This window comes from Papaver somniferum, chromosome 1 (genome assembly GCF_003573695.1).
Source record: "Papaver somniferum cultivar HN1 chromosome 1, ASM357369v1, whole genome shotgun sequence".
NCBI classification, from domain to species: domain Eukaryota; kingdom Viridiplantae; phylum Streptophyta; class Magnoliopsida; order Ranunculales; family Papaveraceae; genus Papaver; species Papaver somniferum.
The window spans coordinates 14572221-14644309 of record NC_039358.1 but is presented as its reverse complement, the minus strand read 5'-3'; the positions used below and the strand labels follow the sequence as shown (position 1 = coordinate 14644309).

General features: G+C 34.8%; 4 protein-coding genes and 1 long non-coding RNA gene across 6 annotated transcripts; 2 read left to right on the top strand and 3 right to left on the bottom strand.

Annotated features, from left to right (window-relative positions):
• The first annotated feature begins 19819 nt into the window (after positions 1-19819).
• Positions 19820-26136, top strand: LOC113279655. Its single transcript, XR_003325674.1, has 3 exons — positions 19820-21258; positions 21912-21996; positions 25884-26136. It is a non-coding gene; the product is annotated as an uncharacterized LOC113279655 (long non-coding RNA).
• Positions 26137-32107: 5971 nt separating this feature from the next.
• LOC113279647 lies at positions 32108-35748 on the top strand. Of its 2 annotated transcripts, none has more exons than XM_026528322.1 (5): positions 32108-32348; positions 32471-32527; positions 34270-34992; positions 35104-35187; positions 35389-35748. In XM_026528322.1, exons 3-5 carry the CDS (start codon positions 34323-34325, stop codon positions 35481-35483), a joined length of 849 nt encoding a protein of 282 aa, XP_026384107.1. In that variant the 5' UTR covers positions 32108-32348; positions 32471-32527; positions 34270-34322; the 3' UTR covers positions 35484-35748. The 2 variants fall into 2 exon arrangements, with proteins under 2 accessions (XP_026384107.1, XP_026384110.1); XM_026528325.1 differs by having other exon boundaries at positions 34193-34992.
• A 129-nt stretch (positions 35749-35877) lies between these two features.
• On the bottom strand, positions 35878-38597 carry LOC113279641 (protein DETOXIFICATION 41-like). Its single transcript, XM_026528317.1, has 8 exons — positions 38128-38597; positions 37483-38027; positions 37294-37380; positions 37137-37193; positions 36780-37018; positions 36568-36686; positions 36379-36465; positions 35878-36201 (listed from the first exon to the last, which is right to left on the bottom strand). Exons 1-8 carry the CDS (start codon positions 38452-38454, stop codon positions 36127-36129), a joined length of 1536 nt encoding a protein of 511 aa, XP_026384102.1. The 5' UTR covers positions 38455-38597; the 3' UTR covers positions 35878-36126.
• Positions 38598-39212: 615 nt separating this feature from the next.
• On the bottom strand, positions 39213-46017 carry LOC113279632 (biotin carboxylase 2, chloroplastic-like). Its single transcript, XM_026528311.1, has 17 exons — positions 45700-46017; positions 45510-45610; positions 44596-44894; positions 43597-43738; positions 43267-43365; positions 43032-43088; positions 42646-42717; positions 41930-42019; positions 41762-41821; positions 41226-41411; positions 41028-41120; positions 40844-40925; positions 40275-40381; positions 39979-40054; positions 39807-39853; positions 39652-39714; positions 39213-39559 (listed from the first exon to the last, which is right to left on the bottom strand). The coding sequence occupies exons 1-17, from the start codon at positions 45782-45784 to the stop codon at positions 39500-39502; spliced, it is 1719 nt and encodes a 572-aa protein (XP_026384096.1). The 5' UTR covers positions 45785-46017; the 3' UTR covers positions 39213-39499.
• A 15913-nt stretch (positions 46018-61930) lies between these two features.
• On the bottom strand, positions 61931-66956 carry LOC113326206 (dehydrogenase/reductase SDR family member FEY-like). The gene is made up of 8 exons (XM_026573977.1): positions 66713-66956; positions 66103-66220; positions 65542-65659; positions 62990-63126; positions 62715-62816; positions 62440-62541; positions 62302-62356; positions 61931-62213 (listed from the first exon to the last, which is right to left on the bottom strand). Exons 1-8 carry the CDS (start codon positions 66928-66930, stop codon positions 62005-62007), a joined length of 1059 nt encoding a protein of 352 aa, XP_026429762.1. The 5' UTR covers positions 66931-66956; the 3' UTR covers positions 61931-62004.
• Positions 66957-72089: the final 5133 nt, after the last annotated feature.

Here is a 72089-nt window from a genome sequence, read left to right as displayed (position 1 = left end):
GATGCGACAATGAAGCTGGAATTGTAGGATGAATGGAAAAACACATAAGCTAAGTGATGGCAGATGGTACTAAGCAGAAATCGTTGGCAAGAATATATGCCAAACAAGTTTGCTGATTTTTTAGAGTGACTTAGTACAAATCCAAGTAGTTCAGCAGATCCTGAACTGATGTTGCATTCAACGAGGGCATTGAATGGATTGGGTGGGGGAGGTCTATGACCGGTCCCAATAGTGAAGCGTCAATATGGTGCATTACTAAGTCAGTTGCCTAGAAGATGAAACCGCATAATCGACAATGAAGCATCATTATGGCTGAGACAAGAAATTTTACTTAGCACATGCAATATTATGCGATAATGTTGCATATCCTTGATTCAGAGTAAGCCCAGCTCAAGGAAGGAAGTATGGATGTAATGCAAGTCACGGAATAACTTAAGCATTGGTTCAAGCATTGGCCAAGGCTTGGATAATGCATATGAAACAGTGGCGTTTCCAAAATGCGACATTGTTCTCTATTGCTCGGCAAAAACAATGCAAGTGATGCACCTAAATTATGAAGTTGAACTAAGAAGCAAGGAAAAACTCGATTGGCATAAATCTATTTGGATGTTGGCATCAAAATGAACTAAGTGCATAATCGGGATAAATGTAGCGAAAGCATTGTTGTACATTGGCATAGGCCAAGTTAAGTGAAGCACAATCATTGATGTACATTGGCTCAGGCCAAGTTGAGTATTGGGCAATGTTAGCTGGATATTGGTTCAAGCTGTCAGTTATTTAGTGTGTGTGCGTCACAAGCACGCTAGTGCAAAGGATTTGGTTGAGAAGGTTATAAAGAGGCTTCATAACCGAGCTTGGCATATTCTAACCATTGAAAACAGGTGTGGCTTAATTCTACAAGCTAGCACAAAAGATAGCGGTTAAAAAGGCGTTCTAGCGGTTAGGGTAATTTCCTACGGACAAATGGTTATTAATAGGATGTGCAATCAGTTGCACACGGATTGGCCTGGTTCTTGGCATTATGAATAGGCCAGAGAACCTTTGCAAGTGCAGATCTTCAAGTGTTGAGGCACCACATTACAGTAGAGAGCGTGTTTTAGACTTAGTATGAGAATAAACTTGTAAGTCCATTGGTTGGAAAAAAAAATTGTAATATTCCCCTTAAGCTAATGAAAGTCAATTTGTGGGTTTAAACTTGTCTATGTGTTCTGTTGATTCGAAAGTACTTCCTAAATTATGTGAAGCATAAGCATGGCATTAACCCCTCTTTGTAGTATGGGATACAACAATTGAAGGAAAAGAGAAAATCTAAGTAAGTCTTCTGTTGCATAACTCAGGGCTGTGTTGTTGTTTGCATAGGTGCGAATTTATAAGGATGAAATACGAGTGGGTGACAAGAGACCATTGTACCATTGTATTGTCGGGTCATAGTTGCGCAAAAAAATTCTTGGCGCATTTGCAGGTGTGACACCTATCCATATACTTTTCTGAATTCCATTTCATTTCAATGTTTTCCTTTTTTACGTTTCTCTCAAGTAATTCTTCTTATATGGATTTGAAAAGAATGGATATTTTCTAAGATCTCCACTCTCATCATCATCATTGTTAGAGCATTGCTCTGTCGAACTCACAAGTGTTTCTATTTCAAGCTTGTTATCAAATTTAGTTGATCAAAATTATATCTTTATTTCTAGTCTACAATTAGTCAAGTTTCGTATTAGGATAGAAGTGTATAGTTGAGAATCGTACATTACTGCGTTCTAGCGTTTGAAGACAAAGATCAACCGAAGCTTTTGGAGAACTTCTTCAACAAAAGGTAAGTGAAGACTGAACCACCTATTTCTTAAGTTATATTCATCTTTCTATCTATGATACTATGTCGCACGACTAATTAGATTATTGCAAGCATAAAAATTTTGAGTCCAGTTTATCTTGGTAATATTGTTCTCGAACTATATATGACTAAGCTTAACTAACAAGCATTTGTTCATACTTGATGAATTTCGGTTAAGAACAATTTGTTGTTCAAGATCTGAATTTTGATTCAAGATTATCATTCAAAAATAGCCTGGAACAGTTGATGAGTGCCAAATAGTGCATAATTATATATCTTTTTATTGGCATTTAACTCATCTTTTGTGCTTAATTTTCCATTTTATCCCAAATTATGTACTTTCATTGTTTCCAAGCGTAATTATTCAATACTAATTAATTTTTTGTTTCCAGGTAGTAACTAAGGCTTGGATGCTTAGAAGAGGAGAAAAAGAGAAGAGATAAGGTAGCCAGAGACAACCAAATGAACAAGAGGATCCTGATAAATTGGCATGAAGAGTGTAGGAAGAGTATTATGCAAGAGCTGAACCAAATGGTGGGCTTGGAATAAGAACTATCAAAATACCCAAGGCCTAAGCCCACTTCCATCTGCAAACATTAAGCCTGATGCTCTTGCTTGCCTAACACCCATCAACATTCCACCTGGTTCACCAATGATCGGTGCAACTGCTCCACACCGAATCACCTCATCTTTTCTCTCCAATTTCACTCCTATCGACCAGAAACCTAACTTCATTCTAATCTTCTCCTTCCCTGTATATGTGTACTCAACCACCACCAATCTCACCCTCTCCATGTACTTCATCTGAAACCAACCCCTCTTTGTACACGACATGCTTTCACCATCAATACCAATTAAACCATCCCTCTCCCTCATACTATTTTATCTCAAACAGTAACCCTAGCTAAGGAAATTCATAGGTTGAGGAAAATTGTACCATTCAAAGACACAAGACAATCCATTGTTGCAGAAGAGAAGATGAAGAAGAAGATAAGATTATCAGGAAAAAAAAAAACAATGATGGTGAGTAGGTTTGGGGGTTGTTGAATTAAAACTCGTTTGGTGAATTTATGTATAAATAGAGAGGGGATTGTAGAGAGAAAGGCAAGCCCGGGGTATCCGGTGCAAGCTGTAGTAGCAGTTTAGGTTTTATTTTTCAATTATGTTCTAATTTCTTAGCTAGGGCTTAGATATGAAACTCTTAATATAATATTAGATGATTTTAGTTATGAATTTGTTCTTGTTGTGCTTAACTGCTTAAGGATAGATTTAATCTTTGTGCTACAACATATTACTTTCACCTTGTTTGTCATGCAACCTAGGTAGTTGGAACAACTCTATGTTGTTGTGCTGCAACTCATGCTTAAATGAATCGATTTGTCTTTTGATTAGTTGTGCTCTAATTAGACAATTAATGCTTAGGATGAATACTTTAGTTGTGATAAATTATCCATCTTCAGATCACCTTGAATATGCGGCAGACTCGAATCTTCACCTTTATTTGTTAAAAGGACAAGAGTAATATTCATAACTGAGTTATCTAATGCAGGTTAAGCAGTGAATTCGGTTGCCCTAGTGTCTTTTAATTGAATTTTAGTATTTTTTCCTTAGTATAATCATTCATATCCAGTCGTGTCACAAACCCTTTTCGTCAAATTAGTAAAAGTAGAACTTAGAAGTTTAGTTCACCAATCCAACTCCCCGTAGGATCAACCCGTATTTGCCATTTTCTACTTATAGACGCCGTGCGCTTGAGGTTTATAATCGTAGGTTTCTAAACCTACCAAGTTTCTGGCGCCGCTACCGGAGAGTTGGCAAACAGTGTAGTAGATTTTTAGGTTCTGTTCGCATTGTACATAGTCTATATTTTCTTATTACACAAAAAGATCCAAAAAAAAAAAAATGTTGGTACTGATTTTACTATTTGTGCATGTGTTCTTATTTTTCATTAGTTTTCATTTCATTCTAGCGATACTATTTAGTTAATCTAGTACCTTGTTTGTATATATTTCCAATAGTTGTCTTTTTTTTCTTTCTTGAGTCCAAACTTTGTTAATCTTGTATCATTTGGTTTTTGCATTTCAGATAGACTGTGTTTGTGCTGTTGCTTTTAAATTTTTGTTTAGCTTGCATTTGTCTTGTTTGTTTTCATATCATATAGTCAATCTTAGTTATATATAAATCCGTAGGATCTATAGCTTTTGTATTTTGTCCTGTATCTATTGGGATTGCATATGTTCTGTATATAGTCTGCATAATCGCTCAGTTAGTTGTGGTTTATAGTTTATGTACATAATATCTTAGATTTTCACATTTCCGTTATTTGCTTTTACTCTCTTTAGCTTAACTTAATGCTAGTCTAATGTATTCTGTAACCTTTAGTCATTTCATTTTCTGTACATAGCATCTAATTAGTTTTTGTTCCACTTGTAGCTTGTATACAGCTTAACACTAGTAGTAGTTAGATGCATTACTAACTTGATTACAAGTCCAGTAGTTAGCTTGTATATACCATGTCTTGTTGCTAGTGGTATTACATGAATAATTAGGCTGTCATTAAATCTTTCCCTTAGTTTAGATAGATTAGCTGTTGTTTTGTCTTATCATTCTTATCTGTTTGTTTTTCATTTATGTTTCATTGCAATCAGGTACCAAAATAAAGTGTGTTTACAGCTTTGTATTTTGTTCTCTTTTTAGTTAGATTTTTGGATTGTTCTTCCTTTGATTCCTTAGCATAGAAAATTTATATATGTTTAGGCTTAGTTTGTTTATTATATTATATGTATATGTCTCTTATTTTTACTGTTGAATTCTTCTCTTGTTGGTAGTTTTTATTTTTGCCGCAGCTTTCCTTACAACCGGGTTTTCTATTTTTCGGAGTTCTGTCTTCCTATTTATTTTTATTGGGTATATATATAGTTTTTGAATTGCGTTTAGATACTTTATAGGACTTGTTTCTTATAACTGCTGCTAAATTTTGAGTGTTTAGTGCAATAGGGTGTTCGGGATCAGAGCACTAGATTGGCCAAAGAAAAGGAAAACAAATCATATTTTGTTGTTCATACTCTCGGTTGCGGCAGGAGTGCTCCTAGGTATTGGGAAGCCAACTGCATTGGCCAAAGACAAACAAGAAAAGGATGGCAGGTCGGCTGTGCTTACTCTAGGCTGTTGCAGGAGGTAAATTACATACCGCTTTGAGTTGAATGCTTTATCAGATGACCTGAATGGTTTCAGAATTTGGTTTAGTAAAAAAAAAAAGCTTCATATTTTTGTTGACAAGTACGAACTGGACATTCATTAGTTAACTATATTTTGATTGGTATAATCAAACTTAGAAATCATATTGATTAGGCAGACCATTTTGGACTGGTTCATAGTAATTGCAGCAAGCCTAGCACCAGTAGGAAGATTCATTTCAACACAACATCAGTTGTAATTTTATTTGTTTATGTGCTATTATCTGTTTTAGCGAGCATGTTTCACTTTGAGTAGGATTGTTTGTTTATTTTTCATTCATTATATGCATCATTTTGTTTAGGGTCTGGTAAAAGCATTTATAATAGATTCATTTTCTTTCATAGTAAAAAAAAAATGTCTGGATTTTGGACTGGTGTCAGGGATGAAAACTCATCGCAGAAATCACTTAGAGAACTTGCCTACCAGCATGCTTCACATCATGAGAATCACATAAACCATGGTTTTGATAACTTTAGGGAATATTACGGACCTTTTCAAGGTCCTGGGCTACAATATACAGACCCTAATTGTTATCCATACATGTACGAGTCACCACCATTAGATGTTGAATAATTTTGTACCCCCTTGAGCCGTTGTATGCAACCTGTGGTGGAAAATCTCAAACTCATTGAACAAAATAATGCTAGATTTGAATTGCAAGCATTGTATAATCATCCATATATCAACACTTCTGAATTTCCTTTCTGTAGTGACCCTCATGCACAACCATGTACTGAATACCCATCTGAAATGAGGATACCCACTGTAGAAGATTTCCCTTTTATTGGACAACTTGATATGATCTTAAGGATGAATCTGATTCGTTTACAAAATGAAGGAAGGGGGAATTTCAAAATGAAATGTTTGTTGGTCATAATGAATTATATTCTGAAAATAGTGTGTTTAGTCCTACTCGTGTAACTAATATTGAATATGATCTTAATCTAGAGGTAATCGAATCGACTAGAGACACTATGATTTTTAATAGGGAATTGCATTATTGTTTTGATGATGATGATGATGTTATGTTAGAAGAGCATGTATATTCTGAAGAAAAAAAATTATGGAACCTTCGGGTTCAAATACATTAGGCTTCTCTGTTGCAACCTTTATGAATGATGCTTCTTCTAATATTCAATCCATATATACATGTGATATTGATCCTAATATGGGGGTTGTACAATTGTTCTGTGAAGAAGAGCATGACACACAACTTGTTTGTGACTTAGGGAATGCTGAATTTTCTGTCGACACCAATGATGTTATGCATGAAAATAACTTTGATGTGTCTGATTCCCTGCCTAGGTTGCAGCATGATGCTTCTTCCGTTTTTCTTATGCATGAGACTGGAATTTTTGATAATGATGATTCTGAGTTAGGACTTGCTAATTTGTTCAATGACTTTGAGCATGATACTGCAATTCTTGTTTCTGACTTAGGGAGAGTGTGTAATGATATTAATGGTCAAATGCATGAAAAGAAATTGGATGTATGTAGCTCCTTGTCCTTGTCACAAGTTGATGGACTTCCATCTAACCTAGATTTTGATTATAAAAAGATTGTAAAACCAATTTTTCTGAGAGTTCCCAATCTAGGATTAGAACTGTGTGCTTCCCAAGTCCTTTTGGACTATTTTGCAGCTAAATATGATACCTTTGATGAGCCACTGTTGGAATGTGCATATCTTCCCGCCCTAGCGAAATCCATTTCGAGTTAGACCTTGTGCATGACGCACCCCTAAAATTGCAAGATTACGTGTTCAAAAACACATCTGTTGACAACTTCAGGTTTGGGGGTAGCTCATTTAAATCAGCAGTCTTACTTTCACTCTCATGTTATACATGTGTAAGACTGTTGATATTTCTACATCTCATTTTTGTGTTGATCCTCAAATCTTTAGGTTTTATATATATGGAAAATAATCATTGTATATTCCAGTAGGTAATTATGTTTTCTAGCTTTTCCTGTATATATATGGTAATCCAACGTGACATCAATTGAGTTCCTGTTGGATTCTAGACATAAATAATGGAGTTCAAAATTTGCTTTTGCCGACATCTGGTAATATCTTTCCTTTTCTCCAACTCATCATGTTTCTCATGGTATGTTGTTATAATTCTGTTCATCTTCTGAAACATTGAGGAAAATGTTTAGTTTAGGCTTGGGGATGAAGAGTAGATACCATGTTATTGTCACTGTTCTATAATTGAATCTGAACTCTGCCATATATATATAAAAAAAAAATTGAATACATTATTGAGCTCATTTGCCTTGATCTGTGATGCCTACGCATATATGTTAGGGTTCTCGATCTAGATGATGAGGTACAAGTTTGATATCTTTCTGATTCTAGCATTACAACTTGTGAGTTCGATTTACATTTTTTTGAAACTTTTTGAACATGTGATCTGAACTTGCACTTGCACGGTCTATCAAGCATTATAGCGTCTGATTTGCATAATCCGGTTGACTGCCAATCATCTAGAATACCGATGCTACCTCTTGTTATAATGTTGATGTAATGTATCCTTTTGTTCTATGAAAAGTCATTGTAAAGTATGTTGTATTATCTTGTCTTCGTAACTCTTGCATCTAAAGAAAAAGAAAAGAGAAAAGAAAGAAAGAAAAAAGAAAAAAAATCAGAAAACTTGACAAAAAAAAAAAAGAATATCAAAAAAATGCAAAAAAAAAAAAAAAAATCAATTGTTCATTTCATTATTATCTTTTCATGTTTCAATAGAAAAGTAAATGTTTCTCTCTTGCCTCGGAATGAGAGAGTAGTCGATGTAAATAAGAGTCATGTCTTGTCATATGTTGTAAATAGTCTTGTAATAAGCAAAGGAGTGTGTAGATATATTTCCTTTGAATCGGTTCAACTATCTCTTAGTATTGGCCTACTTAGGTTGATAAATCAGTTGCTATGCATGTTCACGATAGAATTACACCTTACACTCTTATCACATGTTAACTATTCGAACTCTTGGATTTCAAAATATTTTTTGTGCTGGAATCAGTGTGTGAAAGCTAGATTGACAGATCCATTTTGCTGTGAGCTTAAACTGAAATGCAGGTGTTACACATCATACAAGGTGAGCTCTATTTTGACCTAGAACTTTGTGGGTATGTTCTAAGCAATCCCTCGCGAGACTTCAACTTGTCCACTAGGGACACTTAGTAGTTTAAAAGGCTTATTGCATTCGCTAAATGCAATCGAGAGACCAGCGATAGTGGTATAGGTAGGATTTCCTTAGTCTTTGTTTTACTTGAGGACAAGTAAAATTCAGGTTTGGAGGTATTTGATGAGTGCCAAATAGTGCATAATTCTATATTTTTTATTGGCATTTAACTCATCTTTTCTGCTTAATTTTCCATTTTATCCCAAATTATGTATTTTCATTGTTTTCAAGCGTAATTATTCAATACTAATTAATTTTTGTTTTCAGGTAGTAACTAAGGCTTGGATGCTTAGAAGAGGAGAAAAAGAGAAGAGATAAGGTAGCCAGAGACAACCAAATGAACAAGAGGATCCTGTTAAATTGGCATGAAGAGTGTAGGAAGAGTATTATGCAAGAGCTGAACCAAATGGTGGGCTTGGAAGAAGAGCTATCAAAATACCCAAGGCCTAAGCTCACTTCCATCTACAAACATTAAGCTTGATGCTCCTGCCTAACACCCAGCATCATTTCCACCTGGTTCACCAATGATAGGTGCAACTGCTCCACACCGAATCACCTCATCTTTTCTCTCCAAATTCACTCATATCGACCAGAAACCTAAATTCATTCTCATCTTCTCCTTCCCTGTATATGTGTACTCAACCACCACCAATCTCACCCTCTCCATGTACTTCATCTGAAACCAACCCCTCTTTGTACACGACATGATTTCACCATCAATACCAATTAAACCATCCCTATCCCTCATATTATTTTATCTCAAACAGTAACCCTAGCTAAGGAAATTCATAGATTGAGGAAAATTGTACCATTCAAGGAGACAAGACAATCCATTGTTGCAGAAGAGGAGATGAATAAGATTATCAGAAAAAAACAATGATGGTGAGTAGGTTTGGAGGTTGTTAAATTAAAACCCTTTTGGGTAATTTATGTATAAATAGAGAGGGGATTGTAAAGAGAAAGACAAACCCGGGGTAGCCGGTGCAAGCTGTAGTAGCAGTTTAGGTTTTATTTTTCAATTATGTTCTAATTTCTTATCTAGGGCTTAGAGATGAAACTCTTAATCTAATATTAGATGATTTTGGTTATGAATTTGTTCTTTTTGTTCTTAACTTCTTAAGGATGGATTTAATCTTTATGCTACAACATATTACTTTCACCTTGTTTGTCATGCAACCTAGGTAGTTAGAACAATTTTATGTTGTTGTGCTGCAACTCATGCTTAAATGAATCGATTTCTCTTTTGATTAGTTGTACTTTAATCAGACAATTAATGTTTAGGATGAATATTTTAGTTGTGATAAATTATCCATCTTCAGATCACCTTGAATATGCGGCAGAGTTAAGCAGTGAATTCGATTTCCCTAGTGTCTTTTAATTGAATTTTAGTATTTTATCCTTAGTATAATCATTCATATCCAGTCGTATCAACAAACCCTTTTCGTCTAAATTAGTAAAAGTAGAACTTAGAAGTTTAGTTCACCAATCCAACTCCCCATGGGATCGACCCGTATTTGCCATTGTCTACTTATAGACGTCGTGCGCTTGCGGTTTATAATCGTAGGTTTCTAAACCTACCAACGGTGATATGTGTCATTGATGTTATTTGGGAATGTTTCGAATTGATTTAGAGAGAAATATATAACTACTGTAAATTTGGTTGCATGACAGTATCACACCAGTTTCAGATACTAGGAAAACTTTTGTAGGTCCGGAGCCGCAGATATGTACTTAGTACATGTACCAGCGTAGCTATAGCTGGCAACGATTTTTTGTACGCATACTCGATATCATTACCATAAAAAGTTTGTTGCTCGTGAACCAAGAATGGTGCGTATACCAAGTATGCATACTGTAAATGAACTATTGGTTTTGAAACCGGAGTGATTTCCATACCTGGTACGCAAACCGAAAAAGCTCTGTGAGTTCTTGAACTTGTTTTTGTCTTAAGGGTACAAATACACGGTACATTTACCATGACAAAAACAGTCACGAACAAGGTAGAGTACATGTACCTGGTACACGTACTTGCCATGTCGAATATTTTCAGATGCACAAAAATTATTTCTGTGAGATGATTGGCATTTAAATAAATTTATAAAAACACTATAAAGAAATATTTGATCACATTATAACCTATGGTTGTGACTCAAGCTTAGAGTCTTATAAATGTTATATGAAAATGATTAAGCTTATGGTTGAATAGGCTAGTCTTGGCTAACCGTCCATGAAAAATGTCTTTATACACGGTTGGATTATGGTTCATACTAAACAGAGTGTATATCTTGGTATGTTAATCTAATTTCAAATATTCATGTAACAGTGGATATTGCTTGCTTGGTTCTAAATCTATCTTATATTAAACCTAAAGCAACATGTACTTTGAAAGTCTATATAAGGGAGAACCTCAAGCAAATGGGATCTTTGAATCCCTGACACTATTGTTGTGTGTGCTAGTTGTAACTAGAGTCGTCCTATCCTTCAAACCCTTCTAGGGTTTATCGACTAAAAATACTTCACCTAGGGATTCATGAAGTCAAGTATAACTATCTTTATCTTGATAGTTCGAGTATCCTGATCCTTTTTTGACTGTTGAGCCTTGCTCCATCAAACAAGATAGATAAAAACCGCAATGTTCTTTTCGTCTCAGACTTTGTGGTTCTACAGGTTTAATACTTGTGAGGTGAATAAGAATCTAGGATGCTCTTCGGGAATCGTAAGTTCAATATTTTAAGGTTTTCTAGACTTTGTGTATTGCGATGGATTTATAGTATCATCTTGATCCATGATCAAAAATGAAATCACATATAGGCTTATCTGTGGGAGACATATTGGTTCAAAGTCTTCAATTGAGTTGGAGAAAATTTTAGGATGTAAAGGACGTCAGTTAAGGGAATCAATTACGCAGAGTCCTGCTGGGATTCAAAAAGCGTAAGGAGCACGACTGTAACTAAATTTTTGTGAGGGTTTAATTCAGTCTCAACTACATTCCAGTCCAAAGTTATTTGTAGTAGGCTAGAGTATGTAGCGGCTTAAAACAGTTTGGTGTTCATAAATAATCTAAACCGATCAATATAAATAAGAGTTACAAATATCTATCTTGAGGAGTCACAAAATCTATGACGAAGAAAACTTTGCGATTTCTATATATCTCGTTCTTGATTGGAGATTGACGGAAACCTCAAAAATCAATAAGAACAAGATCAATATACATGAACTATCAGTTGTAAGATAGTCGGACATGCATTCACGAATCCCTAAGTGAATTTTTCAGTTCGTAAACCTAATTATGTTTCTCAGAGAAAAACTAGGTTAATAGAGGGCGACTCTAGCACTAGGATACAGAAGTTTGGGGATTAAAGTTCCTAGTTGTTTGAGATTCATGCAAATACTTCCTCAGTTTTGATAAAAAAATTGTTAGAGCATTGCTCAATCGAACTCACAAGTGTTGTTATCTCAAGCTTGTTGTCAAATTTAGTTGTCAAAACTATATCTTGATTTCTAAATATAGTTTGCTCGATGACTAGAAATCAAGATATAGTTTTGACAACTAAATTTGACAACAAGCTTGAGATAGAAACACTTGTGAGTTCGACCGAGCAATGCTCTAACAATCTCCCACTTTGTCAATTGTACTGACAAAACTATCAATACATATGAATAAAAAATAAAGATTCAAAAAGTCCTTGAATTCCTTGGTTTCTTCAACTCCTTGAATTCTTCGTTACTTAAAGTTGCAATGATTTTGAACATGTTCAACTCAGCATCGTTGTTGTTTAAAATTCGTATTCGTAGCAATAACAACTTCTAAAACAAATATTCTCAATCGTGTTACACAATAACATAGTATTATTATCTTCTCCAAAGTTCAATTGTATCACAACTTTAAAGTAATACTACGGTGATATGTTTCTCCCCCTTAATCAATACTTACATTTTTTGCATAATAGGTGAAACCTATAAATATTGATTAACCCCCCCTTACATAATGATCTATCAACCATATGTATGTAGTTCGAAACTGCTAATTAATTATTCCCCTTTTTGTCAATAAAAATTGGCAAAGGTACGAAAATCATGGGATCGTAATGAATTTAACCAAAACATACTTCAGGATTTAAAGAGAATTACATAACAACTTTATTCAAATGATATCACATAACGATAAAATACTTAGCGCTCATCTAGGATATTTAAGATACAAGCATCCTCTGTAAATTCCACAACCACACACCCCGCAAAAATATAACAATTAAGAACTAATTAAATAAAAACTCTCCCCCATTTGATGTCATTCCTAAGAGACGAACATGGGTGACCTTACTTTAGTGAAAAACAAGGATTTTGTCGGATATTAACAAATCAAATGGATTTGTATCCTGAACATCAACTTAAATGAATCTCAACGCTAGTTACGAACAAGGAGATAATTTTAATCGGTATGACTCAGCATAAGAAAATCTTACGGAGTGTGTAGTACAGTAATAACAAAAATTGTGATCACGAGTAGATCGATACTCCGAGAAAATTGTTCTATTTTTAGCTTATAAAAAGACATAATAGATTTAACTTTGGAGCATATATGAGATACCGGTTCAATTTATAAAAAAAAAAAGTAAAGGACACATATGTCTCATAAGACTTTTGCAATATATTAAACCAATAATGATTACATACTTTAAGTTCATCTTCCAAAAACTCTAGAATTTAAATAAATAAATATGAAAACATGCAAGATGAAAATCGTTGGAAATATCTTGTGTAATCACAATTTTTGCTATACCAGACCCTAGTTATCCTTCTCAAAAGCAAGAATAAATTGTCACAAGAAGTTTCCTAGTATTTAAAGTCTTTGAAAAATTCTTTATCATCTCCAAACTCCTTATCAATGATGGGCATAGGAATATTCGGTTCATGAACGAAAGAGTTAGTTCATGCAAACCTGGTAGGTTTTTGTTTGACAAGTGTTTATTGTAATTTAAGAGATTTTTGTAGAATCATCTTCAGTCATGCACTTCCTTCTTGGTTTTCTTAAGTTCTTCAAGAAGAGTTTCAAACCTTTTCTGATCGGAGAGATCATCTCTAGGTTTCATCATATTCATCATTTTCCTCTTAAGAGATGAGTTAAAAGGATTGAACATCTCTTGTTCCTTTCTAGTTGGATGAGTATCAACAACCATTGGAGCATAGATTATACGAGACAATGTTGTGCCTTGAGTCTCCAGAATTCGTAGGAAAAATGGATTTGTGAAACACAAATATATTTCTCAACAAGCAAGGCTTCTTGTGAAAGAGATATGAGTCTTGAAGTGGAAGATACTTACCATGAAGGGTTTCAGGACAACTAAGGTTCACGTACTAGAAAAGATACATAAAACCTAAGAAGGATGAATGTCACTTTTATTTTTCCTTAAGTTTCCACATATATCAAAATTTTCAATACCATTACTTGAGACATAGATTAAGATGAACAAATAAGAAATGGACATCCAAGTAATAGTATTCAAATTTGATCTAAAGACCTGATGTGCACAGTTCTTGTATCTTTTAAGGGCACATGAGACAAGATGCATATTTCAACATAATTTAATTGTGTTGAGGTGAGTATTAGAGTGCTCACCACCAGGTTCATGCACGGAATATGCAATATCCTTCTTTACGGGACGTTTAGCCGGAACTCTTTTCTTCTTTTGAGATTTTACTTTAACCTTTGAATCAATCAATATTTTAGAAGAAGAAGAATTAACTTTGCATACCTCTGGATTGGACTTTTGAACTAGTTTAAGCATATTTACCAAACAACTAGCCCTTCACTGCAGTTTGTTGACATACCTTAGTTTGTATCTGTACTTGAAACATTGTGTGAGTCTGTGCCCTTCAATGTTACTGTAAAGACCCTCGAGGTCGTCAACACTATTACACTAATCAAGAGATGTCTTAGACGATAATAACTCGATTAGTTTAACACGAACATTAATTCATAGGAATTAATCTAGCAACAATCTAGATACGAAAATAATACCGTTGAATAGATATCGAAAAGTTACGCAGAATAGACTACTCGAACGTGTCAATCGAACACTGGACGAAGAAAATATCGATGGATAAATATGAAGGGCAAAATAGTCTTTTATCCTTTGGACCGACCTTGGATTCCCTTATCAAATGTGGTTCGTTCCTTAGTGTTTTCCTTGGTCTTATCTCCCAAAATCGATCGAAGAAAATCATTTCCTTTTCTATCTTTCTCTTTCTTGTTTCTCATTTCTTCTTCTTCCTTCTGTTTCTTCTTTTCTCTTATTCTTCTCCTTCTGCGAGTGATTTGAGAGTTGTTTGTGAAAGTGATTTGAGAGAATCATTTGATGATTATGAGTAGATGATGAAGGGTGTGTTGTAGCTGTGAATTATGATGAAAAACAGTTAGGGTTTGAATCTGGGAAGATCAAAATTAGGATTAGAGATTCGATTATTGATTTGAAATTTAGAAGATAAGATACAGAGTTATGGCTTGATGAAGAATCACGGGTTGGTGTTCAATTAAAGTGTTGAAGTGGATTCGGCGATGAATAGAAGAATTAGGGTTTCTCAAGATGAACAGGAAGTTAGATTTAGTGATATTTAAGAAGGATTGAAGTTGGTTTTCATTGATTGAGGAACGGGGTGGAGTTAATTAGATGTCGGAGCTTTAATTTCAGTTTGATTGTGAATTTGAGAATTAGGGTTCTTGAGTCTCGATCTCAGAGAAGCTATGGAAGATGAAATTGAGAGTTTAAAGAGATGATTTGAGATGGATTTTGATCAAGTATGAAGTAGAATTGTTAGTATGAGTTTAAATTTGATTTCAAAACAAATTAAGGCTTCTGTTCTTCCCATAATTAGCAAATTAGGGTTTTGTTATTCATATTTGATATATGTTGAATTGGTTGGTATTTGAGTTGTTAATAGTTAAAGAATGATGAGGTTGCTATCAGTTGAAGTTGTCGATTTGATTTGAAGAAGATAAATTCAATGGTAAGCTTATAACAAGAATCAGAGTTCTGAAGTTTGGCTAAGTTATTGGTGTTGGAGTTAAATTAGTGGGGAATTGATTATGAACTGCATGTAGGTATAGTTGGTTGTTTGAAGTGGTTGAGCTATGGAAGTTGTATGGGATTGCTACTGCTGTTGGAGTTGTTGTAATTGCAGATGTATGTGAAATGGTTAGTTTTCATTGTAGTTTAGGTCATGTTGAGATACAAATGAAATGAAGTTACAAATATAATGTAGGTAATGACTTGGGTAGCTATGAGATGAATGTTGGGTTGAACAGAAGTGGCAATTATGAAGAGATTGTGTTTAGAAACTGAGTTGAATTATTGTGGCAGATGGAGTTGAGGTCTATTTGGGGGTTTTATAGCTGTTAGTGTTTAGAGGATATATAAACTCTTACAGGCGAGGTGTAATTGGGCTGCAGTGTTTAACTAATGGGCTAAGTTGATATTGCAGGTGGTATGGTTTACTGAATGATAATGGTTGCTTGAATTGATATGGGTGTTACTGTTTAGAGGATAAGGAAGAGGTCATGGTGGTGAGCGAGATGAACTGATGTTGATGTTGTGGGAGAGTTAGCTCTGGCAGTGGTGTTGAAGAGAATTGATTATGTTGAATTGAACCTCTCTAGTAAAAGATTAAAGATGCAACTGCAGGTAGGCTTAATCTTTGATTGTAATTGGAATTTGTAGTTAAATTATGAAGTTCCGTTAAATTGAATGTATACTAGTTCTGTAATGGGAATTTTAGATGTTGTTAGATTAAATTGAAATGGTAGTGGGGTAGAAGTTGTAATTGAGTTTAGGTGTGTTACACAATGAATGTGTTGTAATTGAGTTAACCAGTCTTAAATCGGTTTGACTCAGTGGACCTTGACCGGGTTATCTTCTTTGACCGAATTGACCATTTGACCAGGACATTGACCTTTGACTAGATGTTGATTGTTAGTTGACCTTTGACCAGACGTTGACCGTTATTCGACTCTGTTGGACCAGACTTCTTGTTAACTGGCCGGTTTGATGGGTCAGGCCGGAGTAAGCCCACGGGTCATGGGCTTGGGCTTAGGATCAGTCTTTCTTAATTAGATGTTTTGGACCTTTTATGGTTCGAATTAGAATTAGACTTTGACTTCTTCTACAAAGTTGTAGATGTTCATAAGACTTGGCTAATGGAAAATAGGTATAACCTAATTGAATTAGTAAATGTTAGATAAGCTAAAGGTAGATAATAGATAGGCTTAGACCATTAGATAGAATTGTATGTTTTTTATGTGATGGTTAGATTCTTAGAGTTTTTGTGTGATTAACAGTTAGTATGTATTAACAACGATCGATTCAAAGGATCAACCAGTGGATCGTGGATCTCGAGGTAGGCGTAGCTTGTCATCAAAAGAGGTGGGAATACTTTTAACTCTTTTATGATTATTGTTGTTTTCTTTTACCAATGTTTATGTTTAACAAATTCATGCATTGTCTGGTTGTGTTTTCCCTGCATTGTTTAACTTTGATTTACGAAAGTTCTGTTATTTCTTTTAATCTTTCCATTGCTTGGAAAGGAATTGTAATGCTTTGTTCATCTTTATGAATTGATTGGGAAATGAGAATTTCCATCTGTGGTATATAGGATACTACTCCTTCATTTATATCTACATGAATTCGAGCTTTTATGCAATCACTAGGTGCGGGATGAGTCACCATATAGCTATCTCGGTGCGGGACGAGTCACCAATATTATATATTGTTTGGAAGGAGTTAGTTCCATATACATGATTGCTTACCTATGTGATTTGGTTGTGTTTAGTGTTAGAGATAACATGAATTTTTTTCAAATCATTTCAATGATTGCTTAAAAGTTAAATGTTATTCCTACGGGGCACCCCTTTTAGGAATGACGTCCTCACCCATTCCCACTTTCAGTTTCAGAGACAGATCAGAGTTGTGCAGCGGAAGCTTCGAGGAGTTGAGTTTATATTGTATGTTTTATTTGTAAACCAAATGATTATTGTATATGTATCACTTGAGAGAAGTTCTTGTATATGTATATATTGCAGAGCGGGGCTAGTTTTGGGTTAAGTTTTGTAGCAGATTTCTTATTTGAATGCTTAAGTATTTGATTTAGATTCGTAGTGCCTCTTTATTTTGTTAATCTCTTGGATTAGTCAGTTGCTAGCTTTGGGGGCGCTACAGTGTTGGTATCAGAGCTTATTATTAGATCTTATATGGGAAAAGATAAAATTAGCCAGTGCCAGTTAGTGAACTAGATTAGTTTAGAACTGGGTTGGGTTTGTGAGATAAATCTTAATCACTAAAAGCTATCAATAATTAAAAAAATTATTTGATTGATTGATTTGTTTGTTTGTATATGTAATGAAGTAAAAATTGTAGGGTACACCAATAACTTTAGCTAATGAGGATTTGAGAATGATTAATCTAAAAAGGTATGAACACGTAAACAATTCAATACTAAAAATATTAAGATTATTATTATTGATAAATCTTGAAATACACATAGAAACTTATGAATACTTGACTTATATGAAGAGTAAACAATTTATAAATACATAAATGTCAACGATATTTTTTGGATTCAACAATATTCGTAAGAGTAGTTAGAATAATAGTTCAACCATCAATGTTAATAATAAAAATACTATAATAGTAATTATAAATCAAAATAATAGTAATAATAATTTTAATAAGATAATGTTAGCATTTTTGGAATTAGTACCATATTAAACTTAGCTGAAATTTCAATAAGGATACAATAAAAAATAATAGTTATGATTAAGTAATTATGGAAAATTATTAGTGCATGCGTACGATTAAGTTTTGCAAAGATAACTAATAACAAATTAGAATTAGGTGGTTTGCGTTCAAACCAGATGGATAATATGAGACTTATTAGGTAGGATTAAGATCGTGAAGTCATATGATGAATACAATAAAGACTAAACTTGTTAACGACCTTATACCGGATTTTCTTTAGTCCAATAAATGATCATTGAATCACTAAATTATACACATGAAGTGATAATTATAATACTTGAATGCTGAGTACAAAATTTACCTTAAAGGAGAATAAAGTTTGCATGTGAATAAGATACTTATTATTAATACCAAAATCTAAGACTATTAAGACATATTAAAGTTTTATGCAGAATCAAATTTAAATCATATTAAACTACCAATGCTAGTATTTAACAAGATATAGTATACAAATTCAATCTGAATAAATAAGATTTATTATATCAATATTTACGTGAATGTAGAATTATATTTAGAAGATTAAGGCTTAGCGCACCAACTGGGCTATTGACTTAGGAATAATGAAAATGATAATATAATTAAGACAATAATTCTTGATATGATAAGTAAATAATAATATTATACAATTTAGAGTTATTGTAAATATCTTTTGGATAATAATTATAGGATAGGAATAGAAAAATGTAATTTTTATTAATAGTACAACTTAAGGATTATTTAGCAATCATAAAAATTTAAGGAGATCAAATTAGATTAAATGAAATCTAGTATTAATAATAAATTCAGATGACTAAATTGTTTAAAATGATGTAAACTATTTATATAATCTACGAAGTAAATTTATCAGACTTATTTCGGTTACAATAAAAGTGTAGACACTAATTAATCTTAAATGAATTAATACTTAGTTGATCGTAATAAGTTTGTATTTAGTTAATCCAGCACTGGGGAATAGTGAAGGTTGTGTTTTCTCTGTTCGTAGGAAGGCATTGTTGGGCTTCGCCAACCTTGACTGGGCAACTGCATCCAGAGATGACCGATCATAGAAATACGTTGTTGGAAAACCAATAGATGTAAGTTCACTTAGAAAGATTTGTAGGACCCTTTCTTGAAGTTACAGTTTGAAATTTTATAAAATATAAATTTGCGTAAGAAACTTAGAGACTAAAATTTATAGTTTTCCATTATAAAGATTAGTTTAAGAAACTTAGACTTTCATATTTGATATAATCTAAATCAGCGCAATTGAACCTAGAGCCACAAATTTTAGTTATAAAATTCATATAGGTTTGTGCTTTGTTTATTGTTGTTTGCGCTTAGACAAGAGATGTAACTATTCTATAAGGTGGGGAGTTTTGAAGACTAGAAGGATGGTTCGATTTTCCAGGATGAAAATGTATAAGGTGGGGAGAATGTAAAGACCCTCGAGGTCGTCAACACTATTACACTAGTCAAGAGACGTCTCAGCCGATAATAACTCGATTAGTTTAACAGAAACATTAATTTATAGGAATTAATCTAACAACGATCTAGATACGAAAATAGTACCGTTAATAGATCTCGAAAAGTTACGCAGAATAGACTAATCGAACGTTCCAATCGAACACTGGACGAAGAAGATATCCATGGATAAAATATGAAATGCAAAATAGTCTTTTATCCTTTGGACCGACCTTGGCTTCCCTTATCAAATGTGGTTCGTTCCTTAGTGTTTTCCTTGGTCTTATCTCCCAAAATCGATTGAAGAAAATCATTTCCTTTTTTTCTTTCTCTTTCTTCTTTCTCATTTCTTCTTCTTCCTCCTGTTTCTTCTTTTCTCTTATTCTTCTCCTTCTGCGAGTGATTTGAGAGTTGTTTGTGAAAGTCATTTGAGAGAATCATTTGATGATTATGAGTAGATGATGAAGGGGATGTTGTAGCTGTGATTTATGATGGAGAACAGTTAGGGTTTGAATCTGGGTAGATCAAATTTAGGATTAGAGATTCGATTATTGATTTGAAGATTTAGAAGATAAGATACAGAGATATGGCTTGATGAAGAATCACGGTTGGTGTTCAATTAAAGAGTTGAAGTGGATTCAGCGATGAATAAAAGAATTAGGGTTTCTCAAGATGAACCGGAAGTTAGATTTAGTGATGTTTAAGAAGGATTGAAGTTGGGTTTTCATTGATTGAGGAACGGGGTGGAGTTAATTAGATGTTGGAGCTTTAATTTCAATTTAATTGTGAATTTGAGAATTAGGGTTCTTGAGTCTCGATCTCAGAGAAGCTACGGAAGATGAAATTGAAGATGAAATTGAGAGTTTAAAGAGAAGATTTGAGATGGGTTTTGATCAGGTATGAAGTAGAATTGTTAGCATGAGTTTAAATTTGATTTCAAAACAAATTAAGGTTTATGTTCTTCCCATAATTAGCAAATTAGGGTTTTGTTATTCATATTTGATATATGTTGAATTGGTTAGAATTTGAGTTGTTAATAGTTAAAGAATGATGGGGTTGCTATCAGTTGAAGTTGTCGATTTGATTTGAAGAAGATAAATTCAATGGTAAGGTTCTAACAAGAAGCAGAGTTCTGAGGTTTGGCTAAGTTATTGGTGTTGGAGTTAAATTAGTGGGGAATTTATTATGAACTGCAGGTGGATATAGTTGGTTGTTTGAAGTGGTTGAGCTATGGAAGCTGTCTGGTATTGCTACTACTGTTGGAGTTACTGTAATTGCAGATGCATGTGAAATGGTTAGTTGTCATTGTAGTTTAGGTCATGTTGAGATACAAAGGAAATGAAGTTACAAATATAATGGAGATAATGACTTGGGTAGCTATGAGATGAATGTTGGGTTGAACACAAGTGGCAATCATGAAGAGATTGTGTTTAGAAACTGTGTTGAATTGTTGTGGAAGATGGAGTTGAGGTCTGCTTGGGGGTTTTATAGCTGTCAGTGTTTAGAGGATATATGAACTCTTACAGACGAGGTGTAATTGTACTGCAGTGTATAACTAATGGGTTAAGTTGATGTTGCAGGTGGTATGGTTTACTGAATGATAATGGTTGCTTGAATTGATATGGGTGTTACTGTTTAGAGGATAAGGAAGAGGTCATGGTGGTGAGCGAGATGAACTGATGTTGATGTTGTGGGAGAGTTAGCTCTGGCAGTGGTGTTGAAGAGAATTGATTGTGTTGAATTGAACCTCTCTAGTGAAAGATTAAAGATGCAACTGCAGGTAGGCTTAATCTTTGATTGTAATTGGAATTTGTAGTTAAATTATGAAGTTCCGTTAAATTGAATGTATACTAGTTCTATAATGGGAGTTTTAGATGTTGTTAGATTAAATTGAAATGGTAGTGGGGTAGAAGTTGTAATTGAGTTTAGGTGTGTTACACAATGAATGTGTTGTAATTGAGTTAACCAGTCTTAAATCGGTTTGACTCAGTGGACCTTGACCGAGTTATCTTCTTTGACTGAGTTGACCATTTGACCACGAAATCTACCTTTGACTAGATGTTGACTGTTAGTTGACCTTTGACCAGACGTTGACCGTTAGTTGACTCTGTTGGACCAAACGTCTTGTTAACTGGCTGGTTTGATGGGCCAAGCCGGAGTAAGCCCACGGGTCATGGGCTTGGGCTTAGGATCAGTCTTTCTTAATTAGATGTTTTGGACCTTTTATGGTTCGAATTAGAATTAGACTTTGACTTCTTCTACAAAGTTGTAGATGTTCATAAGACTTGGCTAATGGAAAATAGGTATAACCTAATTGAATTAGTAAATGTTAGATAAGCTAAAGGTAGATAATAGATAGGCTTAGACCATTAGATAGAATTGTATGTTTCTTATGTGATGGTTAGATTCTTAGAGTTCTTGTGTGATTAACAGTTTTTCTGTATTAACAACGATCGATTTAAAGGATGAACCATTGGATCGTGGATCTCGAGGTAGGCGTGGCTTGTCATCAAAAGAGGTGGGAATACTTTTAACTCTTTTGTGATTATTGTTGTTTTCTTTTACCAATGTTTATGTTTAACAAATTCATGCATTGTCTGGTTGTGTTTTCCCTGCATTGTTTAACTTTGATTTACGAAAGTTCTGTTATTTCTTTTAATCTTTCCATTGCTTGGAAAGGAATTGTAATGCTTTGTTCATCTTTATGAATTGATTGGGAAATGAGAATTTCCATCTGTGGTATATAGGATACTGCTCCTTCAATTATATCTACATGAATTCGAGCTTTTATGCAATCACTAGGTGCAGGACGAGTCACCATATAGCTATATGGGTGTGGGACGAGTCACCAATATTATATATTGTTTGGAAGGAGTTAGTTCCATATACATGGTTGTTTACCTCTGTGATTTGGTTGTGTTTAGTGTTAGAGAAAACATGATTTTTTTTCAAATCATTTCAATGATTACTTAAAAGTTAAATGTTATTCCTACGGGGCACCCCTTTTAGGAATGACGTGCTCACCCATTCCCACTTTCAGTTTCAGAGACAGATCAGAATTGCGCAGCGGAAGCTTCGAGGAGTTGAGTTTATTAGTTTGATTAACTTCAGCTATGTTATTATATTGTATGTTTTATTTGTAAACCAAATGATTATTGTGTATGTATCACTTGAGAGAAGTTCTTGTATATGTATATATTGCAGAGCGGGGCTAGTTTTTGGTTAAGTTTTGTAGCAGATTTCTTAATTGAATGCTTAAGTATTTGATTTAGATTCGTAGTGCCTCTTTATTTAGTTAATCTCTTGGATTATTCAGCTGCTAGCTTTGGGGGCACTACAGTGTTGGTATCAGAGCTTATTATTAGATCTTATATGGGAAAAGATAGAAATAGCCAGTGCCAGTTAGTGAACTAGATTAGTTTAGAACTCGGTTGGGTTTGTGAGATAAATCTTAATCACTAAAAGCTATCAATAATTAAAACAATTATTTGATTGATTGATTTGTTTATTTGTATATGTAATGAAGTAAGAATTGTAGGGTACACCAATAACTTTAGATAATGAGGATTTGAGAATGATTAATCTAAAAAGGTATGAACAAGTAAACAATTCAATACTAAAAATATTAAGATTATTATTATTATTGATAAATCTTGAAAGACACATAGAAACTTACGAATACTTGACTTATATGAAGAGTAAACAATTTATAAATGCATAAATGTTAACGATATTTTTTGGATTCAACAATATTCGTAAGAGTAGTTAGAATAATAGTTCAACCATCAATGTTAATAATAAAAATACTATAATAGTAATTATAAATTAAAATAATAGTAATAATAATTTTAATAATATAATGTTATCATTTTTGGAATTAGTACCATATTAAACTTAGCTGAAATTTCAATAAGGATACAATAAAAAATAATAGTTATGATTAAGTAATTTTGGAAAATTATTAGTGCATACGTACGATTAAGTTTTGCAAAGTTAACTAATAACAAATTAGAATTAGGTGGTTTGCGTTCAAACCAGATAGATAATATAAGACTTATTAGGTAGGATTAAGATCGTGAGGTCATATGATGCATACAATAAAGACTAAACTTGTTAACGATCTTATACCGGATTTTCTTTAGTCCAATAAATGATCATTGAATCACTAAATTGTACACATGAAGTGATAATTATAATACTTGAATGCTGAGTACAAAATTAACCTTAAAGGAGAATGAAGTTTGCATGTGAATAATATACTTATTATTAATACCAAAATCTAAGACTTTTAAGACATATTAAAGTTTTATGCAGACTCAAATTTAAATCATATTAAATTACCAGTGCCAGTATTTAACAAGATATAGTATACAGATTCAATCTGAATAAATAAGATTTATTATATCAATATTTACGTGAATGTAGAATTATATTTAGAAGATTAAGGCTTAGCGCACCAACTGGGCTATTGACTTAAGAATGATGATCTTGATAAGATAAGTAAATAATAATATTATACAATTTAGAGTTATTGTAAATATCTTTTGGATAATAATTATAGGATAGGAATAGCAAAATGTAATTTTTATTAAGAGTACAACTTAAGGATTATTTAGGAATCATAAAAATTTAAGGTAATAAAATTAGATTAAATCAAATCTAGTATTAATAATAAACTCAGATGACTAAATTGTTTAAAATGATGTAAACTATTAATATATTCTACGAAGTAAATTTATCAGACATATTTCGGTTACAATAAAAGTGTAGACACTAATTAATCTTAAATAAATTAATACTTAGTTGATCGTAATAAGTTTGTATTTAGTTAATCCAGCACTGGGGAATAGTGAAGATTGTGTTTTTTCTGTTCGTAGGAAGGCATTGTTGGGCTTGGCCAACCTTGACAGGGCAACTGCATCCAGAGATGACCGATCATAGAAATACGCTGTAATTTAATCTGGAAAACCAATTGATGTAAGTTCACTTAGAAAGATTCTTAGGATCCTTTCTTGAAGTTACAGTTTGATATTTTATAAAATAGAAATTTGCATAAGAAACTTAGAGACTAAAATTTATAGTTTTCCATTATAAAGATTAGTTTAAGAAACTTAGACTTTCATATTTGATAGAATCTAAATCAGCGCAATTGAACCTAGAGCCACAAATTTTAGTTATAAAATCCATATAGGTTTGTGCTTTGTTTATTGTTGTTTGCGCTTAGACAAGAGATTGAACTATTCTATAAGGTGGGGAGTTTTAAAGACTAGAAGGATGGTTCGATTTTCCAGAATGAAAATGTATAAGGTGGGGAGAATGTAAAGACCCTCGAGGTCGTCAACACTATTACACTAGTCAAGAGACGTCTCAGCCGATAATAACTCGATTAGTTTAACACGAACATTAATTTATAGGAATTAGTCTAACAAAGATCTAGATACGAAAATAGTACCGTTGAATAGATCTCGAAAAGTTACGCAGAATAGACTACTCGAACGTGTCAATCGAACACTGGACGAAGAAGATATCGATGGATAAATATGAAATGCAAAATAGTCTTTTATCCTTTGGACCGACCTTGGCTTCCCTTATCAAATGTGGTTCGTTCCTTAGTGTTTTCCCTGGTCTTATCTCCCAAAATCGATCGAAGAAAATCATTTCATTTTTTTTCTTTCTCTTTCTTCTTTCTCATTTCTTCTTCTTCCTCCTGTTTCTTCTTTTCTCTTATTCTTCTCCTTCTGATAGAATTGTATGTTTCTTATGTGATGGTTAGATTCTTAGAGTTTTTGTGTGATTAACAGTTAGTCTGTATTAACAACGATCGATTCAAAGGATGAATCAGTGGATCGTGGATCTCGAGGTAGGCGTGGCTTGTCATCAAAAGAGGTGGGAATACTTTTAACTCTTTTGTGATTACTGTTGTTTTCTTTTACTAATGTTTATGTTTAACAAATTCATGCATTGTCTGGTTGTGTTTTCCCTGCATTGTTTAACTTTGATTTACGAAAGTTCTGTTATTTCTTTTAATCTTTCCATTGCTTGGAAAGGAATTGTAATGCTTTGTTCATCTTTATGAATTGATTTGGAAATGAGAATTTCCATCTGTGGTATATAGGATACTGCTCCTTCATTTATATCTACATGAATTCGAGCTTTTATGCAATCACTAGCGGGATGAGTCACCATATAGCTATCTGGGTGCGGGACGAGTCACCAATATTATATATTGTTTGGAAGGAGTTAGTTCCATATACATGGTTGTTTACCTCTGTGATTTGGTTGTGTTTAGTGTTAGAGAAAACATGATTTTTTTTCAAATCATTTCAATGATTACTTAAAAGTTAAATGTTATTCCTACGGGGCACCTCTTTTAGGAATGGCGTGCTCACCCATTCCCACTTTCAGTTTCAGAGACAGATCAGAGTTGCGCAACGGAAGCTTCGAGGAATTGAGTTTATTAGTTTGATTAACTTCAGCTATGTTATTATATTGTATGTTTTATTTGTAAACCAAATGACTATTGTATATGTATCACTTGAGAGAAGTTCTTGTATATGTATATATTGCAGAGCGGAGCTAGTTTGGGTTAAGTTTTATAGCAGGTTTTTTAATTGAATGCTTAAGTATTTGAGTTAGATTCGCAGTCCCTCTTTATTTAGTTAATCTCTTGGATTAGTCAGCTGCTAGCTTTGGGGCGCTACAGTTACAATAAGGACATATCGGTTTGGAAATTGATTCGGAAATGACGTTAGCACCTAAACACAGGTACCTAAAACATTAAAAAAAATTCATTAGTATATGAAAAATCCATAACATTCTCCAATGATTTCTATGAAGAGTCATCAATTAAATTATCAAGATTGATATGAGGATTGCTACATTCATCAAAATTGATAATTTCTCCCAAGAGTGCTACACTTGGTCTATCATCCTCTTCGGAATCATAATGATCAGATGTTTCATCAAGTGTTGCATCAAAACTCTTGTTGCTAGTGTATTTCTTACGATTTGGACACTCATTAGCAAAGTGACCGAACCCTTTACACTTGAAGCACTATGGCATATCCTCATTGTCAGTATTGTTAGAATCTTTTTTTTTTAGCAGGAATACGATTATGTGGCTTAGATGACGTAGAAGGCTTTTCTCTAGTGAACCATTTATTTCTCTTACGAAGAAGTTCTCTAAATTATCTTGTGATTAATGAAACTGAGTTATCAATATATTCATCTGAAAATTCAGGATCAACAAGATTTTTCACAGAGTTGTCAACACTTTCACTTTTGAGAGTTTCAGTGTTTTTCAGTGCCTTGTACGCAATGTCCTTTCCAACTATGGATTGCATTCATGATCAAAGATCTTTAACTTTCCAACTAATGTGTTTCTAGAAGTGTAGCAAGGTTATTTCCTTCCATGATGGCATGTTTCTTATACTCGTATCTTGATGGTAAAGATAAGAGAATTGTCATCACAATGTCCTTTTAGGGAATAATCTTCCCTAATGCAAAACAAGCATTAACAATTCCATACACTTTTTGATTAAACTCATCAAACGATTTTTCACCAGCCATACGAAGATTTTCCCGGTTAGAATTTAGGTTTTGAAGTCTAGCTTCTTTCTCCGAGGTATCTCCTTCGAATACGGTTTCTAAGATATCCCAAGCATCTTTGGACTTAGTGCACGAAGTCACATGGTGATGAATATCTGGGCTTAAAGCATGGATAAAAATGTTTAACCCATCAGAATTATGGTTTGCGGTTTCACTATATTCTCCTAATGGCTTTGCAACAGTGGTTCCGTCTCTAAGAACTGTCGACGCATCGTATCCAATAACTAAAAGTTTCTTTGTCTCAAGGCCACGGGCTTGTAAAAATGAATGCATAGTAATTTTACACCATAAGTAATTTGTGTCAGGCGGTATGTTTATCGAGGTTGCACTCCTGTCCATATAGTCAGTTTGCTTCAAACACAAATTTATTAGCTCTTAAACATGTTTGCCTGCTCTGATACCAATTGAAAACGGAGGGGCACCAAAATACACCAACAACTTTTTCTTAGTCAACCTGTATGGACAAACTTAAATATAATTCTGAGAGTTCAACTTAATGAATCTCAATCAAGGAATAATATTTAGATTTATTTTTCTTTCTCTCACAATCGGAAAGTTTACAAAGAAAATCCCGTGAACCTGACTTGCATGTGAGAATACTTGGGTGATTTCAAAGATCAATTTCCAATTATCAATCAAGTCATATCCAACAAACAAGGATGCATGTATCTACTTTAATTGATTAACGTACAACCTGTGATATTTTATTTATAGAGATAAACAATATAAAGCGGAAAAAGTTTTAACACATACACCAGAAGTTTTGTTAACAAGGAAACCGCAAATGCACAAAAACCACGGGACCTAGTCCAGATTGAACACCAAACTGTATTAAGCCGCTACAAACACTAGCCCACTACCAATTAACTTCAGACTGGAATGTAGTTGAGATCGAATTAAACCGTCACAACAATTCAGTTACAGTCGCGCTCCTTACGCCTCTTGAATCCCAGCAGGACTCCGTGCAATTGATTCCCTTAGTTAACGTCCTTTACATCCTATGAGTTGCTTCAACTCAATTGAATACTTTAAACCATTCTGCCTCCCACAGATAAGCCTATATGTTTGATTTCCTTTTTGATGGTAGATCAATGTGAGACTGGAAATCAAGTACAAAGTCTAGATAACCTCAAAATCCAGACTTAGACTTCCCGAAGAGCAGCCTAGATTATTAATCACCTCACAAGTATTGAACTTGTGGAATCAACAAAGTCTGAGATGAAGAGAACTTTGATGATTTCTATCTATCTTGATTGATGAAGCAAGGTCAATAATAAAATTAAGATATGGATACTCGATCTATCAAGATAAACAATAGTTGGACCTGGCATCATGAATCCCTATGAAGTCTTTGTAGTCGCTAAACCCTAAGAGAACGACTCTAATTTACAAGTAGGACACACCAAACAGTAGTGTCGGGATTCATAGATCCTAGTTGTTTGAGGTTCCCCTTTTATAGACATTCAAAGCATATGTTGCTTTAGGTTTAAGCTACGATAACTTTGGAACTAAGCAAACAATATCCACCGTAGATGAATCTTTGAATATGATTAACATAACAGGATATACATTGTGGTTAGGATGAACCGTAATCGAACCGTGTACAAATACCACACTCATGACTGGTTAGTCGAAACTATCCAACTGAACTATAAGTTTGAGCATTTTTATAAAAACTTAAGACTTTAACTTGAATCACAATTATGTGATCACACATGTTTATATATAGTACCTTTAAAGGTTATTTTATCTCGGAGAAATAATTTTATGTGCATATGAATTTCATCGACATGTTAAGTAGGCGTACTAAGTACATAAACTTAACATGTTCGTGAACAGTTATGTCATGGTACATGTACCGGTATGTATACCTTAAGACATAACCGAGTTTCGGAGTTCACATAACTTTTTAGGTATGCGTACTGGTATGGATACCCTTAAAACATGACCGAGTTCCGGAGTTCACATAACTTTTTTGGTAAGCATACTGGTATGGATACCAAACCGGTTCCAGGAACGACAATTCTTTTATAGTATGCATACATGCATGCGTACTGATCCGGGTTCACGAGTTCATAACAATTCTTTTCTCAGTTTGTAAGACTGATATGCGTATACTGTTTTATATCCGAATTTACATTAGTTCTATATTTCTCTCTAAATTATTTGAAACATTCCAAAATAACATATATAACACATATCACTATTTCAGGCTATTTTCGAATGATATTCTCGAATCACGATTTAAATTACGAACAATAAATATCCTTAACCGAAATTCATCAAGTATGAAGAAATTTTTATTAAGCTTACACATATATATCGAGGACTAATTACAAGATAAACTTGACTCTAAGTTCTTGATATGCTTATGATAATCTAATTAGTTATGCGACAATGTCTCATAGATAGAAAGATGAATATAACTTGAGAAATAGGTGGTTCAGTCTTTACTTACCTTTTGTTGAATAAGTTCTCCAAAAGCTTCGGTTGATCTTCGCCTTCAAACGGTAGAATGCAATGATGACTGTTCTGATGTCCATTTCGCAACTACACTTCTATCCTAATCTGAGACTTAACTAATTGTAGAATAAAAATCAAGATATAGTTTTGACAACAAGATTGAGATAGCAACACTTGTGAGTTCGACCGAGCAATGCTCTAACAGAGAGTTGTAGCAATGTCAAACATATTTGTGAAAATAGTTTAGTACTTGGTAGGTGTGTGCAGGGTTACAGATACCTAATGACTAGTCCGTGAACTTAGACTGCTAGGGTACGCATACTAGATATATGTACCCTTAGCCATTATCGAACTTATGCCCTTGGGGTACGCATACTAGGTATGCGTTCCTCGCTCTTTCACAAACTCAAAACCTTGGGGTACGCGTACAGGTTATGCGTTCTAACCCTCCATTTTGGAACTTAGATGTCTAAGGTACGCGTACTGGGTATGCATACCTACCATGTGTCCAGAATTTCAGTAATTCTGAAAACTATCTTGAAACAATTTGAAATATTCCCAATCTCCAGATTGTTAAGGATCTATGAACATCCATTGCTTGAATCATATTTCGAGAGATTTATCAAGACACGCTTAACTCGACATTTTTTATTTGCAATATTAAATCTACTAAAATCATATGACATAGTCTCATAAAGATAAAATGACAAATTCCATGAGTAAATAAGATGGTTCGGTCTTCACATCCCTTTTTGTTGATGAAATTCTTCAAATGTCTTCGTTTGATCTCCAGTCTTCGATCTTCGAGAGCTATTCAGTGATGTCCGATACTAAACTACCGTAATTTAATCCCAGTCCGAGACTTGATTTTAGTAGACTAGAAATCAAGATATAGTTTTTTGCAACTAAAATTGACAACAAGCTTGAGATAACAAAACTTGCGAGTTCGACCGAGTGGTACTCTAACAAGTAGTTCTTTCGCTAATTCTTCTTTCAGCTATATCAAGATAAATTATAACAGAATAACAGAAGGGTCTAACCGTAACTATTTTTCTCCCTAGAAAAAAACCTTTATCTATGAAAAACTAAACAAAACCCTAGACGCCTAAGGAGAAGCTCTGGGCAGAAGAATCTCAACTCATATTCTTCGTTTGCTTTAATTTCTCGTTTCAATCGATTTTCCGTTGTCTTGAATTCAAATCCTCCTTGTTTTAGATTCTTCTCAAACAAGTTTGATTTTGAGTATATTTAATTTATATTTAGTTTAGTTATTAGGGTTTACATTTGGGTTTCTGTTTTTTATCAGTATATGCTTGTTTTCCTCTCTTCTTTAATCTATTTGCTCAATTTTTGTCTATTTTAACCTTGGTTTTTGTTGTTTGGGAAATTTCCTTTTTCTTGTTGAGGTTCAAATCTTAAGTATCTGTTGATTAAAATGGTACTTTATGTCTAGGGTTGGGACCTTTAATCAAGTTTCATAGTTAAGTTCTTGCTGATTTCTCAATCCAGTAGCTCAGGCTTCTCACAACAATGACAACTTCATCAACTTCAACAAACAAACTAACTAACAACAACATTTGAGTCTCCCTAAACAGCAGATCCATCTAATTTTATGGCTTTGGTTCTAGTTCGAACACCATCAACAATAAAACTTGCAAAGACAACACAAGTCGCTACAAAGATACAAAAGATTACAAAGACACAAAAGACACCAGCAACAAACAATTTTATAATAGAGATTCAGATGAAGATCGATCGGTGTCATCTCATGAAAATCAAGTTAAGTGATAATTGGTTACTCATGTTACTGTTACTTTGAAAAAATCATGGACAAATGATTTAATCTATGGATACTATTATACCTATGTCCCACGTTTCATAATGATTTTGGAAAAAAAACCTTGAGAAATTGTTGGACTTTTTTATCCTAAAGTCTTTACTGATTAAAGTGTTGTTATATGGTTTGCATGTGTTATTTTTATCCAACCTAGACCATTTAAACTCGCCCTGTTATCGTGGAATCAGTTGGAAATAATAGGATCTCTATATTAGATTTGGTTATATAACAATGTTGTTAAGTGCTTTGAATATCTTTGTTATCCGATTGAAATCTCTGTAATTGCTAAAAACTACCGAGCTAGTCATGTAGTCGATACCAACCATCAATCCGAAAATTACTATCAATATACGTGAGGTTCGTCTCTTTTCCAAAAATAATAGGATAGCGGATGGATTAGCGAAGTACTTCATCAAGTCTAAAGATATGTGCATAGACACTTTAAACTGCAATAGGAAGGCGGTTTGTAGCTCTGTGAAAATAACAAGGTAATTTCCTTTCTTTTATCAAATTATTCTTTTTCGCGGCTTTGAGTGTCAATACCGTTGTATCGGCCATCGTCCAGATACGACAAATCGAAAGTTAAAAATGGGCGCGCTAAATATCTTGGTTTCCCCCCAAAATACAGGACGTTTTGGTAATTACGAATACGGATATTTTGGTAATTACAATGCCTTGGTCAGATCGAATATATAAAATGATTAGCCGTTCTGTTTAGCATTATGCTTAAACTTCACCCAAAATTGAAACCCTAGCGAACCAGAAATCTCTCAAGATCAACGAGTATCAATTGGAAAAATCACTTTAGAGGAAAATTTTAGGGTTCCGGTCGAAATTTCTATGGATTAACAGGAGAAGAGCTTAGCACTGGTTTTGGAGAGAAATTTCCATGGAATAACAGGAGAAGAGCTTAGCCAAAGAATTCATTACACTGATTTCCTTCATTTAAGCTCTGCATAAGTGTAAGTTCAGGGGTTACTGGAGAATCACATTTATGCAAGACTTTCAAGTTAGGGTTCTGAACTGATTTTCAAGATGATGGTGATTTTCAGATGTGAGTCTGATTTTCATTTTTTTTTTGCAGGGTTTCAATTCAAGATCAGCGCTGTTAGGATTTCATCACCAAGAGTTGTTGATTCAGGTTATTTCTTCACTCCTCACATTTTTCATTACATGAATTATCTTCTCTCTGTGTTGAGTGTTTTTTTTGTTGGAAATCTGATTTGGATTGTTTCTACTGTTTCAACTACAATCATTTAGTTAGAATTTTATTTTGGTGGTTGTATTTTTTTTTAATATATTCTGGGAAGTGAGACATATATGGATCCACTCTGATTTCATGTCTGTGTTCCGTTTCTCACTGCAACTTATCCTTGCGATTTGAATGCTAGTTTGAAAGCAAATAAAAAAGGAAGGTTCATTGGATTAAAATGATGTACTGCATGCGTATCTTTCTATTTTATTTCGCTATATATCTACTTGCGGTCGACGCCTCTTTGTTCTTTGTGTCTAATTTGTAATTGGATCACACACTAATGATTTGATTTCCTCTCCCTGTTACAGTGTCCATCAAAAGCATGCTTTTAAAATTCTAATAGTAATCCAGTGTTCCAGTATGAACTTAATAAGCTTGCTGCCCCTTTTAATGCCTCTCATTAAATTATTTCCTTTAGCTGTTAATAACTCCTTTGAACATTCTTAAAGTATTGTTAAAATGACACTACCTTTATATGCTTGATTTTTATTTATTTTTCATTTTTGCTTATAACTGACAGACTGACAGTCATCTAGTTAGTATTTAAAAGTTGCAAGCTAAGGTCACCATATCACCTAGATTTTAGTCCTACTGCTTAATTTTCTTTATGGTTTGAATTTTCTTTATTTGTGTTAGCATGATATAAGCATTTCATGTCAATATGCTAGTAGTTTAGTGCTTTGTCTTGGCTGATTATGTAGTTTTGATAATCAAGCATTTTCTCACCTATTTAGTTGGTAGATATGAGGATATAACTTTCCTAAGCTTCCGAATCTTTATCCCAATCATATGTGTGTTTTATCGATCAGGTTTCTGGGCGATCTTCAATTCTTGTCCTTTTAGATCTTTGTAGCTGTGATAAGTTTTTGGTTCTGTATTTCTATAATTCTTTAAGTATGTGATGCAATAGCTCAACTGAATCTAAATTTGTCTATGCAACTTGCTTATATACAAGTCCACCTTCTATTCCTCTTAGCATAAGTATACGAGTCCAGCGGTAATATGACACGCCTAAACAAAAAAAAAATCGAGCCGTGTCAATACGTATTGGCACGAACATGTGTATTAATATACTCCTAGAAAACGTTATCTAAATAATTAGTTATCAACAGCTGTCAAGGTAAATCAATACCTTAATATTAGGAAACTTAGATATTTTAGGTTTTAACTTTAGTAACAAAATATTAGTTCCGAATCTTGTCACCGATCTTCCTCTAGACTTCTTCTTTCCAATGAAGTATATGTAATGCCTTTTGTATTAATCATACATATATATGCATATTTATTGCAAGTTCACCAGAATCACCACCTTATATTCCTATGTTTAACTACTAAATTTGTTGATATTTATGTTGTGTATGCCGTATCCCTGTATTTTAGTTTTTTAAGTTGTCGTGTCAAAGTAGCATATTGGACACAAGGCACCGACATTTTGTCCTACTCGTTGTAGCATAGGTAACTATCCATATCCTTGAGTGAGATAATTAGTGAAGTGAATAAAGGATTAGATTTTTGTACTGATATATTATTAATGAATTTCATGTATGTTAGACAAACATAGTTCCAAGTGCAAAGGAAACGTCGTCGGCCTGTGTCTGAGCTTCATATTTGCATTCATGTGTCTCCAGGCAAGCTTTTAGACATTTTCCCCAGAAGTTGAGCATTCTTGATTATACGATAAATGATTGATCCCAAATGCAATGGTCATGACAATGCTGGAAGTGGCTCTCCTGTTGGTGAGAAACAACAACCCATAGCAGCAAAGAAGATTGCATTAAGGGATCTGCAGAATGATAACAGGATTGTGGTGCCCAAGTCTTTGACAGCCCCTCCTTTAATAAAGGATCCAGCACCAACTTCAGATGTTACCAAGGTTACTGGTACAAAGAGACCGACACCTGAGCGTCCCACAAGTCCCGTCCGCCACCTGTCTCCAAATAGTGCAAATGGGACTTTTGTGTACATCCGAAGAAAATCTGACCAAGAAGTAGCGAAGGGCGGCAACTGCGAAACCGAACCAAACAAAGCTATCAACAATTCACAGTTGAGTCAAAATATTCACGGCGAGAAGGAGACAACGAAGCAACAAATTCAGGTTCAAGGGCAAAAGAATTCTAGCTTTCCAGCAGCTCCTTCTATGCCTGTTACAGTCCCTTCTGGAGGGCCTTCTGTTCCCCACTCTCTCGGGATGCCTGTTAATACGTCATCAACAATGGGACCCGCTTCAACTACTGTAGTTCTCCCAACTAATCCCCAGAGAACAAGTGATCAAAATTGGAAAGAGCGCTTCCCTCACCTGCAGATGTTCTTGCGAAACTGTGACCATTCAAGTCAGGAAGAATACATCCAGAGTAAGTCATCTCTTCATGTTAGTAGCTCTTTTGTAGGATATATGCTGGTTCACCATTTTTTTTTTAATTGTCGTGGTTCTGAACTTCTGTCTTCATTTCTGATGTATCCAGTGCTTAAATCCTTATCTTCGGTCGGTAGAAGCAGACATGCTGTTGAATTGGAAAAAAGAGCAATCCAACTCTTATGTGAAGAAGGTAATTCGTTGAGAGTCCATCTATTCTCATTCAAAAAACCCCAAAAGGACATTTATCTGGATGTCTTCATTGGGTACATGATTGAGAATTTTAGATTTAACTTACCTTAGCTTGATTTCTACATCTTACAAAATCAGAATGGCAATTCGGTTATTTGGAGAACAATTTGTTTCAGTTCCAACTTTTTCCTTTTCTTCGCAGGAAAGGAATTGCATCGAATGAAATTGCTGAATGTTCTGGAGAAAACGTCATCAAAAAACTCCTCTGCAACCCCACAAGTCAATTTCAGGAAGTAAGGAAACAACTTCGCGAAACAAGCTTTAAATTTGGCTCGCTCAGTAGTCTGAGCATTTTTTTAATCGTGTATCCAGCATAACATGTTGTCATTGTTGCTGCTGTTGTTGTTGTTGTCAATTATTAATGCCATTTGGTTATCTCGACTATGTATTAAACCTCAACTGTTAGTTTATCTAGTTCCATAATGATCCTACTTGTAATCTGTAACTACTGTTGGAAGCTATATAGTTGCCTCCAAATTATATAAGATTACTTTTAGAAGGATTTTAACGTTTCTTTTCTGAAAGATTCTGGTACTGTACATGATGTATTACTTCTTGTGCACACATGTAAGCGTTCTTGTGCACAAATATAAGGGTAGATATCTTTTTCTTTTTTTGCTGTTTTATGGTTGAACGCACACCATAGTATTTGGTGCTTTATTTTCATAAAATTACATGCTATATGGTTCATGCTTGGAAGCCCAATCCATAATCCCAGTTAAATGGCTATCAGATTCCAAAGTGCAAACCATAACAAGCAGGGAACAATTGAAGAACTGGTGTCCATTCTTACCGACTTATGTAAATTCGTAAATTCACTACAATCTCTGTTCACTGACAAAATAAAAACCACTCGGTTCTAATTTGCGCCGTGTGGCTGTCAATGTGGCATCACTGTTGGCCAACTTGCTTCTGCGTTGGACGATTTCCTTAGGCGCTCAACAGCTTTATCTACCTGCAAAAGGATGATAGTTTTATATTACTCGGACTACTTCAATGAAACAAACTGTGGTGACGCTAAGGCGATTTGAAGTAACTTGCACAGCTGAATCTCAGACTAAAAATTAGCTTAACTAGTTGGCCTATGTGCATTTGTAGGTTTTGTAAATTGAAGAAGATAAATGATGTTTACCTCTTTATTCCAATCAGTCCTAGCAGTTAGTATAATGAGGGTTATGGTTTGTAGTAGAACTCCAATTATCATACCCCACCATATCCCCTGTATCAGAACCCAAAATGTCTGTTATTACCTGTGCCAACCACAGTAAAAGATATAAAAAAATTATCTGGAGATGCAAATGAGAGAGAGAGTAATACTTACAGCAACTCCCAAACTAGTTTTGAAACCCAGAAGACATCCAATAGGAAGACCAATGATATAGTAGGTAGTCAAGTTAACATATGCAACCAAAGCTTGCCATCCACTCCCAATTGCCACACCTATGAATTGCCAACCCCAAAAAACCCTTGTTACTCGTGAAGGTAAAAAAACGACGACGCCTTGAATTAACGGAGGCTATGTTAGTTTTTCACCTGAAAGAATGGGTTGGATTCCATTTAACAAGACTGAGATTGCAAGCAATGGAGTCAAATTTGATACTGCCTTGATAACCTCTTCATTGCTAGTGAAAGCCTTGCTTAATATGGTTTTGAATATCATGACAATTGCACTGAACACTATGCTGATTAAAATGCTGGTCAAGTTAATGACTATAACTGAGAACCTTGCAATCCTTGGATGAGCTGCTCCAAGCTCGTTCCCGACTCGTATACTGCAAATGCACGTACCATAAAATCGGATTTTTCTTAAAAATCATAAGTTAAGCAAATGATGCACAAAGAATGACTAGAAAAGCACATAACACAAATGCTTCTCTGAAGATTACTCACCTTGCTGTTGTGCAGAAGCCTAGCATAAACTGCAAGTCCCAGTTCAAGTAATTCAAGCTGAAATGTGTCACACGAAAGTTATAATTCACCTATACCTTTTTTTTCACCATATCAAATATCAAATTAAGGAGAAAATGGGAGTTAAAACAGACTGTACCTTATAGAAATAGAATCAAGTGCAATTGCAGGATTAGGAAGAAATCCTGATATTAGTCCAAGTCCTTGATTGTACCATATCTCCAAACTGATTAAAAAAAAATTAAAAAAAAAATCATTCTTTTAGGACCAAACTTAGAATTACTTATCAAATTGTTCACTATTTTTCTACAGAGAGAGCGGGGCATACCACAACATGACAGCAGATGCAGCAGTGAGTTTGAAGTAAGGCCATAAACCCCTAAAAGCATGAACAGAGAAGCCAGTCCAAGTTTGACTGCAAGATGGACTTAAAACAATATACATTCCAGTTAATAAAACTAAAATCCACCAGGATAGACCCAATGCAATAGCTGCACCGAAAACCCCGGAATCCAGCACATAAACAGCCAACCAATTGAACAATATGTTGAACAAGAAAGCCCCAATGGAAATGTAAGCTAAAGGGTTAACTATGTTTTGTGATTGCAAAAATCTTTGCATCGGACAGTACAGTGCAAATGCATAAAGCTGAAGTAGTAACCCTCTTGCGAAAATCTCCCCTTGTTTCGCAATCTCAGTTGTTTGGCCCAGTGCTCGGAAAATGTCACCAGCATACCAGTAGAGAAAGGAGAGAAGAATGGCTGCTCCAAGGTGTAAAATGATAGCCTTTTGGCAGATTACACCAAGGGAAGAGTATTTTTTCGCTCCGTAGGCTTGACCGCATACTGTTTGGACTGCACTAGCCATACCCAACTGAAAGGAAAACAGAAGAGAGTTAAAACCCCATAAAGCATTTACTGTGTGTTAATAGAAGGAACATACAAAAGAATGAATGACCCATATATAAACTCACCATGACACCATAAGCAAAACCTTGAATCCCCAAGTTAGTAAGAGAAGCACCAGCAAGTTCAATAAATCCAATATTTCCAACGAACATTAAGTTGACAAAACTGAGCATGTAGTTGAAAATTGAAACAGTAATTGATGCCCATGAAAGTAACCAGATAGCTTTAGATTCCCAACAGATAAGTCTAACCCATAACCTCAGTGATATCCTCTCTTGATGTTCAAGAAACTCTTCGATGGAGTCTGTTGAGCCACAGACGTTGTCGAGCCGGAATTCAACATCAGGTAACAATGGTTCATTTTCACCACCACTACCACCAGTACTGCTCATGGTTATTTCTTTGTATCAACTTCTTGAACTCAATCTAACTGTTAACTTTCATGTATAAACTATCCCATCACTAAGGGGAGTGTAGGTGCAAATCTATAGAGGAAGGTGGAAATTTGTTAGATAGCTACCCTTCTTAGATTTTGTTGGATAGGTCCATATGAACAACCAGTTTTACATATGAGGTACACATTCAATATGTAGTAGTTCAAACTAACAACATCGTTTTCACCTAATTAACATGTTCGATGTTCCTCATTTATATTGTAACAACTTCCATGCTTATTTATGTTTGCTACTGAAATTTGGTCCGACTTGACTTCTCAAACTTGCATATGACAGGAACTGTAAATTCTTTGAGATCTCAACCACCACCTAGGGACAGGTAACTTTGGCCAAAGGCCTAGCTCTTGTAATTGACGTTAAAGAATTTAGGCAACTTCGGCCAAAGGCCACCTCTGGTAATCGTCAAAGAATATTGTATCTTTAGTACATCGCTATCCTAGCCAGTTTTATATCAGACGCTATCCTAGCCAGTTTTATATCAGAATAAACCGCACTGTAGAGACACAAGAGCTGAAGTGGTTGATACAGTATGTGCAATTCAGATAAGAAGACATTTGTGGAAGATTTGGCTTCTGGGGGTCCTGGAAATGGCAATTGAGCGCCATAAAAATAGCCAGTCATTGTTAGTTTTATGTGATTGTAAGATTTCTACAGAAATTGGATTCATGAAAGACAGTTTAACTTGAATGACGAAATCTAATTAGGAGGCTCTTCATCTTTTGCTAGACTTCAAATCAAATTGTTTGCAATGAAATATCTGGAGTAAATACCAATACTGTTTATTGTTCTTAAATTACATCTCCTAAAATATAATAACAACAAACTAACAAAAATAAAGAAGAGAGGTACTTAACACACCAAGAACAAATGAGGGGACAGACATAATTGAACTCTTTCATGAAACCAAGGAGAAATCTCACGGGGAAAACTGTGGCCGCCAAATATGTAGGTGACAATCAAGTTGGGATCGGCAAATATTTCTCTAGGAAGTTGTGTTCACTGGCTCTTTTGGCTGCATTGATAGAACCATTTTTTGTTGTGGCTGCAAACAAGAAATAAGTGATACCAAAATCAAGTTAATGAAAAAGAACAACAAAAAAAAGACCAAAGAAAATGAAAGCTCCAGCATCTTACAGCGGCTAACTCTTCTTCATGCTTTGGTATGAATGCGGTATCAACTTTGCCATTTTTAAAGTCCTGTTACACAGAATGGAAGAGTCTTTAGGTCTTCTAATTTTCAGGTTATGTAGAGATGCAACATATATTTATCTGAAAGAGCAGTTACATACCTCAATCTCCAATATTAGTTTGTGATATTCGATAGTTGTAGGAACTCCTGCAAAAGGAAGAAAATGTTGAAATAATCAAGAAAACAGAAAGGAGGGCACTACTGGATCGTCAAATGATTTAGCGTTTTGTCTTGGTTTGACCATATTTTGACTGAAGGAAGGGACTGTTTACCTGTAATAATAGTGTCATTGAGAGCCCTCTTCATACGTTCAATGGCCCTCTCCCTAGTTGGAGCCCAAACAATAAGCTGAAATAAAAGAAAACATGTGAATAAAAGTGAGAATCAGTGGAAAAAATGTCTAGTGATTTTCGCAAGGAAATCAGTGGTAAAGCAAATGTATATTTCTCCATGCAGACAAAAATGGATGTAGAAACTCATTGAACTTCCATAGATAACAAGTACACCTCAAATACAATAGAGTTTAAAAACAGGTGATAAGTAATTATTCAAAAGGAAATTCAATAACCTTGCCGAGTAAGGAGTCATAGCTTGGGGGAACCACATAATCAGGATAGACATGGCTATCCATTCTCACGAATGGCCCTCCAGATGGCAAGTATGCTGTTATCCTTCCTGCTCAAAATGAATTAAAAACAATATTAGCTCCATGAGGAAGGTAATCAAAACTCTGGCGCGGCTAATTTTAAGCTATCAAACCAATAAAACAACCCACAGAGAAACCCATGCACATATATCCCCTAATAAGGGAGCTGTTTCATTTTAAATGAGAGAAAATGTATTATATTAATCTCTCGATAGACAAAGGAAAGAGAGAATCAGAGTACTATGACATCTTAAAATAAAACGAAAAAATGGTTACAATGGTATATTTCATATTTGAGCTTTGCGTTGGCGGTTGAGATAAAGTCTACTTTCCATTTAATCATCAGATGGAAGAAATGTCAGAGGTATTTCTGTGCAGCAAGGCACTGGTTACACCTCGTCACACACTAGAAGCAAGATTGAAACAAATAAAACTCTTTTTGCTATTTTCATCTTTACTGTGTAAACATGTATTAAACAACTGAAACATACCTGGTCCTGGTCTGAATCCTTTAAATGCATCTTCAGCATTAATACGGCATTCTATTGAATGTCCTCTGAGTACAATCTCTTCCTGTAGACAAAAATCATTAAAGGTCATGAACTGTTGCAAATTCAGAATAGAGAAAAGGTTTTTGAAGTGTAGACTGAAGATAATATTAAAAAAAAAATTTACCTGTGTGTAACGTAGTTTCTCTCCCATGGCCCCACGGATTTGTTCCTCAATCAAATCAACAGAAGAAATCATTTCTGTCACGGGATGCTCCACCTGTTATACCAAGAAATAACTTTTTTAACTCATAAAAATGGCAAGGAAAACTTATCATTTTTATATATTTTTTACAAGGAATCACATGTGTGATTTATCCATTACCTGGATTCTAGTGTTCATTTCCATGAAGTAGAAATCACCTCTTTCATCCAACAAGAATTCAACAGTTCCAACACCAATGTAACCTATAGAAGCAGCAGCTGCAACTGCTGCGTCACCCATGGCTTTTCTAAGCTCTGGGGTCAACGCTGGTGATGGGGCTTCTTCTAACAGCTTTTGATTCCTTCGCTGTTAAATAGATTTATGACTGTCAGTATAACTTTTGCCACAAAATCTAGCTTCTTAAGTATTCGTTAATAACTAGACATTTTCACCACAGCATGCTCAGAGCCACATCATTAGGGTTTCGAATACCTCTGAGGGTGTCGTGATATTTAAGTAAACAACTATTTAACCATAAGAATTTTAGTAATAAATCTTTGTTTAAGTTAGCCTCATAAAACCTCAAGTTACCTAACTTTTTTTTATCAAGAAGAAACTACAAAATGGCAAGGAATAACTTTTACCTGGAACACAAACTAAGTCAATAAGGTTTCTGGATTTGACAAACCAAGTAAAGAAACAAAGACTGATTTTACCTGAATGCTGCAATCACGCTCCCCGAAGTGAACGACGTTACCGAACATATCCGCAAGAACCTGTGATGCAAGGTATTCGGGGGTAAAACAAAAGCTTAAACACTGATTTTTCAAGTTGTAAAGAACGGATGACATCAACCTCAAAATAAACATTTCTTAATTAGTTACCTGGAACTCTATGTGTCTTGGATTTTGAACATACTTCTCCAAATAAACTCCATCATTTCCAAATGCTGCACCAGCTTCACTTTTGGCTTGCTGTTCAAATAACACACAGTGCACGCAAAGTTAAATAGATTAGCAATATGAACCAAATAAAACTATAATCTTGCAAGCAAAATAACAAATTATATCTTGTATTCCGACCAATCTCATTAGATTGCATTATTCAGGAAATCTCTACAATTCACCACAGAACTGTTCAATGGGTTCAAATGGAATAAAGGTTGATTGGTCGAACAACAACCTCAATGCAAAATCGAGATTTTATAATTTTAGGCAAAATGCTTTTCTTGAAGACAGAATTGTGTTGAAGGAAAAATAAGTGAAATGTGTTTGAAGGACCTACGTTGATGGTGGGTTTGAAGGTCAAATTCAGATAATGACTGAATTGTCAGAAATTTATGCCTTGCAACATGTATATATCTTGTTATCGTGGCGAAAAAACGTGCATGTGTTAATGAAGTATAATGTATCTTTTACACAAATACAAAAAAACAGGTCCTTAATACGAAGCAAAAGATAAGATGCATCGATGTAGCTACATTTCTTTTTCATGCAAGGTTGACGCAAAGTTAGTAGGAGTATTAAAATAGAGAAGAAGTAACAACACCAAGCTCCAGTGACCGATTTAGTTATAAACAGTACTAAGCTCCAGAAAGTACCTGTAATAACTTGACAAACTCCTCGGGTTCTTTTGCGAGACGCATACCACGTCCACCACCACCAGCAGTTGCCTAAACAAATCAAACGAAGAGTAATATGGATAAGTTTTAAGCACTGATAACTCTCCGAAACACGATAAAAGATTCACAGAAATTTGCGAACAGTAGTCTTATAGTCTTTACATTTAACATGGCAAGTTATCAAGAAAGATACGGGCAAGCTATTGACATTCTATTTAACAAATAAGAAAAATGTAGATTTGAAGATTGAAAGTGCCTCTCTCTCTAAAGATACGGCTCTATATTAGTTGAAAGATGGAAACTTGTTCTTTCCTGATAATCATTAAACTGGAGATTACAAAACAAGAAAAGAGATGTGACTATACCTTGATCATCACAGGAAAACCAATTTCATGAGCAAGTCTGATTCCCTCCTCTGTGCTCTGTAATCAATTAACGCATCGACCAGTCAGAAAAGAAGTACCATAGCTTTTAATAAATAAAGCATAATGGATCCTATGATTTGCCAATAAAATATCCTGATCTTAGAATGCAAGGTTGACTCTATCACTCTCCAACAATAAGCATATGGATGAATAACAGTAGTATCTCATCTGATACCTGTAACAATCCATCACTTCCAGGCACAGTTGGAACACCAGCTTTCTTCATTGTTTCTCTGGCAGTAGATTTGTCACCCATGACACGAATGCTGTCCGGCTGTGAATAACATGAGATATCAAGTCTTTAATGGACATACTTAATGAGATGTTAATATCCATCCAAAACAGCACACAGTTAAAGCAAGTGAGAGAACAGAGAATGAAGGTGATGGTGAAAGTAAATTTGTTCCTCCATTTAATGCTTTCAGCAATTTCTACATAGTGATCAATTTCAGCAAGTGAGGCTAATATTTTCAGCAATTTCTACATAGTGATCAATTGTACTTACATTAGGTCCAATAAAGTTGATTCCGTGTTCTCTGCACATTTCCACAAAAACAGCATTCTCAGCAAGGAATCCATATCCAGGATGCAGCATGGTACATCCACGGCTTATAGCTGCAGAGAGAACATTTGGGATCACCAAATACCTGTAAGAACATGTAAGAAGGTACATAAATTGCAGCACACTGGGTATGAGAATTATAACAAAAACCTTAAGAAAAAAAATACATGCACCAATATCTCCTCCAATAAACACAAACTCGGGCTAGAAAATGATAAAACTGTTAAGTGAGTGCAGTGTTGAAGAAAAATCTAACAAGGCTGGCTGACCCACATAATTCAATGTGCTAGAGAAAACATGTCATTCTACTATTCTAGTAATAATATGAGAAAAGAATTAAAAACTGATAAATACGGAGGTAAGATCCATTGAAATGCTTATATTTACACTAAATCTTAACATTTAGACACTATTTTCTTCATAACACCCAAATAAAAACTAATCAGGAGTTAATTTTTTACTGCTCATTCCACTGTGCAGTACACTCACACCAATTATAACGCATTTCATTATATGTAACATTACCATCTAACGGTTTGAATCTTAACCTGCTCATAATTAGTTGCTATAATTCAAGCAGATAGACTGTAAGGTTATACAATATGAAATGCGCTGAATTTTTCTTTGGTGCGAGTGTAGTGAAAAAAAAAACATTCTACAAAAACACTAGCTCCTAACTACTTTTCAATTGGGCACTTTCCAGAAAATAGCATCAAAATGTCACAATAGTGTCGACCTAAGCATTAAAATGGATCCTATCCCAACAAAAATAAAATAAGGAAATTTTACCACGGAGCAGATAAATAAATCAAATTCATAACATCAGAGTGCCTAATACTAGGTAGATGTATCTATCTGAAATGCAATAGAGAATTAACTGGCTACAAATATGAACTTTAGGATAATGGAGTAGAATAAGAGAGGAATACTGAGGTCACTCACGATTGGTTACTAGGTGCTTCTCCAATGCAAACAGCCTCATCAGCAAGCTTGACATGCAGTGCATCTTTGTCTATTGTTGAATAAACTGCAACACATGGTATGCCCATTTCATGAGCAGTTCGAATGACACGAACAGCAATTTCACCTCTATTTGCCACAAGAATCTTTTCACCGCGACATGTCACGCTCAATGCTCCTGCACGTCTTCTTGACTTTCGGCTTAAATGACTGGCTTGTACTTTCTGACTAGGAATCGCCCCACTTCCAACCATGAAGCTACATTGTGAGCTCTTTAAACCCTAGAAGAAATAATGACAACATGTAAGTCCCAAACCATCTTAATATTAGGTTAACAACAACACACCTAACTCAACTACCATAAAAGACCCCTTATATAATCCTTCAGGTTATTAACACTGACCAAGGTAGTTTCTCGCAAATCACAAATTACCATAACCTAGATAAAGCACTGCGTAATTGAGGTACCATTTCCAGTCTTACTTTCAAGAAACCTAGTGATTGATTATCAGAATCCAGATTGCTCAAACCAGACCACATTGAGTCAAATTCTTAAGAATCTTGCATTGTTTATTCAACTAGCTAGGTCAAGAATCAAGTATAAAGCTTATGAAGTTTTTAAGTAGAGATAGACACATCAAAAAAGCCGAATGAACTTTTTCGAACAAATAAAATGCATGGAAAAAATGCGAGGTACCATTTTCAGTTTCACTTGAAGGATTATTAGATTCCAAATTGCTTAAACCAGACCACATTGAGTGAAATTCTCAAGAATTTTGCATTATCCGTTCTACTAGCTAGGTCAAGAATCAGCTAAATGAACTTTTAAATAAAGATACACAAATAAAAAGAGAAAGACATGGAGATTCAAAAGAACGGGTTGAGAGATGCGTAACTGTAAGTGCATTAGTAGCTACTAATTTACGAGCTTTGTTATTATTAGATGATCCAAAAGAAATGTCTCTTGAATCAGATCTGATACCTCCCAAAACCTTTCCTGTAAATTCAAACACCAACAAAATCAAAATCAGATCCCAAACTCAAATAAAACACCAAGAAATTAGGATCAATCTTTCGTTATTTTACCTGATGAAGACTCAAATCTCTTGGAATCCAAGGAAGTGGAAGATAATGAAGTTGTGGTTCCAATTCCTTGTAAAATCGTCGCCATTTTCTTCTTCTACTCGGGAGATTCAGAATGAGAAAGAAAGAAGAGAGCAATGTGAGAAACGAAGAGAGGAGAGAGACAGGGAGAGATAGTTTTATTGATGTGGGAGATGAGAGAGAAGAAGGCGGAGAAACTGAGGTTAGTTTGTTTTTCGTCAGTGACTGTTTATTGTGTTGGGTGTGAAGTAGTTCGAATTTTTAGACTTGAGAAAGGTTGGATTTGGCGATTTAATTGAGAAACTTTTTGAAACCAACATAGTGTACTACTAACCAATCACAACTAAAACTCAATGAGTCAGCTAAAAAAGCACATCTGGCATCTTGTTACAGGTGATGCCAGGTCTCATCCGTACCTCGTTTCTATCATTTTTTTTCTTTCTTTTTGTTAAAATAAATCGATAATTCATTAAAGAAAATTAACCTTCCATTTCTAGGAAGACCCTTAAAAGAAGACGGGTCAACCAAACCCATAATGAAACCACCCCTTATCTCCGTTTTCTTGAAATGATTAACATGTCCTTCTATAATTGATAACCAAATTGAAAATTGGTAGTTTATTTATGTAATCAGTAGATGTTAGTATAATCGATAGTTAACGTGTACATATGTGGTTTTAAAGTTTCGTTATTTTGAAATAAACTACAATTAGTAGATAAGGTTTCACGCCTATCTACTGATTTCCTAATCGGTTGGAAGTTATTTTGTTATACCTCTCATTATTTGCGTTTTTGTAATCAGAGTTTCATTCAACACAAATAATCGCTAGTAAATATTTTTTATTATTTTTCGAGACACGACTAGTTTTTTGTGAAAAAAATAGCCATTGGAGTTTATAAATCTATATAGAGAAACTCATCTCTACCAACCTATTTGCATCAAATCTCCACCTCTATTCAATTCAAATTTTAAAACATGGTTATTCCTTTTGCGATTCCTCAAGATAGATATCTAATGACTGATCTTAGTTGATGTTTCGAAGATTGTTCCTGAGAGGTGGTTAAGAATCTAGGCCGCTCTTCATGAGTCGTAAGTTCAGGATTTGTGAGGTTTGTTAGCTTGTCTATTGAAAACCGATTTTCACACCTTGATCTTTGATCTAAACGGAAATCAAATAGGCTTATTTGTTAGAGGCAGATTGGTATCAAAAATCTTCACTTCGCCGGAATCAACTCTTAGGATATAAATGACGTATGCTAAGGGAATCAAGTGTGTAAAACCTTGTGAGGTTCAAGAGACGTAAGGAGCGCGACTGTAACTGAATCGCTAATGTGTGTAGCGTCTTAATATAGCGTGGTGTTTAATATGGACGAGGTCCCGGGGTTTTCAGCTATTGCGCTTTTCTCGTTAACAAAATTTCTGGTGTCTTGTATTTTTCCTTTTTCGCATAATATTGTTTATTTTATAATTGGGTTTACACAGGTTTGTATGTATTCAGTCTAAGTAGATATGTTCGCTTAATCATAATCGATTACGAGACTAATATCTTTTAGAATTCGTATCTTGGAAGATGGATAACAAGTTTAATCACTTGGCAGAATTCCGATTGAATTATTTGGATACGACTAGATTGATCTTGGATATTGATTTTTGAGATTGTCCAAGTATTCTGCTTAACAATCAGGTACACGGACTTTGTGTCTATATACATACTGATTTAGTAGAGGTTGAGATATTAACTAAAGTGATGGTTACCGTTTAATGGCCTTGGTTTGGAATTAAATGTAAGATAACCCCAAACATAAAATCTTATTGTGACAGCGTGATAAGAGTAGGCAACCAGCAGATTTCCAATTGATTGGTGTAAGAAGAAGTAAACATGAGCAGATTCCAATTGATTGTCAACATACTCTTTAGTTATGTCATGAAACCAATTGAATGCCTTGTTTCCAATGGTTTTAGTATGTTCATCTAATACTTTGAGAAGGAATTTTGACATTGCAGTCATGAACTTTCGTAGCTTGTTGTTACTTTAAGATTCAAAATTTATTCCAATTGAAATTTTTATACAAAATCAACTTCTTCTAGTCCTCATACTAAAGAAATCCAAACAGTTCATTACGGAATTAGACAAACAAATAGCACCAACTTGAATAAAAGAGAGAAAAGTCAAGAACTGTATCCCCAAACACAACTCTGATACCAAATGTCGCACGCCTAATTTGTGACTTTCATTTTCCTTAGGACATGACCAGAAATACTATGTGTTTTAGTGAATAACCTTCACCCACAAGTACTCATCCTTGCACACTTGCATCAAAGTATGCATATGCTTTATCCTTAGGCATTTTCATTACGGTAGTCTTTCTTATTTTCTGGCTATCTCTTATTGCTTCTCATACATCATTAAAGATTTTCTGTGCATCAATATAACTTAATAAACTCACACAAATCAACAACTTAATGAACACAAATATATATATATATATATATATACATGACTACACATTCCATTCACCCTCTTTAGTGATGCCAAACTCTTTAACTCGAGACTACATTTTGATAACTATATTATCTCTACTGATTCACATCATTTATACAACAGAGACAACGGCTAATAACCATGCATAACTGATGCACAAGCCTTGGACAACCAAGTGTCCAAAGAGTAGCTGTCGTAACCGCCTAAAGGTGTTTGTAACTGACTTGCTTTATCTAACTCGATCAAATGATGCCACACTTGTTCTAAGTGGTTAGAAAACTTATGTTTACAGTTATAATGCATTTCATAACTTTCCTAACTCGGCCCCTAATACATTCATGCGTGTAAACCCTTCAAAATAACTGCATGATAACCCACCTATTTAGAGCCATTCTTACACCATCTTTTGCTTCTACTGACCAAGCCTTAAACTTAAATCTTTAGAACACTTATGATAGAGTTAATTAATGATAATACTCGTGTATAATTGTGGCATATCAATGCTCCATGTATCATTCGCTTTACTTAGCTAAATAACATATTATAATGATACATTTGGCATGCGCCATTTCTCTTGCTGCAGTGTCCAGGCCTTGAACCAGTATATAGGCCAACTCTTATCCAAATATATATTCTTGCATCATCCTCGAGCTGGATAAATCAATTCCTTAAACATGCATCGATACAACATCGCATGTTTCGTTTGTTAGTTGGCACTATCTTGCCTTTAGCTATGAAGCTTCATTTTGTCGGCTAATGCGTTTCATAAGCGCCATTGACTATCAGTGTAGCGACATCATTGCGCTTCATTGATTAGGCCTATAAAAGGCATCCCCCACCCAGTTTAATCATCGTCCTCTATGAATGCCAATTCAGTTTTTCTTTATATTGAACTGTATACTGCGTGCGCCATTAGGAAACCACTATGTTTTTGGACTATTCAGCAACTTGTTGGCACTATCAACGTCCTTGCCTAGTACCAACATCGAAACCACTTAGCTTACGTGCCTTGTCATTGATCATACTGATCTTGAAATTTTATTCACTATTCCAACTCCATTGAAAATCATATATCAACACCCAAGTACAAACTAAAATGCTTCTTGCCAATTTCCTGAATTAAGCTTGAACTTTGCATGAATCATTTATGCCTAAGTGTACACAAATACTGATTATTTCCAAATGATCACACTGATTATTGCCATTGTTTTTTCCTTCACTGTATGATTTTAGTAGCACCAAACAACATAACATGACTTATACGAGACTCAACATACTTCTTCAATCTTGTTACACCATCAACAGTTTCTTGCATTCCCACAATCAACAACCAAACTTTTGCCACATCATGCCATGACTTAAGGTATACATGCAATGATTTTATATAAATCTGATATGCGTCAAAATATATAGCCTTAGCTACATTTAAAAACAACACATGACTTGAGTTAGGTTTGACCTCCAAATCATATTGCGAAATTCACCCTTTTAGACTTGCAATACTTGCATGTTAAATAACCAATACTTTGATGTCCTTTGCTTACATTACCGCAACACCTTGATTGAAATTCATGACTATAGAAGAAGAGTCATGACTAACTTGTTTATGACGAAATTGGTTCGTACTTTTCACTATCCAATGTCGTCTTCGAAACTAACACGCCTTAACTATTTCTTCGAACAGCTACCCTTTCGCCTTTGCAAACATTGAGTTTTCACAAATCTATGAGTTATCCTAACTCATTTCTTTGATGGACACACTTCTTTTTCTTGATGAATCAATTCATCTTCGCTTCCATTTGTCGTTATGCAAAATGCGACTTGCTAAAAAACAGTGCGTCGTCATGCTCTCAAATCGATTTGCTTCTTACACTTTCAGTGTCTTTTATTGTATATTTTGGCTTAATATGATGTATAACATTTTCCCACGTGAACTAGATTTACTTTGAATGAAAGAGACAAGATTTTTCATCTCAAGTACCCTCATTCACTACTACCTTACATATAGAGAGACTTCATTTCCAACACCAAGGTCTACACGACCCAAAACTGAAATTATACTCAAACTTGAGAAAATACCTTCACTAACCGATTGCAAACTTGTAAGATCCAACAAGCCTTCCAATACTGGCTTTATCTTCACAATTAAGAAACAAATAAGGAAACAAGACATCGCCTATTGTTTGCAATGTTGAAAATTACATTGCCACGTTCATTCTTCTAATTACCAACATTCTTATGCAACCCATAATAAATCACAATATCATTGACACTTAGTTGAATACTCCTTCAAACTGAAGCATTCATGTTGCTTTAGCTTTCATGAAGATTTTCCTTCAAAATTGACCTTGGTCTGTTCATTCGCAGCACCCTTATTCCGTCCTTCCTTATGCATCCACAATTCGGCTTAACTTGCATTTATATACGCATAATGTATTTTGGCCATGCCCAAATCTTATTCGGCCCGTGATAATGTTGCATATCTGCCATGCAAGTAAACACATGAATTTTGGCACAATCTTGTGTACCTTTGCACAAGTTGTACTAATTGGTGATTTTGAGCATCAACATAATGCTCACTAAAGTCATATTAATCAACGAATTATTGTGGATACAATCCCTTACTTGGACAGTTACAAACACGACTTGTAAATCAGTCACTCAATTCCTATGTTCTTTGAAGTAGAAATATGTTTAAAGATGATACATTCCCCTTCAACTTAGAAATCATTTTTCTTCCCATACACATTTAGTTTCTCTTGTATTTTCTCTGCTCCAAAATCAGCTTAGTAATAATTGCTCAACTTGTATTCTACAAGAATTTTCGTAGTGGTTGTGATCAAGTGTAGGTCTTTTGAATACCATAGTTCTAGTATATCGATCCCACTCTAATAAAACAGGTGCAAACATGCTCTTTGTGTGCATCTAGCATAAACGAAGAATTTTTTGCAACCGTAAGACCTTGGTGTATTGGTTATCCTCTCAACTTACTTTACTTTCTTCAGCTTTTCACCAAGCTTTATGCTAGATGAGAATTGACCTTTCCATTCTTCTTTCGTGGCATCACATGACCATAAAAATGCTGGTCCACAATCAAAGTTTGCGTTACCACCAAGGTATATGCATCGAGAGAGATAACTTTAATCTTCCAACGTTTCTGGATGTTTGAGACATGGATGATTCTATCGCATAAAGTTTTTCTCCATATCATTTTCCTTTTCAAAATATATCAATATCTTTAAGTTCATGAATTTTGAAAAATTTCGATTAAAACTTGTAATGTACTTGATACTAATAACCATATGAAGATCTTCAAAGCCAATGCTTAATCTTCGCAAACTTGTGAGAATATGAACTTAATTAAACATCTGAGTTGCACCATATAAGTCAGCACATTCTTTGGCTGTGTCATGCAACTAACTAAATACCTTGTTTGCAATGGTTTTAATATATTTATCTGACACTTTGGGAAGGAATTTTGACATTGTAGTCATGAACTTTCGTAGATTGTTATTATTTCAAGCTTCAAAATTCATTTCAATTGATCTTCTTGAAAAAGCGAGGGTCTAACAGCACCAGCCAATATTTCGCGTAGCAATCTGTATGGACTAACTCCAATATACTTTGCTAGAGAATCAACTAGACAGTCAGACTCAATCTAGATTAAAGTATATCGAGGAGTTAATATATATCTCTTGATTTGATCTTTACTCAAGCTAATAACAATCAGCGAGTCTTTATCAAATAAAAGGAATAACTTGGATGGTACCAAAGACCACTATCCAAGGATCAATCAATATCAATCGGCAACCGAAGGTTGGATTATTCTAATTGATGATCTAACGCACAATCTGTATTATTTTAAATTATAAAGATAAAACAATATAATACGGAAATTGAAATAAAACAGACACCAGAAATTTTGTTAACGAGGAAACCGCAAATGCAGAAAAACCCCGGGACCTAGTCCAGATTGAACACACACTGTATTAAGCCGCTACAAAAACTAGCCTACTCCAAGCTAACTTTAGACTGGACTGTAGTTGAACCCCAATCAGTCTCCCACTGATCCAAGGTACAGTTGTACTCCCTACGCCTCTGATCCCAGCAGGATACTGCATACTTGATGCCCTTAGTTGATCTCACCCACAACTAAGAGTTGCTACGACCCAAAGTCGAAGACTTGACAATAAACAAATCTGTCTCACACAGACAAGTCTATCAAAGGATCAATTTGTCTCCCACAGATAAACCCTAAAAGTTTTTATTCCGTGTTTTGATAATAATCAAGGTGAACAGGAACCAATTGATAATCGGTCTTATATTCCCGAAGAACATCCTAGAGTTATCAATCACCTCACAACAATCTTAATCGTATGATAGCGAAACAAGATGTTGCGGAATCACAAACAATGAGACTAAGATGTTTGTGATTACTTTTTATATCTTGCCTATCGGAGATATCAATCTCAAGCCAATCAATCTGATTGTACTCGTACGGTAGAAGATGCAAGATCAGATCACACAACTGCGATAAAAGTAGTATCGGTATGGCTTCACAATCCCAATGAAGTATTTAAGTCGTTAACCTGGTTTTGAAAGAAGAAAACCAAAGGTTAAAGGAGAACCGACTCTAGTATGCAAACTAGTATCACACGTGAGGTGTGGGGATTAGTTTTGCACAGATACTAGAGTTCCCCTTATATAGTCTTTCAAATCATGGTTTGCAATTAGGTAACCTTGGTAACAAAGCAATCAATATCCACCGTTAGATGAAAACTTTATTTAGATTCAAGCTAGTATTTCTCAACCGTTAGATCGAAAACTTAGCTTGTTATACACACTTGACAATGCATGCTTCTAGGTTTGTTAACCGTACCCAAACGTATGCACTTGTTGGTTCAACAATAGTTAACCAAAAGGTTATCCATATGAGCATTCCATATCAACCACGTTATTCTTCACCATAACTAGTTCAAATGAAATAGTTAGAGAGTTGTTCAATTGCAAGGAAATCTCATGTACTACACAAGAAACAATTGAAGCCAAGATGATTTGATTCACTCGAATCGGTTCATGAACTTTTATAGCCACGGTTTGCAAAATGCATTCCTTAGTCTTTTTAAGTTTAAGTTCATAAATCATCTTCAGATATATAACCTTCTCAAGTTCGCAGACTAGGTTCGCGGACTTAAGTTACCGGAAAGAGTTTACAAACTCCAGCAGAAATTCTCGGGTATGAGAACTTCGTCGGTTCGCAGATTGGGTTTTATGCAAATAGTTTGTCAACTCCAGCAGAAATTCTTGGATTTGAGAACTTCAGAAGTTCGCGGACTTGGCTCACGTCATTCTTCCGGTTCTCTTGATCAACAAAGTTCGCAAACTTTGGTTCAAGGAATAGGACTTATATATAAATGTGTTTCTACAACAATGCTTATGTCCACAATTGGTTATGTAATCTAAAATATCATTTCAATCAGTGAAACATTCTTAAAGGACGTTATATAGTTGTTCCACCATTTCTCGTCAAAGCAATTTTCAAGATGATTGAAACATATCATGACTTTCGTCACACGGTAAAGATAAACTTGGTTAAAGCGAAAATCTTACCAACTCATATTTCGAGATATAGATAGGCGAGGTATACTCGGCTCGAAATACCAAATGTGTATAATCAAATTCTATATATATACAACATACGACTTCTTGTCTCAAAGAGTAGGAGATAGAGTAGATAGACTTTTGAGTGATAGATAAGTTCAAGTCTTCACATACCTTTTTGTCGAGAAGTTCCACCGGTTACTTGAGTAGTTCTTCTAGTTGTATGATGAATCGCCATGAAGTCCTTGATCTCAACTACACTTTCCATCCTAGTCCGAGACTTAGATATAATAGATTAGAAATCAAGACTTATAGTTTTGATCACTAATATTGACAAACATGCTTGAGATAGCAACGTATTCGAGTTTGACCGAGCAATGCTCTAACAATCTCCCCCTTTGTCAATTTTAGTGACAAAACTATCAATACATATGAAATACAAAAAAGATAAAGAAACTTTAGTAGATCCTATTCCACATGTCTAATCTTCAACATTCCTCGAAATTTTCGTCACTTCCAAGTACTCCAATGATCCCAAAGGTTGTAAGTTTAGCATCACCGTTGTTGAAGATCCGTATCTATAACAATGAGAAAACTTAGTTCTCGATCATTGTTATACAGTGTCATAGTATTATTACACAGCGTCAAAGTTCAATTGTATCATAACTTCAACAATAATACTATGGTGATATGTATCGCTCCCCATTAGTGAATACTCCATCTCACATGGAAACCACTCCCACTTACACAATGATCTGAAAACCATATGTATTTGTAGTGTGAACTACATATTAATTCTCCCCCTTTTTGTCAATAAAATTGGCAAAGGTACAAGAACGGGATCATAATGAAATTTCCGAGAGAGACATTTCATGACAAAGGAAAAATACATACCAACTAATTTAGATGCAATCATAAAGCCGAAGCTAAATGCATTCATCAAGGAGTTTAAAGATACAAGATAACCCCTCTAAAATTCCACAGCCGCACACCCCTCAAGATATGACCATTAAGCACAAGTTCAAAAGAACTCTCCCCCATTTGATGTCATTCCCGAAGGAACAACAAGGGCGACCTCAATTTCGAAAGAAAAGAAGGTTTTTTATTGGACACAAAATTCATGAAAATGATTCCCTATATCCAAAAACTCAATCAAATTAATCACAAGTAAACCCATGATTAATTTAATCGGAGTACGCAATCAAATTAAACACAAAAAGTGATCAATTCCATTGATTATGCTCAACATAAGAGAACTTATGGAGATACGAAAATACTCAACTAGATTAATTACAAGAGAACCCATAATTAATCTAATTGGAATACAAAACCAAACTAATCACAAAAGTAATCAATTTAATTATCATTTGTTTTGCTCGACATAAGAAAACTTACGGAGCAATAACTAAATAACCAAACAAGAAGATTAATTTAGTTCAATATGCTCGACAAAAAATATCTCACGTAACAACAACTAAGCTAGAGATAATCAACTTGGTTGTATAGTGCTCAACACAAGATACATTAAGGAGCCTCACAGTAATACATAAAATATGGATCAGGGATGATCAATACTGCGGAATACATAAGGATTCATTCTATTTTCCATCTTTATTTGCATAACGATATTTAATAGACATAATCCTTGAAAACAAAAGATTTTAACCTATCTTCCATCAAATATTTGACGATATAGGCTTAAATTTTGTATTTATCAAAAGTTCATTCATTCTTTTATCAATACGTTAATATCAACTTACGAAAGACTTTACTTTTGACAAAGTATGGGACAAACATAGTTCACGGTCGTAAACCCCAATATCCCATAAAAAATTGCAATATAACAAATCATAAAGATTAATACTGCAGAAACATCATCTTCCAAAACAGTTTTAGAATTTAAACAATAAACCTAAAAAAAAAAGATGAAAAAATAGCTATTTGCAGTCACAATAATTTCTATTCAAAGCACTAGTTATTCTCCAACTAAATCAAAAAGAAGACATACTAGGAAAATAAACAAAACTCAGTTTTCCTTGATGATTTCATACATCTGGAATGGTCCATCGAAATAGGAATCACTGATATCCTTGATCTTGTTGACCGGAGAGACCCCATGTTCATGAGTGAGAACATTAGTTTTTCGATCAATAAAGCGAGCAAAATCTCGAGCCTTAACGCAGTCAAGAATAACTTTCTTCTGATTCCTAATCAAGATGTTCTAAGTACCAAGGATTTATGCATGTCCATCAATAAGCTGGTTTATCTGCAGTTGAAGGTTAGCAAGTTCGTTATTTACTTCATCTGAACGAGAATTAAATCCTTGACAGATTCTCCAATCCAAGAGTTATACTCTTTCCTTTCAAGCATCTTCTTCTTCAGAATAATCTTGAGCAGGATCACTTCCTTTGAGATCATCCTTTACAGTAGGGTTAACTTCTTCTTTGGGAACATTTTCCATCGAATTCCTTTCTGAAGATTAATGAATGCATATATGAGATATATATATATATGTTCAAGTGTACAACCTAGATATAAACCCTAAAAGTTCCTTGAGGATATATGTACGTCCGTGGACTAAGCCATACGCCAAAAAAATAATGGACCCAACCAGGAAAACTGCATACTATGTCGCTTTCAAAATTTCTCCATCCCTAAAAAGAAAGGTCATAGTGATGAAAGAAGTAAATATTAAAAACTCACATCATAAGATATCAAACATACAAACCAATGAAAATCAGCTAATTGCTCGAGCATCTCTCAAACATCATCCTTGTATCTCTCAAGTCAGATACAAGAACGGAACACTCTGCTACTAGGTAGCAGAGGGAGACATAGTCTCACCATAGGTTGAGAGTAGTTGTGATTTCCACCAGGATATCTGACCTCATCATTTCTTGTTTTCCCTTGGTAGTTTCCAAATATATGAAAATTTCTCACATCCCTTCCCGAAGAATCAAGAAACGAAACTTTCTGGTTACTGATTCTAGGACCTCTAGGGATCGGTTCTAGTGGATTTTCCGAAATGGGTCTCCATACTCTAGACTTAGATTTACCAGAGTTGTTCTTATATGCACAAGACATGCTTTCATTAGCAGCACAAGGATTTATGCCACTAGGATGCACAAGCGTCCTGTAATGATTTCTAGGGAATAGATCATTTTTATAAGATGTCTGGTTTCCTGTGGACATAAGGTTCACTGTTGTAGTCGACTGATTGTTTGTTCCATTGACAATGAAACAAAGGAAATTGTGAAGTTTATCTATTTGTTTCCTCCTGGCAAAATAGTGGATAGCATAATGATTCCTTTTTCCACATAAAATACAGGTTCGTGGAGGAGAAGCAAAAAATGACATCTGTTTTAACTTCACAACCCTGTGAGAAGATGGTAAGTTAAGAAAACTTTTCTCGACACAATCTTCTCCTGGAGAGTATTCCTTCATGTACTGTATGTTAAGGACAGTTCGAACAGAAGAATTTCTCCTCAGGACAGAGTTATCTTTTTCCAAGGACTTGCACTGTTCATGGGCTAGTGAAAAGGATGCTTTTAGTTTCTCCTTTTCAACACGAAGTCTGTCAAGATCAGATGAATGCGTCTTGGTCAAACGTTTCTCTCTAATTGATCCTTCTTTGACCATCTTTTCAAGAACACTAATTTTTTGAAGTTGTAAGTTAGTTTCTTGAAGGAGTTTCTCAATATCCTTAGAGAAGGACTCAATAATGTTATAGAGTACACGTTCTCGATCAATATACTTTCCAAATTCATCGATGAGTTGATCATGATTCTGAAGATCAACAAACTCAGTAGATTTTTTTGCGATTCTGGTGAGCTCCATTTCATCTTTTGCCATTGTGTCCAATGTCTCATTGGAGGAAGAGTGGTCAACACAAGATGAGACAATCTTCCTACATCGGGATTCGAAAGAATCAACTAAGGAGCAATCCTTTGAGGTATTCCCGAGACAATTGTCATATTTGAAAGCTTTAGGAGGCATCTTGGTATGCGTAAGAGATTTTGTCCTCAAACTCAAATTACTACAAACACAGACTTGTGAGGTCTTGAACGTGTTTGCCTGCTCTGATACCAATTAAAAAAGCGGGGGTCTAACACCACCACCCAATATTTCGCTTAACAATCTGTATGGACTAACTCTAATATACTTTGCTAGAGAATCAGCTAGATAGTCAGACTCAATCTAGATTAAAGTATATCGAGGAGTTAATATCTCTCTCTTGATTTGATCTTTACTCAAGCAAATAACAATCAGCGAGTCTTTATCAAATACAAGGAATAACTTGGATGGTACCAAAGACCAATATCCAAGGATCAATCGATATCAATCAACAACCGAAGGTTGGATTATTCTAATTGATGATCTAACACACAATCTGTATTATTTTAAATTATAAAGATAAAACAATATAATGCGGAAATTGAAATAACACAGACACCAGAAATTTGTTAACGAGGAAACCGCAAATGCAGAAAAACCCCGGGACCTAGTTCAGATTGAACACACAATATATTAAGCCACTACAGACACTAGCCTACTCCAAGCTAACTTCGGACTGGACTGTAGTTGAACCCCAATCAGTCTCCCACTGATCCAAGGTACAGTTGTACCCCCCCACGCCTCTGATCCCAGCAGGATACTGCGCACTTGATTCCCTTAGCTGATCTCACCCACATCTAAGAGTTGCTACGACCCAAAGTCGAAGACGTGACAATAAATAAATCTGTCTCATACAGAAAAGTCTATCAAAGGATCAATCTGTCTCCCACAGATAAACCCTAAAAGGTTTTGTTCCGTCTTTTGATAATAATCAAGGTGAACAGGAACCAATTCGTAATCCGGTCTTATATTCCCGAAGAACAACCTAGAGTTATCAATCACCTCACAACAATCTTAATCGTATGATAGCGAAACAAGATGTTGTGGAATCACAAACAATGAGACGAAGATGTTTGTGATTACTTTTTATATCTTGCCTATCGAAGATATCAATCTCGAGCCAATTAATCTGATTGTACTCGTATGATAGAAGATGCAAGATCAGATCACACAAATATGATAAAAGTAGTATCTGTCTGGCTTCACAATCCCAATGAAGTCTTTAAGTCGTTAACATGGTTTTAGAAGAATAAATACAAAGGTTAAAGGAGAATCGACTCTAGTATGCAAACTAGTATCACAGGTGAGGTGTGGGGATTAGTTTTACACAGATACTAGAGTTCCCCTTATATAGTCTTTCAAATCAGGGTTAGCAATTAAGTTACCTTGGTAACAAAGCAATCAATATCCACCATTAGATGAAAACCTTATTTAGATTCAAGCTAATATTTCTCAACTGTTAGATCGAAAACTTAGATTTTTATACACACTTGACAATGCATGCTTCTAGATTTGTTAACCGTACCCAAACGTATGCACTTGTGGGTTCAACAATAGTTAACCAAAAGGTTAGGCATATGAGCATTCCATATCAACCACGTTCTTCTTCACCATAACTAGTTCAAATGATTTCAAATGAACTAGTCAGAGAGTTGTTCAATTGCAAGGAAATCTCATGTGCTACACAATACACAATTGAAGCAAAGATGATTTGATTCACTCGAATTGGTTCATGAACTTTTATAACCACGGTTTTCAAACTGCATTCCTTAGTCTTTTTAAGTTTAAGTTCAGAAATCATCTTCAGATATATAACCTTCTCAAGTTTACAGACTAGGTTCGCGGACTTAAGTTACCAGACAGAGTTTACAAACTCCAGCAGAAATTCTCGGGTACGAGAACTTCGCCGGTTCGCGGACTTAGTTTCACGCAAATAGTTTGTCAACTCCAGCAGAAATTCTCGGGTTTGAGAACTTCGACAGTTCGCGGGCTTGGCTCACTCCATTCTTCCGGTTCTCTTGATCAACAAAGTTCGCAAACTTTGGTTCAAGGAATAGGACTTATATATAAATGTGTTTCCACAAAAATGCTTATGTCCACAATTGGTTATGTAATCTAAACTCTCATTTCAATCACTGAAACATTCTTAGAGGATGTTAAGTTGTAACACCATTTCTTGTCAAAGCAATTTTCAAGATGATTGAAACATATCATGACTTTCATCACACGGTAAAGATAAACTTGGTTAAAGGGAAAAGCTTACCAACTCATATTTCGAGATATAGATAGGCGAGGTATACTCGGCTCAAAATACCAAATGTGTATAATCAAATTCTATATATATATAACATACGACTTCTTGTCTCAAAGAGTAGGAGATAGAGTAGATAGACTTTTGAGTGATAGATAAGTTCAAGTCTTCACATACCTTTTTGTCGAGAAGTTCCACCGGTTCCTTGAGTAGTTCTTCTACTTTTATGATGAATCTCCATGAAGTCCTTGAGCTCAATTACACTTTTCATCCTAGTCTGAGACTTGGCTATAATAGACTAGAAATCAAGACTTATAGTTTTGATCACTAATATTGACAAACATGCTTGAGATAGCAACGCATGCGAGTTTGACAGAGCAATGCTCTAACACTTCTTACACAAGATAAACCTTTTCTAGTCTTCATACTAACGAAACCAAAATAATTAATTATTGAATTCAACAAAAAACGACAACAACTTGAGTAAAATATTGCAAAATAAAGAACAATATCCCCAAACACAGCTCTGATACTAACTGTTACACGCCTAATTCGCGACTTTCATTTTCCTTGGGACATGACTGGAAGTACTCAGTGGTTTAATGAGTAACCTTCACCACAATTACTCAGCCTTGCACACTTTCATCAAAGTACGCATATGCCTTCATCCTTAGGCATTTTCGCAAAGTAAGTCTTTCTTCTTTTCTCTCTATCTCTTAATGCTTCCCATATATCAGTAGAGGTTTTAGATGCATCAATTTAACCTAAGAAACTCACAAAAATCAGCAACATAGTGAATACAAAGTTATAATGCAACATGTACCATTTTATGACATCAAAGGAAGATTACAGAACTTGTCCATCCCATGGACTGTACAGGCCATTCACCCTCTTTAGTGATGCCTAACTCTCTAACTCGTGATTAAATTTTTGCTAAATATCTTCTCTATACTGATTTACAATATACTTACATAACTTATAAAATAGAGACAATGACCAAGAACCATGCATAACTGATGCACAAGCCTTGGTCATCCAAGTGTCCAAGGAGTATTTTCCAAAATCGCCTAAAAGTGTTTGTAACTAACTTGATTTATCCAACTCGATCCAATGATGCCACACATGTTCTAAGTGGTTATATAAATTATTTTATTGTTATAACGCACTTTTATAATTTTCCTAACTCGTTCCCTTATCTATCCATGCGTGTCAAACCTTCAAACGTGCGTAACCACATCATAACCGCCACTTTGGAGCCATTCTTGCACCATCTTTTGGTGATACTGATCAGGTCTTCAACTTAACTCTTTAAGACACTTACGATAGAGTTAATTCATGCCAATAATCGTGTAGAATTGTGAAATCTCAACGTTCCATGCGTCATTCGCGTTACTTAGCTAAATAACAGACTTTAATGACACATTTGGCATGTGCAATTGTTCTTGATGTACTGTCCAGGTCTTGATCATGCCTTGGACCAGTACATGCATATTCCAACTATAAGACAATTTCGTATTCTTGCATCATCCTCGAGTTGGGATAACTCGATTCCTCGAACATGCATTAATGTAACATCATACGCGCATTTGTCATTTGGCACTATATTGCATTTAGCTATGAAGCTTCATTTTTTCGGCCATTGTGTTTCATGTTGTGCCATTGACTATCAGTGTATCTTCATCATTGCGCTTCACTGACTAGGCCTATAACAATTATCTGCTGTTAGGCCGGTCGGCCATTCGGTCCAACAACTTCTGATGTATCACGCGATACTTTTATAATAAGACATCAGAAATTTCTGATATGTCAATACTATACTCTTTTTAGATGACACCAGGCATCTATGATGTGACAACATCCATCCTTAACAACAAAAATAACAACTAATTTTTCCTAGTATCACCTACAAAAACCTAATATAGAATTTCCACTGATATATATAATTCTGTGAAAATCTTTCAACATATGTTAACACAAAAGCGGTTTCACAAGAAATATAGAAAACGAGAATACGTATATTTCCAATGGATGCAATAAAATTTAGCAAGAAATTAATCATTTAGTTATCGCCAAGCAAATGAAAAACATAATTGTTTTTTATCCGTGAGATCTCCATAGTCTTCTGCCATACCACGGAACATGCATCTGTGTCATATGCTAGTGGTGAAATTCTATCTGGTTTACAGTCGTATGAGTAATACGCGAAACCATTATACAAACTTTCAGTAACATATTCACTTGCTGCGCAAAAGATTACACTCCTTGATCCTATATTTTAAGAGAAACAAAAAACACGTTTATAACATATCACTGATCATGAAATATGATTACACTGCTAAAAAAAAATATAAGTTACCTTCTGCAGGAGTAAACATCAAACCCGTACTTGCAGCAATATATGCCATTGGATCCTAAAAATATCTATATATTAGTGCTAGACCTTATACGTTGTTATATAGATTTATCAGATATGGATAAAATTTAGAATACTAACAATATTTGTACCAACACCTCCAGGATGGACCGCTATACACTTGAAAGCAGCATTTTCTGTATGCTGCACAACCTTATCTGCTAGAGTTTTAAGGAACATTAACTGCACGGATAATAAAAGTACAAACAATTGTTGGTGAATTCAGAATTCATATTTTCAAGTGTCAGTAAATATGAACAATTGTTGGTAAATTCAGAACCCAAATTTTAAAATATGCAACTGCCAAGATTATTTTTGGGCATCCTCAGTAATGGAAAATTAAGAAGTTTACTTACATGTGCTAATTTGCTTGACCCGTAGGTTAAGAAACCACTAAACTTATCCTGCTCTACTTTACTGTTCCAACTTTCAATCTCTATAGTTGCCTTCAGGTGTGCCTTCAATGTCAAGTCAATCTAAAATTAGTAATAATAAATAGATCAAGAAATTTTTTAGTAATGATAATAAATTGAATTGATGACTTTCTCTTACAATATACATCATCCTTTGAATTATTTCTCGCATGCAGATAAACATGCTGCTAACTAAATGATATTGTGATATTACTTACTATCGAACTAACGCTGATAACACGTGGAGAAGACGCTCGCAGTAACGAGGGCAGTAAAAGCATGGTTAGAAGGGATGGAGCAATGTGATTCACTTGCATCTGTAGCTCTACTCCGTCTTTTGAAAAAGTTTGGGGCTCTATATAAATTGAAAATTAACAATTACGATATCAAAAGTAATAGAGGAATCTATTAAACACCCACAAAATGTGTTGACATTGAAATAGTCAATTTTGAAAAATTAATAAAATAAATTATACTTTTTGTTATTTCAAACTTTTGACGTTTCACCATACAATATAGCTTCTATATAATAATAGGCCTGGTACCAAAAAAATTATTATTTTAAAGAGATATTATATTATCGATTATATAAAATTATTGTTTAATAGTTAAGTAATATATTATTATTCTAAAGATTAATTCCTTTGGAGCTTCAGTAATAGTAATAGATTATAAGTACAACATCGACAACTTTTATAGAAACTATTATATTATTGATTAATTACGATACAAATACAAACATTTCAAATATCAATCACCCTTTAATTAACACTTTTTGTTGCAATACAACAACGTGACTTTGGATTTTTCGAGTGCACTATAAATTGTTAGGAATGAAATACAACTTGATTTTCATTTTAAAGAGAAACAAACAAAGGTTGAATCATATTTTGAGAAAATTTAATATGTATAAAATTTATTTTTATTTTTATTCTTTTAATAAAATACAAACTTTTATTATTATCATTATTGCCATTATATTACCCACTGGTGGAAGGTAGTCGAGCTACGAGCTGGGCACCCACTCCTTTTTGAATTACTACACCTAACATGTGATACAAAGATCCACCTAACTTATAATTCGCATCCTGACTTGTGAGATAGTTCTTCAACCTTTTCAAAAAAGTGCATGTGTCTGCTCCAAGTTCTCCAATAATCGTAAAAGCAAGGACCTTAAATTCGTAACCATGTGCTAGGAATTTTTCCAAGTACTCAGTACACTTGCGTGCAACTGCCATGGAAATAGCGTGTCCAGGTGTGAAGTTCATGCTATTAGCAAATTATCATTTGGACTATTAATGGAACGCACAATTGGGGATATGCAAATTAATTGGTGGGGATTTTAATAATAAGTCCCAGGTACCCCATATCCATATATTTTATGTAATTCCATTTTATCCCTCATTGATCATACTTAATCATGTTTAGTTAAGTTAATAGATTAGTTTGATAATGATTAGTATAAATCATTATCATTGAATTTGTTGATGCAACAACATTAAAATAAGATTTTTATGATCATGAAGGTTGAAGAACCAAACCAAGAAAGTAAACAAGATGAACATACAAGCGCTCCATATACTCTTGTATAAGTATCAATGTATTGATATTTGATTTTGTTTTCATTGAATTCGTCATTGTTACGTCTGAAAAACTCAGTGTCAACATGGTAAAAGTATGAATACCATGCCGTCAGGGACCAAATCGACATGGTATTAATACTTTCACCGGCATGGTATTCATACTTTTACCATGCCGATACACAATATCCCCCAATTCTGAAATTGTAGTCGGTATTTTATATATACAAAGTGCTCTTTAAGTACATTACCGACACATAGTGTTCATTATCGAGCACGCCGGTAGTGGTGACGGCATGGTACATTGCTTAACTTTCGATGCCGGCACGTGATGCAAATCTCCCAGAAACTTTAGTTTTTTTTCACTTGGCTATCGACATTGATAGATTTCTATCGAGCATGCCGGCAATTAATAATTTTGGCATGGTATTCATACTAAAAACAATATCGGCATAGTAAAACGGCATGGTATTCATACTAAAACTATGCCGGTGCGCAAAATCGGATACAATGCCGGTGTGAACTAAAACTGGAGGCATATTTATATAATAGATTAATCGCCAATTTTTTTTTTTTGAAGCAACGATGAAACCGTGTTGAAATCAATGACGGAGAAAATAAAAATCAAAGCGATGAGTCGGCAGAGAAAGAGAAGAGAAGTTAAAAGGAAATGGGGTGCGAGAATAATAGATTTAGGTTTTTATTTGTCTTAGAGGGTAGCTTGGTACTTTCGTCCGTAAAAAAACACCCCTTAGCATGACTTTAAGGATGGGAATAGTATTTCATATCCCCCAATTATTTTGCATATCCCCCAGTTGCGTGTTCTATTAATGTTTAATGAGAACTTTTGAAATATGTATTACCGAAATAATAAATTTTAATACTAAAAATCCGAGTTGAGACCTGTAAATTTTATTATTTTAACGAAAATATTATATTATCGAGTATTATATTAAAGAAATTATATTGTATTAGTAAACTTGAAACAAACAAAAACGTTGAGCTGTGGTTGAATTCGTTTTTTTATTCTTTTTCATTTTGACTTGAAAATATTAGATTTTATAAGAAAAAAAAAAAGGGAAACAGTAGGGGAATACACATATAATGCTACAATGAGGCATCAGCCACAACCAAAGGAAAAAAGAGCACAAAAGTGACTTTGATTAATTGCATCGGAAGCCAATAATTACCTCCTGGCTTATAGATCCCGGCATTGTTGATAAGAAGATCCAATGGCAGGGCCCGTTGCATCCACACTTCTCCAAAACTCCTTACAGAGGATAAGGAGAGCAAATCCAACTCCATAACCTATTGATAGTGTGGAAGAGGGTTTGTTGGTGAGAGGAGCGGTATACGAATCCCTCGCATAACTACGTACCCTTGACAAAAACTAGTTTATACATTAAAAAGTCATTCACGAACCGTTTATATGGACTACAAAAAACTGTGTAGACATGCATTTAATACTCAAACATGGGACTCCCGTTTTTGTTTCAGGGATGCAGTTCATTTTTCATGTGTCTATACAATTTTTGTCTTGCTCAAAAATGCGTTTCGTAAGTGAGGTCCGTGTGGAACTATTCGAATAAATTTTCACGAATTTAAATAGTTAATGAAATAGATAAAATGGTTGAATACCTTCTACTACCTGGTATGAGGATTGACGGTGTACACTTGCAAAAATAGGAGGAAAACAATGACCAGAAATGGGTGTAAGTGGAATGTGAGAATCAAAATCGAGATATGCTTACCTCAATATTAAGCATTTTGTCATTGTTCACCTCCTCTCTCCACTTACTTGCAATATCATTTGCGGCACTGATGTTCCTGCAGGCCATGACAACATGGGCTCCGGCCATCGCAAATTCCCTGTTGTTGCAGAGAGTTTAGTTAAAGAATTTGTAGTTGGTTAACTTAGCATGCACATTAAGCTTGCTTAGCATCAATTTTGCTTTAATTCTTGACTGTCAGCATTTACGTATCACTGACATGATGAAATTTACAATACCATGACATGATGAAGTTAATCTCTAATTTTACTAGTTTTACGATAATTCACGTGAGACCTGAAGCTAAATAAAGTTAATAAACTATGGCACAAACAAACATTAATTGGCATTATTAGCGCAAGCGCAATATGGAGTACTAATATTTTATACGAACCCCTACGTGAACTTTGTAAAGCTAAAACTTAGCACAAAAGGTCAGGGTTGTTTTGCCAATCCCTGTAACTATATTTAATAGAAATGTCAACGAAAATGGTTTTGCAATGTTTACAGAATTGTAAAAACTCTATATATATACAGAAATGAGAGAATTAAGGAGATGTGATTGCTCGAATTTAGTGCAGAGAGTACGTACCGAGCAGTGTGAAGTCCTATACCACTAGTGGCACCAGTAACTATGATGGTGAGATCACTCAACTGCTTACTGTGGTTATGATTGTTGCTGTTGGAAGCATGAAGAAGTTTGAGAAGATCTGCAGGTGAAGAAGGAAGATGTCGCGTATATAACCTCTGGAAACATAAATCCACAACTATGGACCAAATCACTTGAACTCTTTTCCAGAATATTTCCATCTTTCGTTATCTGTATGTGTCTTTGTCTAGACGAGAGGGAGAAGAAGAGAAAGAAGAAGAAGATTAGCAAGCTAGGCAGGCTCAAGTCAATCAATCTCTTCTTAATGTACACATTTTTTTTAAAAAAATGTTTAACCAAGATGTAGGATATTATTAATCTAATGCAATTGAATAATACTATCAGAGTTGAAATTTGTTAACAGATAGTTAAGGCAGTTTGTCTTTATGTTATAGAGCCAGCAGATTGGGTAATGCAGTATTAATTAAATGATGTTAGCAAAAGATGAAACAAGGCCACTTGATAGGTTAAAACACGAGTGAGTACTACTGTCTCCGTTTCCTCAAAATAGGTTTATTTGGTTTGCACAAAAATTAAGAAAATTAATTTGCCCACTTGATGATCTATAATGAAATAAAGCTGGACTCATTCCAACTTGTTGACATGTTTTCTTACATGTATTACCTTTTTATTTAATGAAACTTTTTTCATTCGAAGACTGGATAAATTGTATTATATATAGCCATTTATAAGGAGAAAAAAATAAATTTCATTCGACGTAAACACTTTAAAAATAAAAGAACGAAAAAGAACACCTTTTTCTTGTTTGTCAAGAACACTAAAAATACCAGAGGCTCTGATATGTCTAAACATAGATTTAAATTTATTAGTATCTTTTTGACTTCTCTTATTCATGGTCCATGTCTTTATTAATCATAATTCGTTACAGATCAAAAGCTAAATATTTCCCAAACGCTCGTTTTCTGGAATTTTTTAGGTCCTCTAAATTATCATAGATATGGACTAGCACACGAAAAGGGGTGAACCTCATTAAAGATAATTTTGTCCGGCAAGTCAAAAACGGAGTTTCTATAAAAATTTGGGAAGATAAATGGGTTTCTAATAAAGATATTATTCAAAAACCCATTAATATTCAAGAACATTCCGTAGAGGGTAAATGAGTTGATAATTCCTGAAGATAGATGGTGGATTTTCGACAAGGGCTAAAATCGTAAAACCATAATTATACATGCTCCTGATCCAGCAATCAGATGAGTATTGAGGCTCATGTCTCTCATCGAAGCATGAAATCCCATGCCGCAAGAATCTCTAACTGAGAATACTGTCTCTCAGAGTATATGTAGATGTGTAGTCTCTCAGCTGAGACAATGGCATATCTCATGAATACTGAGCAATTTCATTAATTACTTCTATATAGAATCGAACAATTGGACAGCTCCTAAACAGCTTGCCTGCTATTATAGATCAATAACATGTTCAGGATGTAACAATGTTTTCCCTGACTATATAAAAGAAATATGACGCTTAAACAAGCTCATATTACTCAATTCTCAGATAATTAATGCTCCTAGACAGCATGTCTGCTAGTATAGAGCCATCAATTAATTATCTCTAATCCTTAAATTCATTAACTGAATATTCGTAAATATTCTACGTTCTTCATAATATTCCATTACTTCAATTCGTGGTTCTTCCCAGCAGAACTCCATGGGTTAGCGATAAATATTCAACGTACGGGCATCTGAGCCGCTATCGAGCAAGCCCCAACCAAAATGGTGCAAGTGTACTCAGCAATAATGCACTAAAGAGCACCTGAATGCATGAACGGGCATTCCAAAATACGAAGGAACGGGGAACCTATGCAAAATAGGAAGAAAAATAATAATAAAATATTAGCTAAGGCGCTAGGGAACTGGGCCCACCGGCCGGCCAATTATGTTGTGGCCAGTCTCACTCCTAATTCTCTATTTTATTATTTTTTCTTGATCTCATGAAAATCCCTTCATTTGAACAAATATCCTTCATGTTAAGAAAACTCCTCAGTTTCATGGTGTTTCCTCCGTATCAAGGAAATAATAAATAATTAGGAAAGGTGTCATGGGACCAAGCTCACTAGATGGCCGGCCATGCCCTAGTTGTGGCCGGTCCCACACCTTGCATTCCTTATTATTTTATTATTATTATTTCCTTCATCCCATGAAATTCCTTGGTTTCATGATATTTTCTTCACATCAAGGAAAAGATATAAAATTACGGAAGACTCGCGGGTCCGGGCGCTAGCCGGCCGACCATGCCCTAGTCGTGGCCGGTCCCACACGTCCCTTATTTTATTATTATTATTAATTATCATTGTTTCCTTCATCTCATGGAAACTTCTTCACTTTAAGGAAAACTCCTTTATTTCAACAAACTCCTTAATTTCATGGTATTTACCTAAAATCATGAAAATAATATAAAATTATGAAAAGTGCCATGGGACCAGGCTTATTGGCCGGCCGGCCATGCCTTGGCCATATCCGGTCCCACACTTCATGATTCCTTATTTTATTAGTATTATTATTTCCTTCGTCTTATGAAGTTTCCTCAGTTTGAGCAAAAACCTTGATTTCTTCATATTTTCTCAAAATGTTGCTCAAACGCGCATCAGAAAATATCAAAATTCTCAGGACTGAGACACGAACACTTTGGTGGCATGAGCATATTACCTTGACCGACCAAGGTTGGATCTTTGGCTTGCAAGAGGCCGGTCCCGCACATTTTCATCATTTGACTTAATTTGTTCACATTAGGTTAAAACTCTTCCAAACAACTTGGAATTTCATAAAACGATCGTCAGTCGGTCCCATGACCAACCAGGGCCGGTTTCACGACCCCTTGGTCGGTCCTTCATCTCTTCATAATTTATTAGGTTTTATCACCTAAGGTTCAGACGAACATTAGTTTAATGAAGGATTAAACCAGCATTTAATCATCTTTTCACCAACTGGTCTTCAAGAGACTTTGGTATTTTGCTCACTCGAGCATCTGGGTGTTACATGGTCGACTCATCATCCCATGTATCCGGTCCCTCCTTCACTCCGTGGTTGATTTCAATAAATCATCAATTAATCAACAATTGATCAAAAGTTAGGGTTTCGAACCGAAAGCTCTGCAAAACACAATTCTGAGCAGATTCAAACACTAATAATTTTACGTTGATCCCGTGATCAATATTTTAATTATCATACTCGGTTCAGTTGCCAGTATTTTAAATTAATATTTTATTTGGTCTTGTTACCAATAATTCATCAAACGAGCAACATTCGCTCAAATGAGAAATATTTGCTCAGACTAAGGAATATTGGTTCAACTATCAATATTCAACAATTCGTCAAGTGAACAATATTTGTTCATCTTAACTATCAACATTTATTCGAAAATTATACCTCTGTCTCAACAGACATGTTCAATTCATGAGTCCCAGAATATTTGTTCAACTCAGCAATACAAAGACTCATCGTCTCATCAAGTCAGCAACTGACTAACTAAAATCACGAGACATCAATCGTGTCACATGGGGGATATCAACAAGGGTTTTGGTCTGGCGGTCTACAACACGCGTTCATACATGATGAGAATGTGAGCAAGTCGTGCAAGCAGTTAGAGGAGTTAGCAAAGTAGTGGGTAGAAAATCAACCAAGTCTCTGCACGATGAGCAGCTGGTTTTAACACGATTTTTACTTCCCCACTCTTGGACTCCAGCAACTGTCACACTTCATGGGATCAACGTGTTTACAATTCTAGCAATATAAATAAGTTTCTGAATCATGATTGAAAAACAAGACAATCTTTCGTCAAACAGACAACAAGAGATTAAAAACTCAACGACTGAGCAATTACTCTCAACAGAGCAAATTCAATCAATCAGAGCTTATCTTATTTCTACACGCAGAATACACAATACACCTACAATCTTCGATCACCATTGATCTCACACATTTCTCAGCTTCCCTCCTACAGATCGACTCATCCTCTGTTGTGACCGTATTGACTCTGGAACGACCATTGTCTTGGTTTAGGCCGAAGTCCTACATATTGATCTCTCGAATTCAAAGCACTCCCTTTTTGCAGTGCATCTGTGTGAGGTTTGACAGTTCGCTCGGTTCAAGGAGTTTCCTCCACATGGTCGTCTCCTCAATTTCTTAAAAACCAGCAACTCGTTTTTCCCTATCTACAGATGGGACCAAGATAAACTTGAAGATTATTTTGACCCAGGTACGAAAGAAAAAATTCTAGCCATATCTCCAAGAAAGCCAAGATTAAGAAAAAAAATAAGATGACAACATCCTTCAGGAATCTTCTCGGTAAAACATATATATAATTTCTTCATAAATAAGGATCAAAAAGACAATAACTTAAATGTTATCCCCTGGAAAAAGATATGGAAGATTCAAGCAACTCCGGGAATCAAATTATTCATCTGGAAATTAGCTCGAAAAGCCTCCCAAATTATTCAAGTCTTGGAGCGCATAATACAAACATATATACGGAGTCCCAAATGTGTAACTCCCATGAGCAAGAAACAGAACAACATCTATTTCGTTTTTTACCTTTTGCAAGAGCTATTTGGTTTGGTCTTTCTCTAGAATCAATGAACACAAAAATTCTTTTAGACTCCATAGCAAATTAGATAAAAGAGTGGATACGGAACCAGAATTCATGCAACGGTCAGATAAAATCACAACCATATCCTGGTTTATTTAGAAGTATAGATGTCCGGTAGTGTTTGAAAAAATCTCTCCAAATCCGAATAACCTCATAGATCAAATCAAGAAATTCTTGCATTACAATATTCAGGGAAATATCCAAAACAATATGATGATGCAAAGAAGCAATGTCCCTAAGGAAAAATGGTCTGACTTACTTTCGGACTAGATAATATTTATAGATGTGGCTTCTAAAAAACAAAATTCGCCAATGGGGTATGCTTTTTTACTTTACTCCGCGGACAAAAAGTCTTTCATGCACATTGCTGCTGGATCCGAGTGGGCTTCCTCAGCTTTTCATGCAGAATCAAAAGTCTTGCTAAAAGTGTCTACATGTCTAATTAAAAATATATTATCTAGTGTCTCAATAGTAACGGACTGCAAAATTCTGGCGGAGACGATCAACAAGTCATGCAAAGATTTCCCTTGGAATGCAGAAAATACCATACAGGAAATGCTCGCAATTCTGGAAAAATTACCGCATGGTCAGGTAAAGTATATAAACAGGAAATAGAAATCTGCAGCGGACGACAAGAATAACCAGAACAACAAGAATGAGGACCTTTGGAGATGCATATCCTGATTTAGATATCTGTTTTGGCAAACTGGAGAGA

Excerpts from the sequence above, each read along its gene's own strand:
- LOC113279632 (XM_026528311.1), bottom strand. The coding sequence starts at position 45,784 with ATGGCGACGATTTTACAAGGAATTGGAACCACAACTTCATTATCTTCC. Across the intron at positions 45,611-45,699 it reads GAGATTTGAGTCTTCATCAG|GAAAGGTTTTGGGAGGTATC; the intron begins GTAAAATAACGA and ends TTGAATTTACAG. Across the intron at positions 43,739-44,595 it reads GAAGCACCTAGTAACCAATC|GTATTTGGTGATCCCAAATG; the intron begins GTGAGTGACCTC and ends ATGTTCTTACAG.
- LOC113279641 (XM_026528317.1), bottom strand. The coding sequence starts at position 38,454 with ATGAGCAGTACTGGTGGTAGTGGTGGTGAAAATGAACCATTGTTACCT. Across the intron at positions 37,381-37,482 it reads GCATCTGCTGTCATGTTGTG|TTTGGAGATATGGTACAATC; the intron begins GTATGCCCCGCT and ends TTTTTTAATCAG. Across the intron at positions 36,202-36,378 it reads GGACTGATTGGAATAAAGAG|GTAGATAAAGCTGTTGAGCG; the intron begins GTAAACATCATT and ends ATCCTTTTGCAG.
- LOC113279647 (XM_026528322.1), top strand. The coding sequence starts at position 34,323 with ATGATTGATCCCAAATGCAATGGTCATGACAATGCTGGAAGTGGCTCT. Across the intron at positions 34,993-35,103 it reads TCAGGAAGAATACATCCAGA|TGCTTAAATCCTTATCTTCG; the intron begins GTAAGTCATCTC and ends TGATGTATCCAG. Across the intron at positions 35,188-35,388 it reads CCAACTCTTATGTGAAGAAG|GAAAGGAATTGCATCGAATG; the intron begins GTAATTCGTTGA and ends TTTTCTTCGCAG.
- LOC113326206 (XM_026573977.1), bottom strand. The coding sequence starts at position 66,930 with ATGGAAATATTCTGGAAAAGAGTTCAAGTGATTTGGTCCATAGTTGTG. Across the intron at positions 66,221-66,712 it reads ATAGGACTTCACACTGCTCG|GGAATTTGCGATGGCCGGAG; the intron begins GTACGTACTCTC and ends CTGCAACAACAG. Across the intron at positions 62,542-62,714 it reads GGTCAAGCAAATTAGCACAT|TTAATGTTCCTTAAAACTCT; the intron begins GTAAGTAAACTT and ends TTATCCGTGCAG.